This window comes from Oncorhynchus keta, chromosome 35 (genome assembly GCF_023373465.1).
Source record: "Oncorhynchus keta strain PuntledgeMale-10-30-2019 chromosome 35, Oket_V2, whole genome shotgun sequence".
Taxonomy (NCBI): Eukaryota; Metazoa; Chordata; class Actinopteri; order Salmoniformes; family Salmonidae; genus Oncorhynchus; species Oncorhynchus keta.
The window spans coordinates 51,646,567-51,718,655 of record NC_068455.1 but is presented as its reverse complement, the minus strand read 5'-3'; the positions used below and the strand labels follow the sequence as shown (position 1 = coordinate 51,718,655).

Sequence of the window (72,089 nt, the reverse complement as noted above, 5' to 3'; positions counted from 1 at the left end):
GGCTGATAATACTGATATTGTCGAGGCAGTGGTCATGTACAGTGCCTTCAGAAAGTATGACCTTTTCCACATTTTGTTGTGTTACAGCCTGAAGTTTAAATGAATGGAGAAAAAATGCACTCACCTACTCATAATACCCCATAATGTCAAAGATAAATTATATTGTTCCAAATGTTTACAAATTAATAAAAAATGGAAATCTGAAATGAGTCAATAACCTTGAGTCAAGTATTCAACCCCATTGTTATGGCAAGCCTAAATAAGTTCAGGAGTAAAATGTTGCTTAACAAGTAACATAATAAGTTGGGTGGTTATTTTTATGACAACCTCATCTACAGTGCATTTGGAAAGTATTCAGACCCCTTGGCTTTTTCCATATTTTGTTATGTTACAGCCTTGTCCTAAAATGAATTAAAGAATTTTCCCTCTCATCAATCTACACACCATACCCCCATAATGACAAACCAAAAAGAAAAAAAGTGTGTACAAATTTAAAAAATATATATAAACAGAAATACCTTATTTACATAAATATTTAGACCCTTCGCTATGAGAAGCAAAATTGAGCTCTGGTGCATCTTGTTTCCTTATTGTTTCTACAACTTGTTTTGGAGTCCACCTGTGGTGGTTTGGAAAACCTGAAAACCTGTGAAAACCTGTGTCCATCTGTGACATGATTTGGAAAAGCACACACCTGTCTATATAAGGTGTGCATGTCAGAGCAAAAACCAAGCCATGAGGTCGAAGGAATTGTATGCAGAGCTCCGAGATATGATTGTCTCGTGGCACAGATGTGGGGAAGGGTACAAAAACATTACTGCATTATTGAAGGTCCCCAAGAATACAGTTGCCTCCATCATTCTTAAATGGAAGAAGTATTGAACCACAAAGACTCTTCGTAGTGCTGCCTGCCCAGCCAAACTGAGCAATCGGGGGAGATGGGCCTTGGTCAGGGAGGTGACCAAGAACCCGATGGACACTGACAGAGCTCCAGAGTTCTTCTGTGGAGAAACTTCCAGAAGGACAACCATCTCTGCAGCACTCCACCAATCAGGCCTTTATGGTAGAGTGGCCGGAGGCAACTCCTCAGCAAAAGGCACATGACAGCCAGCTTGGAGTTTGCCAAAAGACACTTAAATGACTCACAGACGATGAGAAACAAGATTATTTGGTCTGACGAAACCAAGATTGAACTCTTTGGCCTGAATTCCAAGCGTCACATCTGTAGGAAACCTGGCACCAGGGACTGTGAGACTAGTCAGGATCGTGGGAAAGATGAACAGAGCAAAGTACAAAGAGATCCTTGATGAAAACCTGCTCCAGAGCGCTCAGGACCTCAGACTGGGGCGAAGGTTCACCTTCCAACAGGACAATGACCCTAAGCACACAGACAAGACAACACAGAAGTGGCTTCGGGACAAGTCTCTGAATGTCCTTGAGTGGCCCAGCCAGAGCCCGGACAAACATCTCTGGAGAAACTTGAAAATAGCTGTGCAGCGACACTCCCCATCCAACCTGACATTGCTTGAGAGGATCTGCAGAGAAGAATGGGAGAAACGCCCCAAATACAGATGTGCCAAGCTTATAGTCTCATACCCAAGAAGGCTCGAGGTTGTAGTTTCTCCCAAAGTTGCTTGGGTAAAGGGTCTGAAAACTTATCTAAATGTGATATTTCATTTTTTTTTTTCATTTTTTTTTTTCTGTTAGGGCCTCCTAATTGCTGGCATGGGTCACCTGGTCACCATGGTGATGCCTGATACTTGGAGGTGTGCTGCTTGGAGAGTATGGAGACTCACTTCTGAACACACAGACACTAACACATCAAAGGTGTGTGTAATGAAGCTGAGTGTGCATGCGTGTGTGTGTGTGCCTGTTTGCACATTAAATAAGATGTCTAATCAGAAATTGTCACTGTGACACTCTCCTGTGTGCTCTTCAGACTAAGCCATAACGGAGCATCTCCCCAATCCTTCCTCTCATCCCTCCTGGGGGGCTCATTTGGAACTTCCTCTCTGGCATTCCCTCAACATCAGGCCAACATTAGGATAACCCCTGTGTCCCGGGTGCTGAGCACTTGCCTCATTAGGCTGAGCATTGCCTGTAGGTGTCTGTTTGTCTCTGCCTCAGTGGATTTCATTCACAAATCCTGTGTATGTGTGTGTGTGTGTGAGGGGATAGTGTGTGTGTGTGAGTGCTTGCATGTGCGTGACACAGTCACTTAATTATTTTCCCAAGGCACAATGGGAATTTGCATATCCCCAGCCCCTGAGTCGGTCAATAGCAGGGGAGAATGACTGCCGCCTCTCATTGAAGCCATGGAAGTTCAAGGCCTCACTGTGGTACTGCAGACATTGTTAGCAGAATACAGGATCCCCTATCAGTGAACGGAAAAATGACAATCGTCGACGTCAATCTTTGTGTAAATCCAACATTAATTTATAAGACCTGGTACCAATAGTAGCTTATAATACACAAAATGTATATCCTTGAACAAATTATTTTAAAATCGCACACAGAAGTTATAAAGAAAATGTTGCTGCTGATGACAGCCTGCAGTATCTCGGTCAGCTATCAACTTGAGTTACTCAATGAGAGGGGGCAGCACTTTGCTAGCCTGCAACGTCACTTCCTGAAGTAGCTCAAACTGCTCGTGTTATGTCTCCATGAGAAGCAATCTTAAATGACTTTATTTGGCTTCAATGTGCTATTGAGTCTTTACATAGTGAATTGTGAATTGTGTCACATGATCAAAGGCTTTGTCCATTCATACATACAGTGACTATCCAAAGCGATGTCTCTTCCTGGTGGGGGGGTATAGTCATAGAGGCATCGAAAATTCTTTTTTGGCTCAAATCACCAGTGATTGTTGTCTCAAAACTAAGATTTTATTTTTGAGTTTCCTACTGTGGAGGCAAACAGGGAGTTGGGCATGAGGTGAGTTTACTTAACAAGTCTCAAGCCACGCCCACATGAGAATACACCTCTCTTGAGAAATGGAACATTTGTCAATGAATTGCCACTTGTGCAAAAGGACGGGGCTAGACACAAAGTCTCAAAAGGATAGGGGTATCATCGGAAATCGTGGACATGGGACACAACAGTTTTGACCCACGTATTTATCGTTGTTGATATATCAAATGGGAATGACAGTGGCTTGCGAATGTATTCACCTCCCTTGGTATTTTTCCTCCAACCTGGAATTAAAACAGATTTTTTGCGGGGTTTGTATCATTTGATTTACACATACCTACCACTTTTAACCTCTCTGGGATAGGCAGGATGCTTGCGTCCCACCTGGCCAAAAGCTAGGGAAAATGCAGAGCGCCAATTCAAATAAATTACAATAAAAATCAAACTTTCATTAAATCACACATGCAAGATAGCACATTAAAGCTACCATTGTTGTGAACATGTCAGATTTCAAAAAGGCTTTTCAGCGAAAGCATAAGCTGCTATTATCTGATGATAGCACAACAGTAAACAATGAGAGAGTAGCATATTTCAACCCTGCAGGCGCGGTACAAAATGCAGAAATAAAAATAATTTATACCTTACCCTTGACAAACTTCTTTTGTTGGCACTCCAATATGTCCCATAAACATCACAAATGGTCCTTTTGTTCGATTAATTCCGTCCATATATATCCAAAAATTCCATTTATTTGGCGTGTTTGATCCAGATAAACATCGCTTCACAAAGAAAATATCTCAAAAGTTACTTGTAAACTTTGACAAAACATTTGAAACTACTTTTGTAATACAACTGTAGGTATTTTTTAAATGTTAATAATCGATCAAATTGAAGACGGGATGATCTGTGTTCAATACAGGAGGAATACAAACTGACGCTACTTTTCTGGTCACACGCCTCTATCAAAAAGTATACATGAACTGACTCTCGTTTTGAGCTGTGCTACTTCTTCATTACACAAAGGAAAAACCTCAACCATTCTCTACAGACTGGTGACATCCAGTGGAAGCGGTAGGAACTGCAGGAACGTCAATTAGAAATCAGGATTCCCCATGAAACCTCATTGAAAAGACAGTGACCTCAACAACAACAAAAACATCGGAATAGTTTGTCCTCTGGGTTTCGCCTGCTAAATAAGTTATGTTATACTCACAGACATGATTCAAACAGTTTTAGAAACCTCAGTGTTTTCTATCCAAATATGCATATCTTATATTCTGGGGTTGAGTAGCAGGAAGATGAATTTGGGCACGCTATTCATCCAAACAGTGAAAATGCTGATCCCTAACCCGAAGAAGTTTTAAGATGCAAAATATTTTGTATTGTGTGACAAACACATAAGCCAATACTTTGTAGAGACACCTTTTTCAGCAATTGCAGCTGCAGGTCTCTTGAGGTATGTCTTGATAAGCTTGGCACATCTAACCACTGCGATTTTTGCCCATTCTTCAAGGCATAACTGCTCCAGCTCCTTTAAGTAGGATGGGGTCCACTGGTGTACAGCATTCTTTAAGTCATACCACAGATTCTCAATAGCATTGAGGTCTGGGCTTTGACTAGGCCATTCCAAGACATTTCAATGTTTCCCATTAAACCACTCGGGTGTTGCTTTAGCAGTATGCTTAGGGTCATTGTCGTGCTGGAAGGTGAACCTCCGTCCCAGTCTCAAATCTCTGGAAGACTGAAATAATTTATGTTTTCCTCAATAATTTCCCTGCATTTTGCGACGTCTATCGTTCCTTCAATTCTGACCAGTTTCCCAGTCCCTGCCGATGAAAACATTCCCACAGCATGATGTTAACACCACCATAGGGATGGTGTTCTCAGGGTGATGAGAGGTGTTGGGTTTCGCTAGACATAGCGTTTTCCTTGATGGCCAAAAAGCTTAATTCTTGTCTCATCTGACTAGAGTACCTTTCTCCATTTGTTTTGGTGAGTCTCCCGCATGACTTTTAGCAAACACCAAGCGTGTTTGCTTATTTTTTTCTTGAAGCAATGGCTTTTTTCTGGCCACTCCTAACCTCTCTAGGGTACGTGGGCGTCCCATCTGGCCAACATCCAGTGAGGTTGCAGAGCGCCAAATTCAATTACAGAAATGCTTATTATAAAAATTCTGAAAACAAAACATATTTTACATAGGTTTAAAGATTAACTTCTTGTTAAACAAACCACAGTGTCATATTTATAAAATGCTTTTCGGCGAAAGCATACCTAGCCCAGAACATACCTTGCCCAGAACATAGCCCAGTTGACAAATTATTAACCTCTTGCTCCTACCTGACATGCAGGCGTCCCATCTAGACATCTGGAAATGCAAATGCGCTACGCTAAATGCTAATAGTACTAGTTAAAACTCAAACGTTCATTAAAATAAACATGCAGGGTATTGAATTAAAGCTACACTCGTTGTGAATCCAGGCAACAAGTCAGATTTTTAAAATGCTTTTCGGCGAAAGCATGAGAAGCTATTATCTGATAGCATGTAACACCCCAAAAGACCCGCAGGGGACGTAAACAAAATAATTAGCATAGTCGTCGCTACACAAACCGCACAAATAAAATATAAAACATTCATTACCTTTGACCATCTTCTTTGTTGGCACTCCTAGATGTCCCATAATCATAACCAAGCAGAAGCGTTACAAAACTCAGAAATAGAGATAAAATTAATCCCTTACATTTGATGATCTTCATATGGTGGCAATCAGAATACATTTATTGAGTAAATAAGTCTCTTTATATCCAAAAACCTGCGTTTTGTTAGCACGTTTTCTTCAGTAATCCACAGGCTCAAACTCATTCAAAACAATCAGACAAAAAATCCTAATTGTATCCGTAAAGTTCATAGAAACATGTCAAACAATGTTTATATTCAATTCTCAGGTTGTTTTTTAGCCTAAATTATCTATAATATTTCAACCGGACAATAACGTCAATATAAAAGGAAAACAAGAAATGCACATGTGCCTGAAAAAGCTCTGCCTAGAAGGCCAACATCCCGGGGGTCACATCTTCACTGTTGACATTGAGACTGGTGTTATGTGGGTACTATTTAATGAACCTGCCAGTTGAGGACTCTGTTTCTCAAACTAGACACTCTAGTGTACTTGTCCTCTTGCTCAATTGTGCACAAGGGCCTCCCACTCCTCTTTCTATTCTGGTTAGTGCCAGTTTGCCTATGAAGATGTTTCATTAAAAATCCAGCTGCAATAGTCATTTACGTCATTAACCCTTTCACACGTACCATCACACAGGTGTGATAGTTCTACAGTGGTCCCTGAAGCGTACAATCACACTAGTGTGAATAGAACGCTTATTTAGAACGGACAGTTTGGTATGAAGCAACAATCAGCATTTGAGCTGGCCACACATTTTTCATAAAATATTTACACAAACACAGTCCTTACAAATATATGTACAAAATGTGAGCAGTTTCTGTTTGGATGCAATGTTCAGATATTTACAGATGCACCTATAGCATAACACAATCATCCTAACCTGAAAAATGTAGGCTACATTTGTCTTAGCGCTAACTGAAGAAAGCTTGACGCAACACAAGAGGTCATATTTTCTAACTCTCGGCTGACATATACAACAATATGATTTAGTTAATAACAATTACTATTTAGAATTAGTCACATCACTGGTGAGCTCACCATTGATCAAAATAATTGAGTAAAACACCAGAAATCCAAAGTAATCCGACGATAATTCGTTTCAGGGCGTAGCCATGCTTTTTTCCTCACAGAAACCAAAGATAAATAAAGAAGACAAGATGAGTCTGTTTATAGTATGGATGTTGAAGGGGTGGGTCATTTACCATCATTCACATCCCACCATTCACTTCCAAGTTCTCAAAAAATGTGTGAACCCTTACTCACCTCATTTTGTTATAGCATCTTTGGTCAAGACAGACGATTACCTGAAACCCAGAATGCATTGTATGTCAACAAACATGGCTCCACACATAGCTGGAATTAGCTTAGCTCATCATAATCAGTACAACCTTCAAAAAAGTATTTTACACACATACTATGTGCCCATTACAAGCTATGCAAGAATCGGAATGCATGATTTATCACCGGGACCTGAAAAACGTTTAAAAAAAGGAAATATGTCTATAATTACCACACAAAAGATTTTCTGATAGTGATTTATTGATACAAATGGTGTGTGCAGGCAGTCAATCACATAATCTGTCACTTCCACTCTGAGCCATTCAGTGTCATTGTTTTTGTACCTAACTGGTGAGCTAAGTTGTAGCATTAGCAATGTCTTTCAAAAGGAGACAACTCACATATGTGGAAAATGTGGAGATTTTTTTAAAATTCTGACAATGAGTCTGAAAGTCATGAATCAGATTCTGACAGTGACAGTGAAGAGCTGCCCCCCAATCTTGTAGCCATTGAGAACCCTGAACCTGAGTACCCATTGTCCACTGACGAAGTCCCAGTTCACTTTGAAAATGCTGGTGGTGATGGAGGCAGACCGACAGTGGATGAAGTACAGGAGTTCTGTGGTAGCTAGAAGGCTGCCAGCCATTTCACCCCTCCTGGCCCTGCTGTTTTCTTTGAGTCCCCGTCTGGAGTGCAACGCCCCTTGCCATTTCCAGCTGAGGCAGAGTGCTACAAGTTGTTTCTGACAGAGGGACTGGTGGGAGACATAGCAGAGACCAATTGCTATGCCTTGGAGCTACAGGAAAAGAAAGAGCAAGGAGTGGGGGGCCAACCACATTTAGTGAAATGTATACCTTACTGGTGACAGTCCTTCTCATGGGGATAGTAAAGAAAAACTCCATAAGAGAATAATGGAGTGCAGATCCTACGTTTGCAACTCCCTTCTTTGCCACCCTCTTTTCCAAAGACTGTTTCCTAGGTCTGCTGCGATGACTGCATTTCATCAACAATGCTATGCCATCCTAAATTAACCGTTATACAAATAAGAAATGTCAACAACTGACAGTAAGGAAAGTTGTATAACAAATGAGACATCCATGTCCTCTCCACTGTCCATACAGCAACCATGTTAGCCACAGGGAAGGTGGACCACCTGATGGGAGAGAGACAAATCAAACTAGAGTGCGTGCTTGACTATAACCTCAAACCGGGGACAGTAGATAAGGTGGACATGATGCTTTATGGAATGCACTCAGAAAACGACCAAGAGGTATGAGAATATATTTTTCAATTTTTCCAGGGTAGCTTCAAAATACCACAAGCCAATACTTCTCTTACACATTTAGCATTGTTTAAAAGAGCTAAAAGAAGAATGTAGCTAGCTACATAAGCACGATTGAATATAACACCATAAAGGTTATGAAATAAGTAACGTTACCTCGCGTGTCCGTGGTTATAAGGAATATACACAAATATATTATGCTCCATACACAGTGAGCTACAGTAGAAATGGTATAACACAACATACAGAAACTATTATAATGCAATTAGGTACTTACTTTGATAGAAACACAGTCTGGATTTGAACCTGGGTGTCTGAATTGACGCCTCTAGCACTGAGACGATGTGCATTAGACAGCTGCGCCACTTTGGAGTCATAAGGCCAGGGTAGCTTCAAAGTACAACACATGCTAATACTTCTCTGACGCAATTTGCATTGTTTTCCAGAGCTAATAGAATAATTTAGCTAGCTATCTAAGCATAGAGTATATCACCATAAAGGATATGAAATGAGTAACTTTACCTCGCATGTCCACGGTTATAAGGAATATACACAAAAAGATTATGCTACTGTAGAAACGGTATAACACAACATGCAGAAACTATTATAACGTAATAAGGCACTTACTTTGATAGAAACACACACATTTCCAAAGTTATTATTAGTAACGAAAACAACTATGACTGCGACGCAGGCAACAGATGGAAAATGTGAACACGTGTGTGCAGGACGGGAGATGAGTAAATGTCTTGCACTGCACAAACAATTGGGAAGCGTTTGGGGAATTTTGTCCGGGTCAGAAATGTCAAAAAAATTAATTGGTCCGCCAAAGTAAAAATTACTACTTTTATGTGAATGAATGAGGTGGAACACACCTCAGTTCAAACTGTTCTTAGAAAATAAGAAACTTGTTAGAACATATTTTGAAATTGACAAGTTGAAAACAGCCTATAAATAAGGCAGCACTTATATGTACTGTTGAGTAACAATCACATTTTGTAACGGAGAGAACTCTCTAACATCACGTGCATAAATATATATTTGGAACCCACTCATGAAAGTGTTAACAATGTATCCACTGTATTTCTGATTTGGTTTCCTTTGAATATGCCTTACAAATGAAGGCAATTTAATTAATTATATGAAGAGTGCCTTGGTCCTCTTTTCTTTTTGATGACCAAAGTGCACATTCCGTCTACCAAAATCTACTATTGTGTGCCTTAGCAGCGGTTCCCTTCTTTTTTTGTTCACATTTTTGGAAGATTCCATAATTTAGTTGTAGTTCTTTTTCAGTCAATATCTATTATAGTTAGTTACAAGCCTAATGGTGATACCTTAGCACCACTGGAGACAGACATGTTAAAAGCAAAGTACATTATTAGGCCTACAGAAAACAACTGATTTAAACTCTTTGATTCTGACTCTTTCCCCTGACAACCATCCCCTTGCCTTTAAGAGAAACACCACTGGAGAAAACAAAATCTTTATTATTATCATACCACCACCATCCCTGATGCCTCATATCTCCAGCCACATAGAAAATGCATTTTGCATTCTCTGGGTAATAAAAAATAAACACATGCACCAAACAAACAGGTGTGTCTTTTAATCTCCCTACTCCCTTCCCCACAGTGTTATTAATGACAGTGTAGAGGTGCTGGTTTGTTTGTTGTTGTTTAACACACACACACCTTTGTCTGTCCCCTAGCTAACCCCCTCAGCTCGTTAGGGGGTCATGATCGGGTCACTGGGAGCTGTTCCCAGGAAGAGCTAACACAGCAACACCTATGTAAGCGTGAGTGTGTTTGTGTGTGTGTGTATTGGCAAGGGACAAGGGGGACATGATGGGGTGTTCAATGTCTGTGTACCTAGGTGTGTGTCTGTGTACCTTGGTGTGTTTAGACTCCTTGATTCCCCTTGCGTTTTTAAGCCCTCCTGGAAGTTGCCGAGCCATACTTTTTACAAGGCCAGAGCAGTGTCTGTGTGTGTGTGTATGTGTGTGCGTATGTCATCACAGTGTCCTGTTCCAAAGGCCAGTGTCACAGATAGACTTTTGTGGTTTGGGATTGGTACACAACCGTTACCACGCCGACCCTCCCTACAGCTAATTGAGCACTCTGTCATGTCACCGCCCTCACTGGGGAGTTAGCCAATCAGCACAGCTGAGAGATGGGCTGTGACTGCCACAAACAACAGGACCAAGCCGCTGAGCCAGTGCTATATAGTGTCATCTAAGGGGCCCAAAGGGACTGTTTAAAGGTCCAAACACACAGTCAAACACAGGGTATCTCACTAAGCAGCTCTATTGGCACTGGTGCTATCAGATCTAGTAAACACTGAGTATGTTACAGTAGCTAAAGCCTTGTTTGTTGTTATGTTGTTGTTTACCTGACAAACTTTGATGGGTATTGATCCCCTTTGGGTTTACTTTGAGCATAATTGGAAGCTTCATTTGGACAATGCCTGTGTGAGATACACATCAGTGAGTAGTCAATGGAGACTCGGAATCTACAGTGAAAACTAAATTTAACCCAAGCATTGGAGCTAATTGAATTTGGGAAAGATACAGAGAAACACGGGGAGCTCTTAAAAGTAACGAGAGACAGTGAGAGAGAATGAGAAAATAAAAGGAGTGAGAGTGAAAGAGAGAGAGAGAAAGAGGTGGAATTGAGGAACACTTCTCATTTTTCCAGAGGCTCGATAGTTTTCACTCTGCCTCCAAACTTTAATGAAACACCTTGTGCGAAAAACCTTGGGACTACATGACGGAGCGACAGGAATAAATATATGAATAAATGAGTGCGCCAAAAAATACATTTAGAAATAAAAAAGGTAGATATTTAAATAGAGAGGCACAGCTGGGGTTATTGTTATCAATAGGCTCCTGAGGAGGGACTCAAAAGCATCCCAAGGTGCTTTGCAGGAACAGTACGCCCATAAAGAAAATACCAATAAGCAGAAGTATTGAAATAAAGTTGGATGCAATCCAATAAAACAAAGATGGGTGAGTTATTTTTGGTTTGTTCATCTTTATCAATAGTCTTCCTTCCCTTCCCACCTACTAATTCCAGGGTTTTTCAAAAACAAAAAGTACTATTTTCTACATTGTACAATAATAGTGAAGACATCAAAACTATGAAATAACACATATGGAATCATGTAGTAACCCAAAACATTTTTACACTCTTGCGGTCCAACTCATCCTAAACCATCTCAATTGGGTTGAGGTTGGGTGATTGTGGAGGCCAGGTCATCTGATGCAGCACTCTACCATTCTCCTTATTGGTCAAATAGCTCTTACACACTTGAATTCTAAATAAAATCACAGACAGTGTCACCAGCAAACAACCCCCACACATCATATGACCTCCTCCATGCTTCACAGTGGGAACCACACATGCATTCATTCGTTTACCTACTCTGCATCTCACAAAGACACGGCGGTTGGAACCAAAAATCTCAAATTTAGACTCATCAGACCAAAGGTCAGATTTCAACTGGTCTAATGTCCATTGCTCGTGTTTCTTGGACCAAGCAAGTCTCTTCTTATTATTGTTGTCCTTTAGTAGTGGTTTCTTTGCAGCAATTCAACTATGAAGGCCTGTTCACACAGTCTACTCTGAACAGTTGATGTTGAGATGTAACTGTCACAACTTGTGGACATGTTTATGTGCTGATGTGCAGTTTGTTGCTACTTTGTTGCTAACATTACTTTGCTACCTGCCAACTTTTTACTTTCCATTTTTTTATAACCATTTTCTACTTTTATTTTTCCCTCGCTTAACTTTTTTCTTTAAACTTTGTCACTCCGGATGCTTAATCTGGACATGGTTCTACAGGCTTCCACCAGCCGAAGTAGTTTCATTAACATTATTCTAATTATCTAATTGCAGTCGCTGTACTTCTAATACACAGGAGAACTATCGCCTTAGGATAGCCGTGCTGCAAGCCCAGCTTCATACGCAATCGTTAGGCAAGGTTCATTTAAGTGTAAGAAAGGATGAAACAGTGTCTGTGCCACCAATGCATACAGATAGTATAAATTCCCTGCAGCTTTTTCTCATGGCTTCTGGAAGGAAATGCTGTCCGAATGCGCAACTGGTGTCGCTCATTCAACCGACAAAACTTTCAACCGGTTAGAGTCAGAGGCAGAACCTTCTCTGGTCTCCTCCCATTACGGCTTCTGAGCTGCCAAAGCCTCCCACCATTTGCTCTGACAAATTGAAAACCCTAGTCATTTGTGACTCCATTACCCACAGTATTAGACTTAAAAATAATCATCCAGCGATCATACACTGTTTACCAGGGGGCAGGGTTACTGACGTAAAGGCTAATCTGAAGATGATGCTGGCATAGGCTAAAACTGGTGAGTGTAGAGAGTATAGGGATATTGTTATCCACGTCGGAACTGACGATGTTGGGATGAAACAGTCAGAGGTCACCAAACACAAAATAGCTTCAGTGTGTAAATCAGCTAGAAAGATGTGTCGGCATCGAGTAATTTCTCTGGCCCCTTCCCAGTTAGGGGGAGTGGTGAGCTCTACAGCACAGCACAACTCAATTCCTGGTTGAAAACTGTTTTCTGCCCCTCCCAAAATATATTATGTGTAGATAATTGGCCCTCTTTCTGGGACTCACCCATAAACAGGACCAAGCCTGGCCTGCTGAGGAGTGACGGACTCCATCCTAGCTGGAGGGGTGCTCTCATCTTATCTATGAACATATACAGGGCTCTAACTCCTCTAGCTCCACAATGAGATAGCCAGCCTGCCTGCTTAGTGGAGTCTGCCACTAGCACAATCGGTGTAGTCAGCTCAGCTATCCCCATTGAGACCGTGTCTGTGCCTCGATCTAGGTTGGGAAAAACTACACGGCGGAGTTCGCCTTAGCAATCTCACAGGAATGAAGACCTCCTCCATTCCTGTCATCATTGAAATATATTGTGATATCTCACATGTTAAAATAGGGCTACTTAATGTTAGATCCCTCACTTCCAAGGCAGTTAGTCAATTAACTAATCACTTATCATAATCTTGATAAGAAACTGAAATATGTCTTAAATCTTGTGTAGTCTTAACTCCCCTTGTCCTAAAGGTAAAACATTACCTGCCTTCACTAAACCCCTAAAATAAAGCAGTTTAATTGAATTTTAAAACACAAATCTATTTTGCATGAAGAAACAACCTGTTATTCATCCCAAACTTTGTGAATATCTGGGTTTTCCCTCTTCACAATGCAGAAAGACGGCATTTGATCAGTGGACACCACTCATTTTTATTTCAACACAGCTGTCATAATTGTTTTCTTTACTAAAGTTGAGGTTTATTACTATTATTATTATTATTATTATTATTGCTAAAGGTACTGCATAGGTGTATACATAAATGTTTTAAAATGCACTAGTATAGCATAAGAAAGTGGCAAAAATGTGCAGAAAGTAGTTTTGAATGCATTTTATTGAAGGGAAACAATAACAGTCTTTGGCAACAGTGATATATTCTTATATACTGTACAATGAGGAGATCAACTACAAAATACTAGTCTTCTCCCATGTTTTAACCCTTTCATGCGTGAGTTCCAAATATCTCTAACGGTCGCCCCAGCGTGAGTTTTTTTATGCACGTGATGTTAGAATGTTCTCTCCATTCCAGAATGTGATTGATACGTAACAGTACATTTGATCCGCGCTGCCCTCAAACTAAAGCACGCAACCTGTTTACATTTCTAGGTTGTTTTAACTTCCATTTCAAATGATTTTCAAACAAGTTTTTATTTTCTAAAAACAGTTTGAATTTAGGTGTGTTCCGCCTCCTCATTCATTCACATAAAAATAGTCATTTTTACTTTTGCGGATAATTACATTTTTGGGACATTTCTGAAACGGACAAAATTCCCCACGCACTTCCCAATTGTTTGTGCAGTTCACGTCTGCAGACATTTGCTCATCTCCCGTCAGAACAGGATCTGCACACGTGTTCACATTTTCTATTCCACATTTCTATTGTAGCGTACTGTATGTATGGAGCATAATATATTTGTGTATATTCTTTATCACCGCGGACACGTTAGGTAACGTTACTCATTTTATAACCTTTATGGTGTTATAGTCAATTGTGCTTATGAAGCCACATTCTTCTATTAGCTCTGTAAAACAATGCTAAATGCGTCAGAGAAGTATTATCTTGTATTGGATTTTGAAGCTTCCATGGCCTTATGACTCTCAAGTGGTGCAGCGGTCAAAGGCACAGCACATCAGTACTAGAGGTGTCACTACAGACTCCCTGGTTCAAATCCAGGCTGCGTTTCCATCAAAGTAAGTGCCTTATTACGTTATAATAGTTATAATAATAGTTTCCGTTTGCCGTTTCTGCTGTAGATCATAATATATTCCTTATAACTGCGGACACGTGAGGTAACGTTACACCTTTATGATGTTATTGTCAATCATGCTTACCTAGCTACATTATTCTATTAGCTCTGTAAAACGATGCTAGTTGCGTCAGAAAACTATTAGCATGTGTTGTATTTTGAAGCTACCCTGGCCTTATGACTTCCAAGTGGCGCAGCGGTCTATGGCACTACAGACAGACACCCTGGTTCAAATCCAGGCTGTATCACAACTGGCTGTGATTGGGAGTCCCATAGTGCAGCGCACAATTGGCCCAGCGTTGTCCGAGTTTGGCCGGTGTAGGCCATCATTGTAAATAATATTTTGTTCTTAAATTACTTGCCTAGTTAAATAAATAAAAAATATGACCATGGTTTGTTTATTTGGTCTATTCAGCATAGCTCTGTTCTGCCCTGCCTTGCCCCCTTGTGGAGCTCAAAAGTTAGTTTCTTACTGTTATAACTCAAATCTGTGATTTTGTGAATGCAATAAACTATTTTTTTATAGCAGTGTTTATTATGTTACTTCTTTGTAGTATTGTTTTATTGCTATATCCTTATATTGTATTCTAATGAATAATTCCTCTTTATTCTGTACTTTCAGAAACCAGAAACATTATTTGCCAATATCATAACTGGAGCTGGACATCTTTGGAGCTGAAGAATGAGGACAGCTTTTGTATGCTAACGTACACTCCTTAACAGTTGTACTGGATGAAAACACAGCAAGAAAACACATATGCAAATATGTAATATTAATCGATTTTATTGCAGTACTGGTAGTTGGTTCAACAACTTGTTTTACTAGAGGACAAAAAACTGAATATGCATAACCCATATTTTAATATCCATGCAGTGACTGAACAACAACTGCATTTCCACCCCCATCTCTAAGGCATAGTATCATGGCTGCAACAACACTGGTTGACTGCAGACACGCGCTACTTGTATCAATAAATCACTATCAGAAAATGTTTTGTGTGGTAATTATTTGTGTATTTACGATTTTATTCACGTTTTCAATTCTAGGTGACAAATCATGCATTCCGATTCTTGCACAGATTGTAATGGGCACATATTATGTGTGTAAAATACCCTTTTGAAGGTTGTACTGATTATGATGAGCTAAGCTAATTGTCACGAGTCCGACCGAGGGTGTTTCCCCTTCCCGGGCGGGTGGCGCTCGGCGGTCTTCGTCACCTGCCTATTAGCTGCCACTGATTGTTTTTCCTCCCCCTCGTTGTATGTTTAGTGGTAGCACCTGTTCATGTTTAATTAGTTTGTCTTTATTAGACAGCCGGCCCGCCTGGTTGTTGTGCGGGATTATTTCTATGTAACCTTCGGCTCTGTTGTAGAGGTACGTGTTAGTGCCTAGTCGTGATTTTTTCCATTGTACTTTTTGAGTCCCTGTGGTTGGGAACATAACTTTTGTGAGCACCCTGTGGTGCGTTGGTGCTATTAAAAGACGCACAGCATTGAACTCTGTCTCCTGCATTTGACTCCACACCCACGACAACCGGAGCATTACACTAATCCCAGCTGTGAAGCAATGTCTGTTGACATACAATGCATTCTGGGATTCACGTCTGTTTGACCAAAGATGTTATAACAAAATGAGGTGAGTAAGAGTTCACTAATTTTTTGAGGACTTCCGGAAATTAATGGTGGGATGTGAACGACGGTAGATGACACACCCCTTCAACATGCATACTACAAACAGACCAAACTCATCTCCTCTTCTCTTATTATCTTCGGTTTCTGTGAGGAAAAAAATGCATGGCTGCCCGCTGAAACTAATCGTCGGATTACTTTCGATTTCTATAAAGTGTTTTACCTAGTTATTTCGATCAATGGTGAGCTCACTCACCCGTGATGTGATTAATTATATACAGTAATTGCTATTAGCTAATTCATATTGTAGTTTACATCAGCCGAGAGTTAGAAAATATGACTGCTTGTGTTGGGTCAATCTTTCCTCAGCGCTAGGACAAATGTAGCCTACATTTTTCCGGTTAGGATGATTGTGTTATGCTATATCTTCTGTGAATATCTGAACATTGCATCCAAATATAAACTGCTGACATTCTGGACATAACTTTGTAAGGCTGTGTTTGTGTAAATAGTTTCTGAAAAAAGTGTGGCCAGCTCAAACGCTGATTGTTGCGTCATTCGAAACTGCCATTCTAAACGAGCATTCTAAATGAGTGTTCTAAACACACGGGTGTGGTACGTGTGAAAGGGTTAACCATTGGCCTCCCCCAGAAGGTGTATAAACAACAACAATAAATACAAATAAGATAATACATTTACATTTAAGTCATTTAGCAGACGCTCTTATCCAGAGCGACTTACAAATTGGTGCATTCACCTTATGACATCCAGTGGAACAGCCACTTTACAATAGTGCATCTAAATCTTTTAAGGGGGGTGAGAAGGATTACTTTATCCTATCCTAGGTATTCCTTAAAGAGGTGGGGTTTCAGGTGTCTCCGGAAGGTGGTGATTGACTCCGCTGTCCTGGCGTCGTGAGGGTGTTTGTTCCACCATTGGGGGGCTTCCTCAGTGGTAGGGAGGTGAGCAGGCCAGAGGTGGATGAACGCAGTGCCCTTGTTTGGGTTTAGGGCCTGATCAGAGCCTGGAGGTACTGAGGTGCCGTTCCCCTCACAGCTCCGTAGGCAAGCACCATGGTCTTGTAGCGGATGCGAGCTTCAACTGGAAGCCAGTGGAGAGAGCGGAGGAGCGGGGTGACGTGAGAGAACTTGGGAAGGTTGAACACCAGACGGGCTGCGGCGTTCTGGATGAGTTGTAGGGGTTTAATGGCACAGGCAGGGAGCCCAGCCAACAGCGAGTTGCAGTAATCCAGACGGGAGATGACAAGTGCCTGGATTAGGACCTGCGCCGCTTCCTGTGTGAGGCAGGGTCGTACTCTGCGGATGTTGTAGAGCATGAACCTACAGGAACGGGCCACCGCCTTGATGTTAGTTGAGAACGACAGGGTGTTGTCCAGGATCACGCCAAGGTTCTTAGCGCTCTGGGAGGAGGACACAATGGAGTTGTCAACCGTGATGGCGAGATCATGGAACGGGCAGTCCTTCCCCGGGAGGAAGAGCAGCTCCGTCTTGCCGAGGTTCAGCTTGAGGTGGTGATCCGTCATCCACACTGATATGTCTGCCAGACATGCAGAGATGCGATTCGCCACCTGGTAATCAGAAGGGGGAAAGGAGAAGATTAATTGTGTGTCGTCTGCATAGCAATGATAGGAGAGACCATGTGAGGTTATGACAGAGCCAAGTGACTTGGTGTATAGCGAGAATAGGAGAGGGGCTAGAACAGAGCCCTGGGGGACACCAGTGGTGAGAGCGCGTGGTGAGGAGACAGATTCTCGCCACGCCACCTGGTAGGAGCGACCTGTCAGGTAGGACGCAATCCAAGCGTGGGCCGCGCCGGAGATGCCCAACTCGGAGAGGGTGGAGAGGAGGATCTGATGGTTCACAGTATCGAAGGCAGCCGATAGGTCTAGAAGGATGAGAGCAGAGGAGAGAGAGTTAGCTTTAGCAGTGCGGAGCGCCTCCGTGATACAGAGAAGAGCAGTCTCAGTTGAATGACTAGTCTTGAAACCTGACTGATTTGGATCAAGAAGGTCATTCTGAGAGAGATAGCGGAAGAGCTGGCCAAGGACGGCACGTTCAAGAGTTTTGGAGAGAAAAGAAAGAAGGGATACTGGTCTGTAGTTGTTGACATCGGAGGGATCGAGTGTAGGTTTTTCAGAAGGGGTGCAACTCTCGCTCTCTTGAAGACGGAAGGGACGTAGCCAGCGGTCAGGGATGAGTTGATGAGCGAGGTGAGGTATGGGAGAAGGTCTCCGGAAATGGTCTGGAGAAGAGAGGAGGGGATAGGGTCGAGCGGGCAGGTTGTTGGGCGGCCGGCCGTCACAAGACGCGAGATTTCATCTGGAGAGAGAGGGGAGAAAGAGGTCAGAGCACAGGGTAGGGCAGTGTGAGCAGAACCAGCGGTGTCGTTTGACTTAGCAAACGAGGATCGGATGTTGTCGACCTTCTTTTCAAAATGGTTGACGAAGTCATCTGCAGAGAGGGAGGAGGGGGGGAGGGGGAGGAGGATTCAAGAGGGAGGAGAAGGTGGCAAAGAGCTTCCTAGGGTTAGAGGCAGATGCTTGGAATTTAGAGTGGTAGAAAGTGGCTTTAGCAGCAGAGACAGAGGAGGAAAATGTAGAGAGGAGGGAGTGAAAGGATGCCAGGTCCGCAGGGAGGCGAGTTTTCCTCCATTTCCGCTCGGCTGCCCGGAGCCCTGTTCTGTGAGCTCGCAATGAGTCGTCGAGCCACGGAGCGGGAGGGGAGGACCGAGCCGGCCTGGAGGATAGGGGACATATAGAGTCAAAGGATGCAGAAAGGGAGGAGAGGAGGGTTGAGGAGGCAGAATCAGGAGATAGGTTGGAGAAGGTTTGAGCAGAGGGAAGAGATGATAGGATGGAAGAGGAGAGAGTAGCGGGGGAGAGAGAGCGAAGGTTGGGACGGCGCGATACCATCCAAGTAGGGGCATTGTGGGAAGTGTTGGATGAGAGCGAGAGGGAAAAGGATACAAGGTAGTGGTCGGAGACTTGGAGGGGAGTTGCAATGAGGTTAGTGGAAGAACAGCATCTAGTAAAGATGAGGTCGAGCGTATTGCCTGCCTTGTGAGTAGGGGGGGAAGGTGAGAGGGTGAGGTCAAAAGAGGAGAGGAGTGGAAAGAAGGAGGCAGAGAGGAATGAGTCAAAGGTAGACGTGGGGAGGTTAAAGTCGCCCAGAACTGTGAGAGGTGAGCCGTCCTCAGGAAAGGAGCTTATCAAGGCATCAAGCTCATTGATGAACTCTCCGAGGGGACCTGGAGGGCGATAAATTATAAGGATGTTAAGCTTGAAAGGCCTGGTAACTGTGACAGCATGGAATTCAAAGGAGGCGATAGACAGATGGGTAAGGGGAGAAAGAGAGAATGACCACTTGGGAGAGATGAGGATCCCGGTGCCACCACCCCGCTGACCAGAAGCTCTCGGGGTGTGCGAGAACACGTGGGCGGACGAAGAGAGAGCAGTAGGAGTAGCAGTGTTATCTGTGGTGATCCATGTTTCCGTCAGTGCCAAGAAGTCGAGGGACTGGAGGGAGGCATAGGCTGATATGAACTCTGCCTTGTTGGCCGCAGATCGGCAGTTCCAGAGGCTACCGGAGACCTGGAACTCCACGTGGGTCGTGCGCGCTGGGACCACCAGATTAGGGTGGTCGCGGCCACGCGGTGTGGAGCGTTTGTATGGTCTGTGCAGAGAGGAAAGAACAGGGATAGACAGACACATAGTTGACAGGCTACAGAAGAGGCTACGCTAATGCAAGGAGATTGGAATGACAAGTGGACTACACGTCTCGAATGTTCAGAAAGTTAAGCTTACGTAGAAAGAATCTTATTGACTAAAATGATAAAAATGATACAGTACTGCTGAAGTAGGCTAGCTGGCAGTGGCTGCGTTGTTGACTTTGTAGGCTAGCTGGCAGTGGCTGCGTTGTTGACACTACACTAATCAAGTCGTTCCGTTGAGTGTAATAGTTTCTACAGTGCTGCTATTCGGGGGCTAGCTGGCTAGCTAGCAGTGTTGATTACGTTACGTTGCGTTAAAAGAACGACAATAGCTGGCTAGCTAACCTAGAAAATCGCTCTAGACTACACAATTATCTTTGATACACAGACGGCTATGTAGCTAGCTACGATCAAACAAATCAAACCGTTGTGCTGTAATGAAATGAAATGAAAATGTGATACTACCTGTGGAGCGAAGCGGAATGCGACCGGGTTGTTGAGTGCGGAAGTTCTATTCAGTAGACGTTGGCTAGCTGTTGGCTAGCTAGCAGTGTCTCCTACGTTAAGGACGACAAATAGCTGGCCAGCTAACCTCGGTAAATTAAGATAATCACTCTAAGACTACACGCTCTAAACTACACAATTATCTTGGATACGAAGACAGCAAAGACAACTATGTAGCTAGCTAACACTACACTAATCAAGTCGTTCAGTTGAGTGTAATAGTTTCTACAGTGCTGCTATTCGGTAGACGGTGGACGTTTGCTAGCTGGCTAGCTGCTGGGCAGATAGCAGTGTAGACTACGTTAGGACGACGAAATACGAAGTTGCAATAGAAGTGCTGACTGTTTCACTTTGTTGTCCTCTTTCTTTTCCTTTTTCTTCTGTCCTTCTTTTGTCCTTATTTTGTCTTCCTTTCTTCTGTTAACTAGATATTTTTTGTTGTTATTCTTTGTAAGCTAGCTAGCTTCTTCCAGGAGAGTCCCTAGCAACTGCTTAGCAACAAGTAAACAATTCTGCTAGCAATTCAGCTAGCTAAGATAACTGTACAATTTTATGAAAAATTTTGGTTTGTTCCTTGTTTTGTCTTCTATTGAGTCTTGCAGTTTTCTCTTGATTTTTTTTCGATGTACTTCACTCTAAAAAACCATTTAAATCTCAATATATACAGGAGCTCATTTTTCAGCAGCTGCTCAATTTAGAACTCCGGAACTCAATAGATACAAAACAAAAAAGTGAAAAACATAAATCAATAAACTCTAATTAGCAAATGTAGGACAGTATGCTCGTGTGTGTGTGCATGGACTTTGTAGATGTATTTCTCACATATGCAGCACAAAGTATTTGTTTTACAGTCCTTCTTTGGGGGCCAGAATTGGCAACTCCTCCTCTTGCCTGTACCAGCTGCAGCCTCAGGTGGATCAGGACAAGATTCAGCCCCATGAACAGCTTTCACAAGCTCTGCAGAGGCTGCTGTGCGGGGGGAGGGGGCGCTCCCTTCTTTGAATGTGTGGAGTTACAAGTTCCTTTCCCAACTGCTCCAGGAACACCCTCCTCTATTTCCGCTTATCAGGCATCCAGGTAGGGTTGATCTTGTTCCATCGCATGAAGGCATTGTATGAGGACACATCAATGATGTTATGGAAGATGATGCAGTCATCCTCTTGCAGCTGTACATTCCAATCACTTTGTCTAGGTTGTCCATGCCTCCTTTGTTGTGGTTGTAAGTCCAGGATGATGGCTGGTTTCCTGTCCTCATGATCACTGATCTCAGCCATTTTGTGCAGTGTGCTCAGGAAGACCACATTCTTGTTCCTCTTTGGGAGGTAAGAAACTAGAGTGGTGATGGGGGTGAAGGAAAACTTTGATGAGAAGGCTTCTCAGTGTAGGGAGGAGCTCAGGCTTGTTCTTTCTAACTGTGCCAACCATGGTGATCTTCCTCTTCAGGAGGTGCTGGCTCAGTTCATAAGAGGTGAAGAAATTATCACACGTGACATTGCGACCCCTCAGTCCATTTGTCACATCAAGCGCAACCTGCATCCCCTGCTTCTTCTCCGGGCCTCGACTTGTCGGCTTCCCTGTGTAGACTTGCATCTTCCAAGCGTAGCTGGATTGTGCTTCACATGCCACCCATATCTTGATTCCATACTTTGCTGGCTTGCTGGGCATATACTGCCGGAAAGGACAGCAACCTTTTGACAAAGATATTACTATTAGTAATTAGTATCAGTGTCACAGAAAACAATCACATAAATCAAAGATATTACAGCAATACATAATAAAATTAACTGTGAAAATCACCTACATTTTCAGATATGAAAATTAAAACTGTACCTCTGAATGGAACCAGTTGCTCATCCACTGTTACTTCAGGCTCAGGGTTCTAGAGGTAAGGCAGACGCTCCACCCACTTCTCCCAGACCTCTCTTATGGCCGCCAGTTTGTCTCTCACACTTTTTCAGGTTTTGACTCACTGTTATCAAATCTTTGCATTCTTGAGAAAGTGTGAAAGACTTTCAGTCTTTCAGAAAATCGCCCTTCCACTCTCTGCATACCAGATACTACATGTATAGCCTCGCCTTGTGACCCATACACACCCGCTAAGATTAGTAGCCCTATGTAGGCACGCAGGTCAATCTTATCCATCCTTTTCCAGTTGTATCCATATTTACGGAAACCCTCCAGGATTATTTTTTCGATGGCTGGTGTGATGAACATGTAGAATGTTGAGGCGATGTCCTGGGCATGGGAAACTGCATGTCTTGTGGGCACTGTGGTCATCCTTATGTAATTTTGTGCTGCCATCCTGCCCTGGTTGTCATATGGTGACAAGGACCATGTTATTTTGCTGTTCTTTGACAAAAATGTCCCTCTTTCAGCTTTGGGGATTGCTTCTTCATCTGAAGATGATGCATCATGCTCTGGGTTGCATTCTTCCCCATATTCTCCTTCAGATACCTTCTCCTCTTCTAAATCATTGTTCCCTTGTTCCTCCTGGTCATCTGAAAAAAATCAGATTTTCGACCTGTTTGGGCACTGAAATGTGCACTCATGGCTTCAGCAAAGAGAGAACTGGGGGGGACTGTCATCTGTGGTACCTTTATATGTTGGGCGGCAGATAGCCTAGTGGTTAGAGTGTTGTACTAGTAACCGAAAGGTTGCAAATCTCTGAGCTGACAAGGTAAAAATCTGTTGTTCTGCCCCTGAACATGGCAGTTAAAATATTGATGGACTGTAATTTCTCTTTGCTTATTTGAGTTGTTCTTGCCATAATATAGACTTGGACTTTTACAATATAGGGCTATCTTATGTTTATCACCTCTACCTTTTCACAACACAACTGATTGGCTCAAACACAGGATAAGAGGGAAAGAAATTGCAGAAATGAACTTTTAACAAGGCACACTTGTTATTTGAAATGTATTCCAAGTGACTACCTCGTGAAGCTGTTTGAGACTATGCGAAGTGCATGCAAGCTGTCATCAAGGCAAAGGGTGGCTACTGATTGAAAAATCTCAAATATAAATATATTTTGATATGTTTAACACGTTTTTGGTTACTATATGATTCCATATGTGTTATTTCATAGTTTTGATGTCTTCACTATTATGCTACAATGTAGAAAATAGTAAAAATAAAGAGAACCTGGAATTAGTAGGTGTGTCCAAACCTTTGGCTGGTAGTGTACATATACTCACGGTCTTAATGTTCATCTATGTTGAGTCTGTGTGATGTTGCACTTACAGTATAGACTCACTGTCTTTCTCCGTGTCTCTGTGTTGATTTCCCCAAGCTGGAGTTGACCTCAGAGACCAGTTCTCTGTCTGATGCTCAGTCTTTCATGGACGGCTTCTTATACTGCTCCGCCGGCCTAGCCAAGGCCACCCTGGACAGGAGAGGCAAAGATGGTGAGTCGACCGATGCAACATTGATCCTCAGTCAGCTAATCAATCAGTCAGTTAGTTACTAATGCCAACATCCAGTTCGTCAAATGTGTTGCCGGTGAAACCACAGCAATCGATCAGTTGATGTCAAGTCAATCAGTCAATCAATCTGTCAAATTGACAATCAATCCATCTATAATTAAACAGCCTCTCGAAACAAATAAATGATCCAGTCAAACGTACTCTTTGTTGGGTCCTTAAATAATCAGTTGACACAAAGAGAGAGAGAATTCTTTGTAGGCTGCATCTAGCTTTTACCCGAAGCCCTCTAATAGCAAGGTCCTTGTTGAGACTGGACAGTGTGATTGAGAAACCTTCATGTATCAAAGACAATCATCAAAACTCCAGTAGATGGCGCTATCTAAAATGGACTACATAATCCACCAACAGATTCCCCTGATTCTCTTCTGAGGTCGTTTAAAACTTTTAATCAGGCTTTTTTTCCAAACTCAGTTGCACCTCCTGCGCCTGTGAGCCGTCCTTCCCATCCTTCCTTATCCCTCCCCATCCCTTCTATCCAACATTTGGAGCTGTGGCTCGGGCCCATGGGTAATCAGGAAAATGGAGCTAGGTTTAGATGTCCCTCTTGGGAAGGAGGTGGGGAGGATGGGTGGGGGTTACATGGATCTCTATCTGCTACTGGGGACCAGCTGGCTGGATCTCCATCCTCCGGAGTTTCTCCCCCTCTTCCTTCCCCCACAAGCCTCTCTTGTATCCAGCTACCTCCTCTCTGGCTTTCTGGTGGTTGTTGTATCTGGCTAATGAACAGGGCTGAAGCCTATAGAGAGGGGAGAGTGAGCCGTTGTGTAGATTTGCACCAGTGGAGGGTCTTTGATTTGATGAATCAACGATTTGGTGTTCAAACAGTGAGCTTCATACTGTGTTCTGCTTTATACTGATGGGGTTCAGTTAGTGGAATAGGAAGCTGTAGTAGCTAACAGCTTTGCGTCGTAGCAATCTTACTACAATAGATTAAATAAACTATTTAATAGCCTTATACAGCTACTCTGTCTGTTTCTTTGTGAAGAACACTGATTAAGTGGAGAGTGAGGTTGAGACTGACAAATGCACACAACCATTCAATTGTGGTCTTTACTAGTGGAGACTGATATCTGTTTTCCAGCACTTGAGAGGTCTTTCTTCCAAATTAACTCTGTCGCTTGATTTGTTTAAAAGCTCACACATTCATACATCTTCCCGATAGCAAGGGCTATGCAGTCAAACGAATGGCCGTAACTCTCCGACTGATAAATACTTTGATATTTCATCTATATATTACCCTAACAAATTTGTCTTTGTGCGTTATTGGAGTGTGTTGAGGCTGTTGGCTTGAATGACACATTTAACTTCTCAACTCAAAAAGAGGAAATACTGCCTGCATGGGTCTTGTAAGAGCAGGGAGAGAAGATATTTTTGAGTGTTTCGTACTCCTGGATGCATTTCCGAGGTTCTCTGGTTAATGGGTTGATAATCTAATAGAGATACACATGCACAAACACACTCATATGCACACAGACTTATATACACACACATGCACACGTGTACACACATGCACGTTAATGGCTTGGTGGTCTATAGCTACACAACAGCTCTTAATAATGCATAAGGCACTGATGGTGGTTTAATAAAAGCACAGCGTGTAGCGGTAGGAACGACTTTAAGCAGAGTATCTTCTAGTTGATTCTCCTCTCATCGAGACATCAACTCCAATTGGTAGCCTCCTTGCCTCCCTCTCATTGATGTGAGCTATATTGAGCAGACAGAGGGTGGGGATTTATTTATTTGGAGATACAATTTGTGGACATATGGTTAGGTTTTGCCAGAGACATACTTTGGAGCTTCTCTTTATTAATGGAAATGCTATGGTGTTTTACAGTCAAATTTTTCAGTGACAGTAGAAGACACTTTTGGAAAGTGAATATGAGACATAATATGCCTTGAATCCCTTTCCTTCATTTTTGGTGATTGGTGGGTTGATTGTGTTCAATGCAATATGTTTACAGGTAGCTCCTTAATGTTAAGTGTAAGTGTGAACACAACACATAACAACCTTTATCGTTGTGATTAATTCAGTATAGGGATAGACAAGAAACCCAGTCCCCTGGAGCGCTACAGAGTCTTGAGCAGATGGGTGAATGACTCCGTCTCCTCTACTCCCATCCAGGTCATCAGGGTAGAAGAAGGGAGGAAGGACCATGCAAGGGGGGAAGTAAACCGCCTGAAAGCATGAGTGAAACAACACACCTAATTTCTGATTAATTTGTCTTTTCCTCGGGTGTTTCTCTTTACTCCCGGTCGCTGCCTGCCGCAGTGTCTCAGAGAGCACTCCAACCAAGGGCACAGGTATGCTGGGCCCACCTGACACACTGTTAGCAAAGGTCAAAGTCCAGATTAACCAAACAAACACATCATAGCATGTTTCATGGTGAGAGGTGACCGATTTTCTACTGCAACATAACAAAGGTTAAAACTTTTTTAGCTACATAAAGGTTAAATAAAAAAATATGAATGTGCTTATCCCACAGGATGGTTTGATAGTATCACAACATTTTACCATTCAAAGTATTTTTTTAAAACATGGACAAATGGGAGCACAGATGTACTTAGGATTTCTTGATTTGGATGAGACAAACTGCTCTGAGTTGTAGAAATTGGACCAGATAAAAAAAACTATATATATTTTTTAAAAACTTTTCCCCCCCAAAATATGTTAAAACTAAATAGAGGCAATTATTTGTGACATCTGTGAAAAAAGGAAGATGAGCAGGCTACTACAGTTGTAATTGAGAACTTGTTCTCAACTGGCCTACCTGGTTAAATAAAGGTCAATTCTATACATTTTTTATTACAAAATAAATTCACACAATCATATTGCATATAACTTATAATTCTTAAACCATAAATTCCCTCCAAAGCATTTATAAAATATATTAATTTCAAGGTATATCCAATATTACTATCCATACAAACATTCTACTACTATTTCCAACAGTGCATCTTTAGATGAAGATTGACTGACACAAAACAAAGGAAAAACTTTAACAATATGTTGGGTTATGCACGTTGGATATTGGACACAGAGATAAAGGAAATAAAAGGGATAAATGCTGGAGAGTTCTTCCAAGGCATGGATTATTTTCCACTGAACTGAAAGACAAAGGAACACAGGTATTTAACGAGTGAAATTGATTGCAGGTGCACTCAAAGCATAGAGGACTCTATTTCTCAAAAGCTTCTAACATGGGCCGCACCATTGAGGATTGGTACATTGAGATCACTATGCATCAGAGGTTGCCTGCAGTAAAAGGGACAGTTTACTAAAATGTATAAGAAAAATGAGCATTTGCTACAGCCGCCTCCATAAGTTGTCTCTTCTGGTTTTCCTCTTAGTCCTAAGTGGCCTGGTTTAATTTGGGTCATCCTTGACCTCTGGGAAGGGAATCAGACAGGCCACTGGTCTGAGGTGGGGTTGAAGTTTTCCCAGATATGGTCAGCCATGATTTGGCTATGGCGCCTTGACCAACGAGAACACTGTCAGCATAGAAAGCTTGGGGCAGAAAGCTGTCGATAAAGAGGAAGTTGGGAGTGACTGGGTCCGGGTCAGGTAGGAGGATGATGAAGGCAAGTGGCTCTGCTGCCCAATAAAGCACCATGGATGGCAGTTCTAGAGGAGGGCGGCGTGCCTAAATGGCAATTGGAGGAAGGTGTATGGTTTGCCATCCACCAGAACAACACTGTGAGGCTCTGACCCCCCTGTCACTATAGGATGAGGTAATGACCATAAAGACGAGTGGTATCACCCCATGTAGCAATATGAGGTGTAACTCCTTGCAGGTGTTGCATGGTTTGTTGAGGGTGCAGTCCTTTGGGGATTTTCCTCACACACTTCCAGCAGCGACCTTGAACTGAGATCCACTCCCTAACCTTTTCCCTTGACAGCTGCTTGAACTCAGGACATGAACACTGGTGAAAAAAGTACCTAATTGCCATTCAGTAAAAGTAGAAGGCCAGCATCCCGGAGTCGCCTGCTCCATGTTGACATTAAGACTGGCGTTTTGCGGATACTATTTAATGAAGCTGCCAGTTGAGGACTTGCGAGGTGTCTGTTTCTCAAACTAGACACTCAAATGTACTTGTCCTCTTGCTCAGTTGTGCACAGGAGCCTCCCACTCTTCTTTCTACTCTGGTTAAAGACAGTTTGTGTTGTTCTGCGAAGGGAGAAGTACACAGCATTGTACGAGATCTTCAGTTTCTTGGACATTTCTCGCATGAAATAGCCTTAATTTCTCAGAACAAGTAAAAACTCTTTAAAAAAAATGAGTTTCAAAAGAAAGGTCTTTGATTCTTGCCATCTTGAGCCTGTAATCGAACTCACAAATGCTGATGCTCCAGATACTCAACTAGTCAAAAGAAGGCCAGTTGTATTGCTTCTATAATCAGCACGACAGTTTTCAGCTGTGCTAACATAATTGCAAAATGGTTTTCTAATGATCAATTCGCCTTTTAAAATGATAAACTTGGATTAGCTAACACAATGTGCCATTAGACCAGAGGAGTGATGGTTGCTGAAAATGGGCCTCTGTATGCCTATGTAGATATTCCATTAAAAATCTGCCGTTTCCAGCTACAGTAGTCATTTACAACATTAACAATGACTACACTGTATTCACAAATTCTGATCAATTTGATGTTTTTTAAATGTACAAAAAAAACCTGAAAAAAACCCAGCAACCTGTCCATGTGAACCACACTTGAACTCAACACCCTGGTCACCTTCCAATGTCCACAGCATGCCTAACAGGATTGGATTTTAATCTTCAATGCCCTTGCTGATGGAAGGAGGTTTTCACTCAAAATCTCACGATGCATGGCCATTCATTCTTTCCTTTACACGGTTCAGTCATCCTGGTCCCTTTGCAGAAAAACAGCCCCAAAGCATGATGTTTCCAACTCCATGCTTCACAGTAGGTATGGTGTTCTTTGGATGCAACTCAGCATTCTTTGTCCTCCTAACACGACGAGTTGAGTTTTTACCAAAAAGTTATATTTTGGTTTCATCTGACCATATGACATTCTCACAATCTTCTTCTGGATCATCCAAATGCTCTCTAGCAAACTTCAGACTGGCCTGGACATGTACTGGCTTAAGCAGGGGGACACGTCTGGCACTGCAGGATTTGAGTCCCTGGCGGCGTAGTGTGTTACTGATGGTAGGCTTTGTTACTTTGGTCCCAGCTCTCTGCACGTCATTCACTAGGTCCCCCCGTGTGGCTCTGGGATTTTTGCTCACCGTTCTTGTGATCATTTTGACCCCATGGGGTGAGATCTTGCGTGGAGCCCCAGATTTAAGGAGATTATCAGTGGTCTTGTATGTCTTCCATTTCCTAATAATTGCTCCCACAGTTGATTTCTTCAAACCAAGCTGCTTACCTATTGCAGATTCAGTCTTCCCAGCCTGGTGCAGGTATGCAATTTTGTTTCTGGTGTCCTTTGACAGCTCTTTGGTCTTGGCCATAGTGGAGTTTGGAGTGTGACTGTTTGAGGTTGTGGACAGGTGTCTTTTATACTGATAACAAGTTCAAACAGGTGCCATTAATACAGGTAACGAGTGGAGGACAGAGGTGACTCTTAAAGAAGAAGTTACAGGTCTGTGAGAGACAGAAATCTTGCTTGTTTGTAGGTGACCAAACACTAATTTTCCACCATAATTCGCAAATAAATTCATAAAAAATCCTACAATGTGATTTTCTGGATTTTTTTTCTCATTTTGTTGAAGTGTACTTATGATGAAAATTACAGACCTCTCTAATATTTTTAAGTGGGGGACTTGCACAATTGGTGGCTGACTAAATACTTTTTTGCCCCACTGTAACTGTGGTCATTATGGCCAAACAGTTATATTTTTGTTTACATTTACATTTAAGTCATTTAGCAGACGCTCTTATCCAGAGCGACTTACAAATTGGTGCATTCACCTTATGACATCCAGTGGAACAGCCACTTTACAATAGTGCAACTAAATCTTTTAAGGGGGGTGAGAAGGATTACTTTATCCTATCCTAGGTATTCCTTAAAGAGGTGGGGTTTCAGGTGTCTCCGGAAGGTGGTGATTGACTCCGCTGTCCTGGCGTCGTGAGGAAGTGTGTTCCACCATTGGGGAGCCAGAGCAGCGAACAGTTTTGACTGGGCTGAGCGGGAACTGTACTTCCTCAGTGGTAGGGAGGCGAGCAGGCCAGAGGTGGATGAACGCAGTGCCCTTGTTTGGGTGTAGGGCCTGATCAGAGCCTGGAGGTACTGAGGTGCCGTTCCCCTCACAGCTCCGTAGGCAAGCACCATGGTCTTGTAGCGGATGCGAGCTTCAACTGGAAGCCAGTGGAGAGAGCGGAGGAGCGGGGTGACGTGAGAGAACTTGGGAAGGTTGAACACCAGACGGGCTGCGGCGTTCTGGATGAGTTGTAGGGGTTTAATGGCACAGGCAGGGAGCCCAGCCAACAGCGAGTTGCAGTAATCCAGACGGGAGATGACAAGTGCCTGGATTAGGACCTGCGCCGCTTCCTGTGTGAGGCAGGGTCATACTCTGCGGATGTTGTAGAGCATGAACCTACAGGAACGGGCCACCGCCTTGATGTTAGTTGAGAACGACAGGGGTTGTCCAGGATCACGCCAAGGTTCTTAGCGCTCTGGGAGGAGGACACAATGGAGTTGTCAACCGTGATGGCGAGATCATGGAACGGGCAGTCCTTCCCGGGAGGAAGAGCAGCTCCGTCTTGCCGAGGTTCAGCTTGAGGTGGTGATCCGTCATCCACACTGATATGTCTGCCAGACATGCAGAGATGCGATTCGCCACCTGGTCATCAGAAGGGGAAAGGAGAAGATTAATTGTGTGTCGTCTGCATAGCAATGATAGGAGAGACCATGTGAGGTTATGACAGAGCCAAGTGACTTGGTGTATAGCGAGAATAGGAGAGGGCCTAGAACAGAGCCCTGGGGGACACCAGTGGTGAGAGCGCGTGGTGAGGAGACAGATTCTCGCCACGCCACCTGGTAGGAGCGACCTGTCAGGTAGGACGCAATCCAAGCGTGGGCCGCGCCGGAGATGCCCAACTCGGAGAGGGTGGAGAGGAGGATCTGATGGTTCACAGTATCGAAGGCAGCCGATAGGTCTAGAAGGATGAGAGCAGAGGAGAGAGAGTTAGCTTTAGCAGTGCGGAGCGCCTCCGTGATACAGAGAAGAGCAGTCTCAGTTGAATGACTAGTCTTGAAACCTGACTGATTTGGATCAAGAAGGTCATTCTGAGAGAGATAGCGGGAGAGCTGGCCAAGGACGGCACGTTCAAGAGTTTTGGAGAGAAAAGAAAGAAGGGATACTGGTCTGTAGTTGTTGACATCGGAGGGATCGAGTGTAGGTTTTTTTCAGAAGGGGTGCAACTCTCGCTCTCTTGAAGACGGAAGGGACGTAGCCAGCGGTCAGGGATGAGTTGATGAGCGAGGTGAGGTAAGGGAGAAGGTCTCCGGAAATGGTCTGGAGAAGAGAGGAGGGGATAGGGTCGAGCGGGCAGGTTGTTGGGCGGCCGGCCATCACAAGACGCGAGATTTCATCTGGAGAGAGAGGGGAGAAAGAGGTCAGGGCACAGGGTAGGGCAGTGTGAGCAGAACCAGCGGTGTCGTTTGACTTAGCAAACGAGGATCGGATGTCGTCGACCTTATTTTCAAAATGATTGACGAAGTCATCTGCAGAGAGGGAGGAGGGGGGGAGGATTCAGGAGGGAGGAGAAGGAGGCAAAGAGCTTCCTAGGGTTAGAGGCAGATGCTTGGAATTTAGAGTGGAAGAAAGTGGCTTTAGCAGCAGAGACAGAGAAGGAAAATGTAGAGAGGAGGGAGCGAAAGGATGCCAGGTCCGCAGGGAGGCGAGTTTTCCTCCATTTCCGCTCGGCTGCCCGGAGCCCTGTTCTGTGAGCTCGCAATGAGTCGTCGAGCCACGGAGCGGGAGGGGAGGACCGAGCCGGCCTGGAAGATAGGGGACATAGAGAGTCAAAGGATGCAGAAAGGGAGGAGAGGAGGGTTGAGGAGGCAGAATCAGGAGATAGGTTGGAGAAGGTTTGAGCAGAGGGAAGAGATGATAGGATGGAAGAGGAGAGAGTAGCGGGGGAGAGAGAGCGAAGGTTGGGACGGCGCGATACCATCCGAGTAGGGGCAGTGTGGGAAGTGTTGGATGAGAGCGAGAGGGAAAATGATACAAGGTAGTGGTCGGAGACTTGGAGGGAGTTGCAATGAGGTTAGTGGAAGAACAGCATCTAGTAAAGATGAGGTCGAGCGTATTGCCTGCCTTGTGAGTAGGGGGAAGGTGAGAGGGTGAGGTCAAAAGAGGAAAGGAGTGGAAAGAAGGAGGCAGAGAGGAATGAGTCAAAGGTAGACGTGGGGAGGTTAAAGTCGCCCAGAACTGTGAGAGGTGAGCCGTCCTCAGGAAAGGAGCTTATCAAGACATCAAGCTCATTGATGAACTCTCCGAGGGGACCTGGAGGGCGATAAATGATAAGGATGTTAAGCTTGAAAGGGCTGGTAACTGTGACAGCATGAAATTCAAAGGAGGCGATAGACAGATGGGTAAGGGGAGAAAGAGAGAATGACCACTTGGGAGAGATGAGGATCCCGGTGCCACCACCCCGCTGACCAGAAGCTCTCGGGGTGTGCGAGAACACGTGGGCGGACGAAGAGAGAGCAGTAGGAGTAGCAGTGTTATCTGTGGTGATCCATGTTTCCGTCAGTGCCAAGAAGTCGAGGGACTGGAGGGAGGCATAGGCTGAGATTAACTCTGCCTTGTTGGCCGCAGATCGGCAGTTCCAGAGGCTACCGGAGACCTGGAACTCCACGTGGGTCGTGCGCGCTGGGACCACCAGATTAGGGTGGCCGCGGCCACGCGGTGTGGAGTGTTTGTATGGTCTGTGCAGAGAGGAGATAACAGGGATAGACAGACACATAGTTGACAGGCTACAGAAGAGGCTACGCTAATGCAAGGAGATTGGAATGACAAGTGGACTACACGTCTCGAATGTTCAGAAAGTTAAGCTTACGTAGCAAGAATCTTATTGACTAAAATTATTAAAATGATACAGTACTGCTGAAGTAGGCTAGCTGGCAGTGGCTGCGTTGTTGACTTTGTAGGCTAGCTGGCAGTGGCTGCGTTGTTGACACTACACTAATCAAGTCGTTCCGTTGAGTGTAATAGTTTCTACAGTGCTGCTATTCGGGGGCTAGCTGGCTAGCTAGCAGTGTTGATTACGTTGCGTTAAAAGAACGACAATAGCTGGCTAGCTAACCTAGAAAATCGCTCTAGACTACACAATTATCTTTGATACACAGACGGCTATGTAGCTAGCTATGTAGCTAGCTACGATCAAACAAATCAAACCGTTGTGCTGTAATGAAATTAAATGAAAATGTGATACTACCTGTGGAGCGAAGCGGAATGCGACCGGGTTGTTGAGTGCGGAAGTTCTATTCAGTAGACGTTGGCTAGCTGTTGGCTAGCTAGCAGTGTCTCCTACGTTAAGGACGACAAATAGCTGGCCAGCTAACCTCGGTAAATTAAGATAATCACTCTAAGACTACACGCTCTAAACTACACAATTATCTTGGATACGAAGACAGCAAAGACAACTATGTAGCTAGCTAACACTACACTAATCAAGTCATTCAGTTGAGTGTAATAGTTTCTACAGTGCTGCTATTCGGTAGACGGTGGACGTTTGCTAGCTGGCTAGCTGCTGGGCAGATAGCAGTGTAGACTACGTTAGGACGACGAAATACGAAGTTGCAATAGAAGTGCTGACTGTTTCACTTTGTTGTCCTCTTTCTTTTCCTTTTTCTTCTGTCCTTCTTTTGTCCTTATTTTGTCTTCCTTTCTTCTGTTAACTAGATATTTTTTGTTATTCTTTGTAAGCTAGCTAGCTTCTTCCAGGAGAGTCCCTAGCAACTGCTTAGCAACAAGTAAACAATTCTGCTAGCAATTCAGCTAGCTAAGATAACTGTACAATTTTATGAAAAATAGTTAATTTTTCAAAAGCCTGTCTTTTTTTTATGTTTCATCAGACCAGAGACCATTTCTCCGAAAAGTGCAATCTTTGTCCCCATTTGCAGCTGCAAACCGTAGTCTGACTATTTCATGGCAGATTTGGAGCAGTGGCTTCTTCATTGCTGAGCATCCTTTCAGGTTATGTCGATATAGGACTCATTTTACTGTGGATATAGATACTTTTGTACCGGTTTCCTCCAGCATCTTCACAAGGTCATTTGCTGTTGTTCTGGGATTGATTTGCACTTTTCGCACCAAAGTACGTTCATCTCTAGACAGGAGCTGTCTCCTTCCTGGGCGGAATGGCGGCTGCGTGGTCCCATGGTGTTTATACTTGCGTACTATTGTTCGTACAGATGAACATGGTAACTTCAGACGTTTGGAAATTGCTCCCAAGGATGAACCAGACTTGTGGAGGTCTACAATTTTTGGGCTGATTTCTTTTGATTTTCCCATGATGTCAAGCAAAGAGGCACTGAGTTTGAAGGTAGGCCTTGAAATATATCCACAGGTACACCTCCAAATGACTCAAATGATACCATTTAGCCCATCAGAAGCTTCTAAAGTCATGACATCATTTTCTCTAATTTTCTAAACTGTTTAAAGGCACAGTCAACTTAGTGTATGTAAACTTTGTTGGAAAAATTACTTGTTTCATGCACAAAGTAGATGTCCTAATCGACTTGCCGAAACAATAGTTTGTTAACAAGAAATGTGTGGAGTGGTTGAAAAACTAGTTTTAATGACTAAATAAAATAAAACTTTATTTAAAATGCATTTAAAGTTTGTTTAGATTAAATCCTATTCTTAACTTTGAATAGGATTTAGCCAGTGGCCAAAATGAAAATATCCAAGCATTCGAGCATTCGACACATCCAAGCATTCGACACATCTCCTTTTATTGTTGAGATTTGATTGTGTTGTCAGCTTAACACAATTCAGTATGACTTTTGTAAAACAGTAAATAGCCTAAAGTTATTAAGGCTATCCTACTAACTAATTTTACAGTTGTTATTCTACTTTAAAATGAGTAACTCATCCATAGCCACATTTTGAAGATGTTGTAACTAATAAAGTCATATTATGTAATCATAGAAAGTGTGCATGTTCAAGATATATCGACAGAATCGCAAACAGCTTTGATCCCTTGCACTATGTAGTTTTAATGTAATCTCAACTACAATTCAGGTTATTTAGATGTGCTGTTAGATGAAGCACAGTGATAACATTAAATGGTTGTATAAATACAAAATATCTGATTGTAACGGTTGACGAGGAGGAGTAGTAAGGATCGGAGGACCAATGCGCAGCGTGGTACGAGTTCATGCTCTTTATTTTAAACAAGCGAACACTGAAACAAAACAATAAACGAAACGTGAAATAACAATCCGAAACAGTTCCGTGTGGAACACACAGAAAATAAACACCCATGAAACACAAAAGGCTACCTAAGTATGATTCTCAATCAGAGACAACTAACGACACCTGCCTCTGATTGAGAACCATACAAGGCCAAACGCAAACACAAACATAGAAAACAGAACATAGACAACCCACCCAACTCACACCCTAACCATACTAAAACAAAGTCATAATAAAATAACTAATGTCAGAACGTGACACTGACGTTTTCCCATTTGAACTTTCTTGTGCTTTTAAATGATTGAAAGTGCAGTGATAACACATTTAGATGACAAATGAAGCATAAATCTGACAGTTTTTCCATTTGACTTTTAGATGGTTAAAAGCATAGTCTAAACACATTATAGAATTCAACAAACCTCTGCCTGTCTTTTTGAGTACGTGAATAAAGGTTGAAATCTCATTGATCAATGTCTCAACCCCGAAATTACTCACATGTCCACGTTGAAATGACATTGTGTGCCCAGTGGGAAGTCCTCTGTTGTTGTCTTCCTTCTGTTCAACATGCTTAGGACATTGTGTCATGTCCAGTTCACATTGATGAGTCCCAGATGAGCTACGCCATCAAGGTGGAATCATCTTACCCACTGGCTCCTGAAGCCCCCATGATCTCCCGAGTCGAGAAGCAGGCTTGCTAAGCCTCAGACACTGTCGCTGGCTAGTAAGCCTGAAATAACTTTTTGTAGTGGATTTTCTAAGGATTTAAATTGACACGTAAAATCGGAGTTCCTGATGTATCAACAACTCAGTCATCTCGTAACCAATCCCTTGACTTTTCTCAAACTAAGTAAGAGCTCTACCATGGGCCTACAGTACATCCCGAATTTGGTGATAATATGGTTCATGGGAAGAATTGATTGAAGGTTTTTCAAAAATGTCCAAGGTGGAGGAAAATCTATCCTGACGAACCTTATGGGTCCTTCACGCAAATGTGTTCAGTATTAGGAAAGACGCCTACCACAGGAGGTTGGTGGCACCTTAATTGGGGAGGACGAGCTCGTGGTAGGCTGGAGGTTTCCATTCCATTGACTCCATTCTGACCATTACTATGAGCCGCCCACCCCTCGTCAGCCTCCTGTAACTCCTACATACACAGTTTCAAGTCGCTAGGTCAAATGGGGTGGCAGATATGAGGGTTTACGTGAGACTGCTTATAACAGCGTCACCTATAGGCCAATCAGGGTCATTCTTTATGACTAAGTTACTCATGGCCTCTATTTTCCATGCCAAAATAGAGAGAAAAAAAGTTACCAATGTATGCTTGAGTTGACAATGTCAACAAAAACAAAAAATTATAAGAACAGCAATGAGAGAGAGATTGAAAAATAGAAGTTTAGGTCTAACTAACCCAATCCAATGCCCTTAGTCAACACTACAGATTCAAACTCCAACTTCACCATCCGAAACTACTCCAAACCACCCACTTCATCTAGCAGACGCACAATTTTCGCTCCATCAAAATCTATGTGCATATTTTGCATATAATAATTCAAAAAGGTGAGCCGACGAGCTGGTAATATGTTCAGTGGACATTGTGATTTGCAGGTCCCATACCAGATTAAATTATCCAAGCAGTGTATTTAATGTAAAGTGACACCCACATGCTTCTGTAGTGCAGAGCCATGCAGGGAGATGCAGAGTAAGGCCAGTTGTGGAGCATCTATTCTGCATACGTTAATATGTATGAGCCATAGACAGACAGAGGTGAGGCATTCTGCATAATACAGACACATGCTTGGACTGGTTTAAACTATGGTACTGTGATGTACAGTTAATGTAGCTACTAGCTACTCTCCCACTGGACAACAGGGACTGTTGTAATTACACCATTTATGAATAGTCCTGTAGCCTTCAAACCAACACACAGGCACACACAAATATACCAACGAGCACACACATACACATGCAAACATCAGGGCCAGATTAATGCAGGGACTTACTGGGGCTGAATCCCCTGGGTGGCACATGAGCAAGCAAAAAATATATAAATAAATGTTACTCACAGACATCATTCAAACAGTTTTAGAAACTTCAGAGTGTTTTCTATCCAATACCAATAATACTATGTAAATATTAGCAACTATGACTGAGGAGCAGGCCGTTTGATATGGGCACCTTTCATCCAAGCTACTCAATACAGCCCCTGCAGCCATAAGAAGTTAAGTATGAATAGGAATCAGAATTTAAACAGGATTTGGAGTGTGCTTTCATCAAGCTGCAACAAGAGTGGCTAGAACTGATTAGGGAAGGAAAGCTCTCAGGGGAGAGTTTGCTTTCGAAAAGTGACCCTGATTGTACTCGGGGTTGCTCCTCTCTCGGTCATGCCCTGGAGACATTTTGATATTGTTGGAAATTTACGGCTACTGCCGTAAGGAACCTGAGACGTTATTTTCGTTGTTTGAGCGTGGTGTTGGTACTAATATTTGGCCTGATTCTGATCACACTTTAAAACTTCTTTGGGATAGGGGGCGGTATTTTCACCTCCGGATGAAAAGCGTGCCCAAAGTAAACTGCCTGCTAGGATATGCATATAATCCGTAGATTTTGATAGAAAACACTCAAGTTTTTTACACGGTTAAAATAATGTCGGTGAGTATAACAGAACTGAAATGGCAGGTGTAACCCTGAGAACAAACCATCCTAAAAAATATTTTCATCCTACCACTGATTTCAATGGCTGGCACTTTTATAACAGATCGAAATCGTGCCCAATTGCAGTTCCTAGGGCTTCCACTAGATGTCAAACATCTTTAGAAAGAGTTTCAGGCTGGTTTTTGGAAAAATTAGCCAGAAGTTGTAGTTTTTCTAGGTAGTTCCCATTTTGGCTGTAGTGTTTCCAAGTGCGTGAATGAGAGCGCGTTCTTTGGTATTTTTCACCGGTAAAGACAATAACGATTCTCTGTCTTAAAACCTCTTTGGTCTTGGGGGCAGTATTTTCACGTCCGGATGAAAAGCGTACCCAAAGTAAACTGCCTGCAACTCAGGTCCAGAAGCTAGGAGACTTTTATCTTATCTTTTATCTTTTATCTCCCTCACCAACTTCAAACATCAGCTATCCGAGCAGCTAACCGATCGCTGCAGCTGTACATAGTCTATAGGTAAATAGCCCACCCATTTTCACCTACCTCATTCCCATACTGTTTTATACTGTTTTTATTTATTTACTTTTCTGCTCTTTTGCACACCAATATCTCTACCTGTACATGACCATCTGATCATTTATCACTCCAGTGTTAATCTGCAAAATTGTATTATTCGCCTACCTCCTCATGCCTTTTGCACACATTGTATATAGACTGCCCATTTTTTCTACTGTGTTATTGACTTGTTAATTGTTTACTCCATGTGTAACTCTGTTGTCTGTTCACACTGCTATGCTTTATCTTGGCCAGGTCGCAGTTGCAAATGAGAACTTGTTCTCAACTAGCCTACCTGGTTAAATAAAGGTGAAATAAAAAAAATATATATATATTATTAGTGGATTTGGATAGAAACCACTCTGACGTTTCTAAAACGATTTTTGAATAATGTCTGTGAGTATAAGTATCCAGGGAAAACGTTTTTTTTAGCTCAATGTGTTTTCCATTAGTTTTCTATGGTAATCCCTTTTTAATAGAAATATGCTTGCAGACGTCAACAATCTTTAGAAATTGGTTGATGTTTTTCCTTTGAGAAATGAATAAGTATTCCTTTCCTTTCCATTTGTCACACAAAGGGACTCAAGTTTTTTGGACCCGGAACGCGTTTCACATTGTTTTCGTCCGGTATTGAACACAGTTTATCCCGTCTTTAATTTTATCGATTATTTACATTTTAGGATACATAACATTGGATTAGGAACGTTGTGTGAAATGTTTGGACCAAGTTTTACAAGTAAGTTATTCGATACTTTCTAGTCATGTTGGGCGAGTTGGAACCAATGTATTTCTGAATCAAACGAGCCAAATAAATTGACATTTTGGGGATATAAAGAATACATTTATCGAACAAAAGGATAATTTGTGATGTTTCGAGGACATTTTGGAGTGCCAACAGAAGATCTTCAACGGTAAGGCGTATATTATGTAGCTATTTCTGATTTTCGTGTCGCAACTCCCTGGTTGAAAATGATTTGTTATGCATTTGTGTGCTGGGCGCTGTCCTCAAATAATCGCATGGTTTGCTTTCGCCATAAAGCCTTTTTGAAATCTGACATGGTGGCTGGATTAACAACAAGTTAAGCTTTATTTTGATGTATTGCACTTGTGATTTCATGAAAGTTGAATATTTATATTAATTTAATTTGAATTTGGCGCTCTGCAATTTCACCGGATGTTGGCCAGGTGGGACGGTAGCGTCCCACTGATCCGCAAGAAGTTTCTAATGTTGCAGTGTGTGTTGACTGGTAAAGCGCAGGAAGCATATTCAACTCTTGGTGTAGACGACAGTGTCAGCTATTATAAGGTTAAAATGGTTGTTACAGATTGACGAATTGATTCCTAAGGCTTAGGACCAACAATTTAAAACTTTTAACCAGCTCGGGAGTTTAATTCCTCTGCTGGTAGCGTGACTACAGCTCAAGCTCATTACCATAACGCACAATGCGCAAAAATATTCCTAAAAATATTTAACCTCCACACATTAACAAGTAAAATAGCTAAAATGAAAGATAAACAAGTTGTTTATCTAGCCAGCAAGTCAGATTTCTAAAATGTTTTACGGCGAAAACATAGCACATATTTATGTCAAACCACCACCGCAGACATAGCTCATTAGCATAGCCAAGTAGGAAAAAATATGCAATCAACAAACGCAGGATTAAAAGAAAAATCATTTCACTAACCTTTTGAAATCTTCATCAGATGACAGTAATATAACATGTTACACAGTACATTCATTTTTTTCAATAATATGCTATATATATCCATAAATCTCTGTTTACAATGATGCATCGTTCAAAAATGCTACCCAAATGTCCTGAGAAATGACGATAGCCCCGGCAGATAACGTCAGCTAACAAGGAATACACATCATAAACTTTGACTAAATATGCATGTTTTACATATGTATAGCAAGATACACTTCTTCTAAATGCAATTGCATTGTTACATTTAATTTTAACGTTACATTTTGCGTTCACTAGACTATAATATGGAGTCGGCGCTCCCACAGTAGCATAATGACTCCTCTATCTTGGAGTCGACAGAAACCCAAAATGAATACATTAAATATTCCCTTACCTTTGTTATTCTTCCATCAAACGACCTGTAAGGGATTATACTCACCAAATTAGCGTTCAGTTTAAGTCAAAAATAAAAGTAAAAAGTGAAGTGGTTGCGCACCAAAACTTCGAAAGTATATATAATATGTCCAGTAAACTTGTCAAACTAACTTCATAATCAAGCTTTAACATGTTATAAAGGTGTACAGCAATTTTGAGAACAAACAGAAACACATGCACTGTTCAATCGATCTTGGAAAAGAGAGAGGACTTGACCATTGCGCACAGGTTTTTTTGAGTGACTGAGAGCTTACCGCATGCTCAAACTCTCGATTCTCACAATGTGAAGTCCCATTGAAAGCTGAGATCACGCTGAACACGTGGAGACTCTTCCGGGTGCTGTGACTGGTTGGGAAGGGTGTTTGCGATGAGGTCAAAGGTGACCCAACTTTTCAGATGAGAATAGATATTTTGGGAAAATGCAGATTGAGAGTTCTGCTATACATAGAGACATAATTTAAACGGTTTTAAAAGCTTTAGAGTGTTTTCTATTCGATAATATTTTTTATTTGCATATATTAGCAACTTTTGACAAAAATGTATCATGTTTTATATGGGTACCCAAATCCTCCAGAAGGGGCAGTAAACCGTGGTATCCTGAACAGGTTAAAAAAGGCTGATAAACTGAATCATGTTGAGTTTACGCGAGAGTTGAGTTTACGCGAGAGTTATCTTCACAGTTTAATCGCTGGTGTTCCGCCTCTGTGGTTAGGACTTTCCACGGTCTGTGTGATCTGATTATGGTAGAGCAATTGAAGGACACAATCCCTGATTGTATATAGCCACGTACATTAACAAACAAAAAGTGAAGACTCTGTTGTACAGCACACTGTATTACTTATACAACTAATATAAGGACAGGGCATGAGATGGGAGTAGAAACTAACGTGGGCATTGTTTAATGCGTTTCACAGGACAAAACATTCCAAGCATTAAAATGTACATTGGTAGGTGGGTGTTACAGGTGCCCTAAAGGGACAAACTAGAATATCAATACCCAACAATGCCTCAGTTCCCAGACTTAATCCTGGGGTGTATTCTGCTGCAATATTGGAGGTTAGTCTGAACTAAATATTCAACCTTTCAAGTGGTTGTCTTTTTCTTGCAGGGTAATGATGATGTACAGGTCATTCTACAGGTCTCTGAGTGGTGATGGTGTATGCCCAGACTGGGGTGCAACGCTTCCCTGAGTAGGCACTCTGGCTGGTTCAGTCTGGAGCACTTACCACATTTGTAGGTTGCTGCAGTGGATGTTCAGGTGATGGCTCGTAGTCATGGTATGTCTCCAGTAGCTGATCTTGGTTTGTCACTTGAGTCATCTCTGAGGTTGGTTCCTGGCAACAGTTATTTCATGTGTCTCCTCCAGATGATGTTCTCTGGTGTGTGAACTGTGTACGACACAGGCCCTGTTTGTGCGACCAATGTTGCTGGTATCCACCTTGGACCTTTGCAGTAGTTCAGACCAAGAACTTCCAGCTTTACTCCGTCTCTCTACTTGTACTCTCTGTTGTGTCTGTACAACCTGTGTATTCTTTGGAGGCCCCAGGAGGTCAAGTCACGTGCGAAACTGTCTTTTCATCATGGCTGATGCGGGTGCCACTTTGGTTGTAAGCATGGAGGGTGTTTGTAGGTCAACAGGAAGGTGTTTAGGCTCCTACTGAGTGTTGTTTTTAAAGCTGGCTTCATCGTCTGGACAAATCTTTCAGCGAGGCCGGTAGTTGCAGGGAGATATGCCGCTGAATTGATATGCTGAAATCCATTTGCTTCCATGAATGACCGGAACTCTTCAGATGCCAGATGGGGGACATTATCGCAAGAAAATTGCATTGGCAATCCAAAGCGACTGAAGATTGACCGTAGCACTTCAATCGTTCTCTCCGCTGAGGTGCTCTTCATCACCTTGACGTCAGGACTTTTGCTGTGTGCATCAACTACGTCTCAGAACAAACAATCCTCGAGTGGGCCTGCATAGTCTGTGGACTTGCTGCCAAGGCTCATCTGGGAAGTGTCATGGGTGTAGTGTCATGAGGTATGTTTCTCATCTTTTGACATGCAGAACATGATTTGGCCTTATCTTTGATAGCTGCATCCAAACCTGGCCACCAAAAGTAGCTGCGTGCAATTGCCTTCATTTGCACCACGCCACAGTACCCTGCATGGAGTTCTTTAAGGACCTGTCTTCTCAGTGTGGCGGTATGATGACTCGAAAGCCACATAGCAAGCATCCAGACTGTACTGTGAGCTTGTTTCACCTTAATAGGTAATAGCTCTCCTCCTTTCCCACGAGTGACAATATCCACGACCTCAGACATGACTGGATCAGTGTGGGTGAATCTTTTCACTTGGACAGACGTAACTGGGGTGTTTTTCACTTCCTTGAAGTAGAAGATTTCAGCCTAGGAGTACTCAGTGTGTGTGACAAGTAAGAGAAGCCTTGAGAGGCCGTCTGCATTGCAATGCTGCTCTGACCTTCTGTACTTGATATCGTGCTGATGAGCAGATAACAGTAATGCCTGTCGCTGCATGCGGCTGGCTGCGAGTGACGGAATGCCGGTGTTGGTACCAAAGATTGAGGTGAGGGATCTATGGTCAATCAGCAGTGTGAATCGTCGGCCAAACAGAAACTGATTAAATTGACTTTAAACACAATGGTGAGCGCTTCATGCTCTGTGCATAATTGCTCTCGGTTTTACTTAAAGTCCGTGATGCAAAAGCAATTGGCCTTTCTTCACCTGATGGCATTTTGTGTGAGACAGCAGCACCAACGCCATAAGGCGACGCATCGCATGCCAACTGTAATGGCTGTAAAGGCTGTTTTCACTTTCTTGAAGGCCTCCTCACATCTGTCTGTCCACTTCCACTGTTTGGCATTGTTCAAAAGTTCATGGACTGGCCTCTTAAGGACCGGACTATTTTTTTTCAATTTTCGCCTAAAATGACATACCCAAATCTAACTGCCTGTAGTTCAGAACCTGAAGCAAGGATTTGCATATTCGTGATACCTTTTGAAGGGAAACACTTGGACATTTGTGGAAATGTGAAATTAATGTAGCAGAATAATACATTAGATCTGGTAAAAGATAATACAAACAAAAAAACATGCGTTTTCTATTTTGTTTTTTGCTCCATCTTTGAAATGCAAGAGAAAGGCCATAAATGACATAGGAGTTTAGGTGCAATTTAGATTTTGGCCACTAGATGAGAGCAGTGTGTATGCAAAGTTTAAAACTGATCGAATGAAGCATTATATTACTGCACAACATTTTGAATCAAGTCTGGACAGATGTGCCGAACTGGTCAATTGATACATTTTCAAGTACATAGCTATAGAGAACATACAAACATGATATGGTAATACAAAATGTACATTTACACACCCAGGAAGGTCATACATGATGGATCATTAGCTTCCCTATGTAACGGATTCCTTCCTGGGAAGGAGAGGAGGACCAAAATGCAGCGTGTTTAGAGTTCATGGTTTTTTAATAAGAGAAACTAAACATGAACACAATTACAAAACAACAAACGTGGCAAAACCCAAAACAGTCCTGGTGCAGAGAACACAAAGAAAGGAAACAACCACCCACAAACCCAGACACAAAACAAGCTACCGAAATATGGTTCCCAATCAGAGACAATGACTAACATCTGCTTCTGATTGAGAACCATATCAGGCCATACATAGAAACGGACAAACTAGACACACAACATAGAATGCCCACCCAGCTCATTTCATCAAACCAAACTATCCTACAATTTTATCTCTAGAACCCTCAGGATGATAAATCAGAGCAAGATTACTGAATGGCAAGTACATTATTTACCTTCAGAGGTGAATGTATCAAACCAGTTGCCGTGACAAAAGATTTTTGATGTTGTGCACGCTCCTCCAAACAATAGCTTGCTATTTTTTCACTGTAATATCTACTGTAAATTGGACAGTGCAGTTAGATTACCAAGAATGTAAGCTTTCTGCACATAAGACATACATATGTTATTCTAGTCATATTATCGCACGTTAGCAACAACTGCCCCAGTATAGGGACACCGACTCTGTAGAAGTTTAACATGTTAGCAAGGTTTGACCCGAACTTTGCGTAGTACGGCAGTAGTCCTAAGAATGATCTCAGCTGACTGACGTTCTGTGGGGATGGAGCTTCCCCGATGGCCTTTACCTTTGATGATGCCTTGTGGAGCCCCGAACTGTCGATGATGTGCCCAGGTACTCAACAGAAGGCTGGAAAAATGTGCATTTGTCCTTTCGGACCGCCAGAGCGTGCTCCTCCAGTTTCTGTAGTGTAGTGTTCAAGTTTCTCAGATGCTCTTGCTCGTCTTTGCCGGTGATGAGTAGAACATTGAGGTAACATTGGACATAGCTCTCTGAAACAAGGCCGGAGCGGAGGTGATTCAAAAAGGAAGCCTCTGGTACCTGTACAGTCCTTTGAGTCACTATGGTCAACAGTTTATGTGCCTCTTGGTCCACATTGCATCTGTAGACAGACTAATGTCAGGCCTATCTTTCTGAATTTCTGTCCTCCAGTTAAACCAGAAAAGTGGTCGTCAATGAGGGGGAGTGGATATTTTTCAGCAATCAATGGTAACTTTGAACTCACCACAGAATCTGAGTGATCCGATCTTTTATGACTGGAATGACAGGTGTGGCCCATTCACTAACATTCACTGGATCCAATACTCCCATCTCGACGAGTCTGTATAGCTCAGTTTTAACTTTTGGTTTTATGGCGTATGGGACAGATCTAGCTTTGAAGCATTTTGGCTTGCTGTCTGGTTTCACGGTCAGCTTAACTTTTATGTCCTTCAAACTGCCGAGTTCTCCTTTGAACACATCCGTGTGTTTCCTCAATATCCCTTGTAGGTTTGTCCTCTTTTGCAACCATGTGAGTCCAAGCAATGGTGGATAGTTTCCTTTCACGATGTAGACTGAGTGGTAGCTTTACTTTCTATTTGTTGAGCTCCACTGTTTTTTTTAAACCTTTATTTAACTCGGCAAGTCAGATAAGTACAAATTCTTATTTATGACGGCCTACACTGGCCCAACCCGGACGATGCTGGGACAATTGTGCTATGGGAATCATTTGATCATACGATTTATCACCAGGTTTCTTCCTCGTTACCAGATTTGTTGTATAGCACACTACATTACTTGTACAACTTATAAACTAATAAGCAAAAAAATAAACTTCCTCTCACTGTCAACTGTGTTTTTTTCCAGCATACTTAATAACATGTGAAAATATTTGTATGAACATAACAAGATTCAACAACTGAGACATAAACTGAACAAGTTCCACAGACAGAAATGGAATAATGTGTCCCTGAACAAAGAGGGGGTCAAAATCAACTGCTGCAATAAGTTCTGCAGTGCATCTCCCCGTCATGGACTGCATCAGATTTGCCAGTTCTTGCTGTGAGATGTTACCCCACTCCAGCATTGTCATGGAGGGTCATGTCAGGATGAGCCCGCAGGAAGGGTACCACACGAAGGAGGAGGATGTCTTCACTATAACGCTCAGTCCGATGATGCTGTGACACACCCAGACCATGACAGACCCACCACCTCCAAATCAATTACTGTACAGGCCTCAGTGTAATGCTTATTCCTTCAACAACAAACGTGAATCCGACCATCAAAAATCATGACTCGTCAGTGAAGAGCACTTTTTGCCAGTCCTGTCTGGGCCAGCCACGGTGGGTTTGTGCCCATATGCGATGTTGTTTTCCGGTGATGTATGGTGAGGACCTGCCTTACAACAGGCCTAAAAGCCCAGCCTCTCTCAGCCCAGCCTCTCTCAGCCTACTGAGAACAGTCTGAGCACTGATGGAGGGATTGTGCGTTCCTGGTGTAACTCAGGCAGTTGTTGTTGCCATCCCGTACCTGTCCTGCAGGTGTTCGGATGTACCGATCCTGTGCAAGTGTTACACATGGTCTGCCACTGCGAGGATGATCAGCTGTCTGTCCTGTCTCCCTGTAGCACTATCGTAGGTGTCTCACAGTAAGGACATTGCAATTTATTGCCCTGTCCACATCTGCAGTCCTCATACCTCCTTGCAGTATCCCTAAGGCACGTTCACACAGATGAGCAGGGACCCTGTGCATCTTTCTTTTGGTGGTTTTCAGAGTCGGTAGAAAGGTCTCTTTAGTGTACTAAGTTTTCATAACTGTGACCTTAATTGCCTACCGTTTGTAAGCTGTTTTAACAACCGTTCCACGGGTGCATGTTCATTAATTGTTAATGGTTTATTGAACAAGCATGGGAAACAGTGTTTAACCTCTTAGAGCTACTACCCCCCTACTTTTTTCAATTTCCGCCTGAAGACATACCCAAATCTAACAGCCTGTAGTTCAGGCACAGAAAGAAAACACTCTGAAGATTGTGTAAATGTGTATTGAATGTAGGAGAATATAACACAATAGATCTGGTTTAGATAATAGAATAACAAAAAACATGTTTTTCCTTTTTATTGTTGTATTATCATCTTTAAAATGAACAAGATAAAACAAACATTCAGATAGGACAATGGGTAACTATTTACACACTTTCAATATTTGGAAACCCTCAGTCATCTATCAAATCAAATGTGTTTATATAGCCCTTCGTATATCAGCTAATATATCAAAGTTCTGTACAGAACCCCAGCCAGATTATTTTGATTTCATTACGGAGGGTTTTGTGTGTCTGTTAGGAAGTAACGACCTCGTGTCAGTGAAGATCCTGAGAGACATGTGCCTTTGAGTCGTTTGTCTTAGAGTCGGTGTTACCCTTCTCTGCTAAAACTGATTCGGGGAATATTGTTTTAATTTAAGGGAATTGTGTTGAACACTGTCAGTTCCATTGCATAAACTGATGTTGGTGACAACCCTCCCAATCTGTCTGACAAATTCTCGCTCTTTGCCCTGGTTATTCTTAATAGGATGTTGGTGGGCGGAGCCGGGAGGGTTGTCAGCGAAATGGAACACACCTAGACTCGGGTGTGTCCCGGGGGGTAAATACACCTTCTCCCCATTCATTGAGGAGACTCTCTCCATGTAGACGCATTGTTATTTTTGGTTGTGGCATTATGTGGCATGTTTGTTTTGGCTTTCATCTGTGAAGAGCACAGGGCGCCAGTGGGGAATTTGCCAATCTTGGTGTTCTCTGGCAAATGCCAAACGTCCTGCACGGTGTTGCGCTGTAAGCACAACCCCCACCTATGGACGTCGGGCCCTCATACCACCCTCATGGAGTCTGTTTCTGACCGTTTGAGCAGACACATGCACATTTGTGGCCTGCTGGAGGTAATTTTTCAGGGCTCTGGTAGTGCTCCTCCTGCTCCTCCTTGCACAAAGGCGGAGGTAGCGGTCCTGCTGCTGGGTTGTTGCCCTCCTACGGCCTCCTCCACGTCTCCTGATGTACTGGCCTGTCTCCTGGTAGCGCCTCCATGCTCTTGACACTACGCTGACAGACACAGCAAACCTTCTTGCCACAGCTCGCATTGATGTGCCATCCTGGATGAGCTGCACTACCTGAGCCACTTGTGTGGGTTGTAGACTCCGTCTCATGCTACCACTAGAGTGAAAGCACCGCCAGCATTCAAAAGTGACCAAAACATCAGCCAGGAAGCATAGGAACTGAGAAGTGGTCTGTGGTCACCAACTGCAGAACCACTCCTTTATTGGGGGTGTCTTGCTAATTGCCTATAATTTCCACCTGTTGTCTATTCCATTTGCACAGCAGCATGTGAAATTTATTGTCAATCAGTGTTGCTTCCTAAGTAGACAGTTTGATTTCACAGAAGTGTGATTGACTTGGAGTTACATTGTGTTGTTTAAGTGTTCCCTTTATTTTTTGGAGCAGTCTATATTGATATACAGTGGGGAGAACAAGTATTTGATACACTGCCAATTTTGCAGGTTTTCCTACTTACAAAGCATGTAGAGGTCTGAACTTTTTATCATAGGTACACTTAAACTGTGAGAGACAGAATCTAAAACAAAAATCCAGAAAATCACATTGTATGATTTTTAAGTAATTGATTTGCATTTTATTGTCTCTGATTGGGGATCATATATAAGTTGTCGTTTTCCTTTTGGGTTTTGTGGGATCTTGTTTTCTGTTTAGTGTCTGACAGAACTGTGCGCTTTCATTTACACTTTTGTTATTTTGTTTGAGTGTTTTTCGAAAAGAAAAATCATGAACTTTCGACGCTACGCTTTGGTTTTGACGAGAGCCGTTACAATATTTTTTTCCCTACTAGGACGGAAATGCTTTCTAAATATAGTAACAATCAATCAAATGATACTACATACTGTAAGATTTCACAATTCTGGGGCCTCCCGAGGTGCGCAGCGGTAGCTTCTAGATTCTGTGTTTGAGTCCAGGCTCTGTTGCAACCGGCTGTGGCTGGGAGACCCACGGGGCGGTGCACAATTGGCCCAGTGTCGTCAAGGTTAGGGAAGTGTTTGGCCGGCAGGGATGTCCTCATCCCATCGCGCACTAGCAACTCCTGTGGCAGGCCAGGTGCAGTGCACGCTGACACGGTCGCTAGGTGTACGGTGTTTCCTCAGACACATTGGTGCGGCTGGCTTCTGGGTTAAGTGGCCATTATGTCAAGAAGCAGTGCGGCTTGGTTGGGTTGTGTTTCAGAGGACCCACGGCTCTTGACCATCGCCTCTACCGAGTCCGTACGGGAGTTGCAGCGATGAGACAAGACTGTAACTACCAATTGGACACCACAAAATTGGGGAGAAAAACGGGTATAACTATGATCATACTTAGTGACAGTACACTATTGGCATTATTTCATAAAACTGATGACACTGAGCTGCATAGAGACACCATTCAAATCTGTGCAGAGTTGTTACAACTTCAGCTTTAAGCACAAAGTGATTTTGTCAGTCTGTGACCAAGAGAAAGTGGTCTTATTTCAATTCTACAAAATGCCAAAACTGTGATCAGAGAATATATATTCAGCTACTGTTGTACTGTTTACAGTCTGTCTTACAGCTCGTTTTCACTAGCACACGGTAAATTGCCATGTGCCGCTAAGGCCGCCCAGAGTGGCTCTAAATGGGTAAATAGTTAAATAGTAATATGCTCTAAAACGCTCTGGTGAATAACAAACTTTGCTGCCCTATTTCCAATCGTCCCCATGGCTGGGCGAACCTATTCAAGTAATTGGCTACAGGGTAGCCTAGTGGTTAGAGCGTTGGACTAGTAACCGGAAGGTTGCAAGTTCAAATCCCCGAGCTGACAGACAGTTAACTCACTGTTCCTAGGCTGTCATTGAAAATAAGAATTTGTTCATAACTTACTTGCATAGTTAAATAAAGGTAAAGTAAATAGATTTTGAAAATGTAAAAAACATCTAGCTACAGTGCAGGCTAACTCAAATTAGCTGCTGTATGAAAATGACTCTCATGAATACCACCACAGGAATGGAAGACCCAGAGATAATTCTGCAGCAGAGGATAATTAGTCCCCCCTCTCTGCTCTCTCTTTCCTTCCATTGAAAATTAATGGGAAGTGGTGTTGTAAGTGATTTAGTCAGCTTAACTTTTTTCTCACCTTTTAATTGACAGAATGAGGAGGCAATTACAAAGATGGATTGGTAACCAGGCGCTTGGTAGTTTGACTTTCATCCAGCTTTGCTGATGTAAATACAAAACATAATGCTCATGAATTGATGATAATGTGCAGTGAAGTTTATTATGTACCTTCAGAAGCTAATTTAACTAGATTGTAATAACACAGGTGTCAAAGAGTGTATGTGAGAGTGCGTGCTTGCTTGACTGCATGTGTGTGTTTGTATGTGCGTGTGTGTGTCTATATCCAGCTTCTATTTTTTGAAACAAGTCATTTTTTTTATATTTCACTTCACCAATTTGGACTATTTTGTGTGTGTCCATTACATGAAATACAAATAAAAATCTATTTAAATTACAGGTTGTAATGCAACAAAATAGGTAAAACGCCATGGGGGATGAATACTTTTGGAAGGCACTGTATTCACAAATGCAGCTGCCAATGTGTATAAACACACACGTATATGAACGTAAAAACAGCAGGTTTCTATCAACTGAGACTGAGTTGATCTGTGGAAGGTTGGAAAGAACACAACTGTCTTTCATGATTGTCTGACTTAGAGGATTTACATACTTAACAAGCATGAAGTTCATGAAAACACATCTAATTTTGGATTTCAAAGTCACCGTTACCATCTGCCTTTTTGTTCCGCCACCAACACACGCTCGACACGCTCACAAGCAAGCGCAAACACACACACACAAACACCCACCGCTGTTTTGACACCAAAGTTTTTGACTCACTTCATCTCAGGAATATGCAAATTATTGATTCATTTGTCAATCAGTGTGTGATGCATTTGAAGATACAGAAAATATAGTGCTAATAGATGAACGACGAGGTTACGAGCACTGCCTTTCAAATACAAAGAGGTGTGAGTGGCATAAAAAAAGGAGAAAAGGTTCTCTTCCTGTTTCTCGCTCTCTCCATCCCCCTCTCCGAGTGAGAGATGGCGTGGACAACATTCCACTAATAACTTACCAAAGTCAAATCAAATCCAACTTTATTTGTCACATGCGTCGAATACAACAAGTGTCGACCTTACCGTGAAATGCTTACTTACAAGCAAATATTTACCAAATAAACGAAACGAAACAATAACAAAATGTAACACAATAAAAATAACAATAACGTGGCAATATACAGGAGGTACCGGTACTGAGTCAATGTGCGGGGGTACAGGTTAGTCGAGGTAATTTGTACATGTAGGTAAGGGTGAAGTGACTATGCATAGATAATAAACAGCGAGAAGCAGCAGTGTACAAAACAAATAGAGGGGGGTGTGTCAATGTAAATAGTCCTGTGGCCATTTGATTAATTGTTCAGCAGTCTTATTGCTTGGAGGTAGAAGCTGTTAAGGAGCCTTTTGGTCCTAGACTTGACGCTACGGTACCACTTGCCGTGCAGTAGCAGAGAAAGCAGTCTATGACCTGGGTGACTGGAGTCTCAAACAATTATTTGGGCTTTCCTCTGACACCACCTACTATATAGGTCCTGGACGGCAGGAAGCTTTTCCCCAGTGATGTACTGGGCCGTACACACTACACTCTGTAGCGTCTTACGGTCAGATGCCGAGCAGTTGCCATACCAGGCGGTGATGCAACCAGTGCTCCATTGCTCTCGATGATGCAGCTGTCTAACCTTTTTGAGGATCTGGGGACCCCCGATGGGGAATTTTCAGCCCAGCTTTTCCTGTAGTTGACGATCAGCTCCTTTGTCTTGCTCACATTGAGGGAAAGGTTGTTGTCCTGGCACAACACTGCCAGGTCTCTGAACTACTCCCTATAGACCGTTTTATCATTGTCGGTGAACAGGCCTACCACTGTTGTTTGTCAGCAAACTTAATGATGGTGTTGGAACCGTGTTTGGCCACACAGTTCTGGGTGAACAGGGAGTACAGTAGGGGACCAAGTACACACCCCTGACGGGCCCAAATGTGTTGAGGATCAGCATGCAGACATGTTGTTGCCTACCCTTACCATCTGGGGGCGGCCCGTCAGGAAGTCCAGGATCCAGTTGCAGAGGGAGATGTTTAGTCCCAGGATCCTTAGCTTAGTGATGCGCTTGGACACTACGGTGTTGAACGCTGAGCTGTAGTCAATGAACAACCTTTTTACATAGGTTCTCCTTTTGTCCAGGTCGGAAAGGGCAGTGTGGAGTGTGATTGCCTCATCTGTTGGGGCAGTATGCAATTTGGACTGGGTCTAGGGTATCCAGAAGGATGCTGTTGATGTGAGCCATGACCAGCCTTTCAAAGAACTGCATGACTTCCAACGCGAGTGCTACAGGGCGGTAATCATTTAGGCAGGTTACCTTCACTTCCTTGGGCACAGGGACTATGGTGGTCTGCTTGAGGCATGTAGGTATTACAGACTCGAGGAGAAGTTTGTCCTCGCATGCTTTAATTACACGTCCTGGTAATCCGTCTAGCCCCGCGGCTTTGTGAATGTTTATCTGTTTAAAGGTCTTGCTCACATCGGCTACAGAGAGCGTTATCACACAGTCATCCAGAATAGCTGGTGCTCTTGTGCATGCTTCAGCGTTGCTTGCATAAAAGGCATTTAGCTCATCTGGTAGGCTCACATCACTGGGCAGCTCGCATCTGGGTTTCCCTTCGTCTTTAATAGTTTTCAAGCCATACCACATCTGACGAGCCTCAGAGCCTGTGTAGTACAATTCAATCTTAACTATTCATGAAAATCGCAAATGAAATGAAATAAATATTGGCTCAAAAGCTTAGCCTTTTGTTAACAACACTGTCATCTCAGATTTTCATAATATGCTTTTCAACCATAGCTACACAAGCATTTGTGTAAAAGTATTGATAGCTAGCATAGCATTAAGCCTAGCATTCAGCAGGCAACATTTTCACAAAAACAGAAAAGCATTCAAATAAAATAATTTACCTTAGAAGAACTTTGGATGTTTTCAATGAGGAGACTCTCAGATAGCAAATGTTCAGTTTTTCCAAAAAGATTATTTGTGTAGGAGAAATCGCTCCATTTTGTTCATCACGTTTGGCTAAGAAAAAAGCCTGAAAATTCAGTCATTACAACGCCAAACTTTTTTCCAAATTAACTCCATAATATCGACGGAAACATGGCAAACGTTGTATATAATTGTCACGACTTCTGCCGAAGTCGTTGCCTCTCCTTGTTCGGGCGGTGCTCGGCGTTCGACGTCACCGGTCTTCTAGCCATCATTGATCCTTTTTTCATTTTCCATTGGTTTTGTCTTGTCTTCCCACACCTGTTTTCTATCCCATTCATTACCTGTTGTGTATTTAAGCCTCTGCTTCCCCTCATGTCTTTGTCAGAGATTGTTTTATTGTCAGTGTAGTGTGTTTGTTGTATAGGTGAGCGTCGGGTCCTCGTACCCATGTTTGTTTGTTTATGTACGTTTAGTGTTTTGGAGCACACTCCGTGGACTTTATTAAAAGACTCCATTTTACACTCCATTTGTGTCTCCTGCGCCTGACTTTCCTGCCACCTATGCATGACAAGAATCAATCCTCAAGGTGTTTTTCACATATCTATTCGATGATAAGTCATTCGTGGCAGTTTGGTTTCTCCTCTGAACCAAATGCACGCAGCTGGAGATTGCGCAATAATTGCAACGGAGGACACCGTTGCACCTGGTAAATGTAGTCTCTTATGGTCAATCTTCCAATGATATGCCTACAAATAAGTCACAATGCTGCAGACACCTTGGGGAAACGACAGAAAGTGTAGGCTCATTCCTTGCGCATTCACAGCCATATAAGGAGACATTGGAACAAAGCGCATTCCAAATCTGGGGCATTTCCTGTTTGAAATTTCATCTTGGTTTGCCTGTAGCATCAGTTCTGTGGCACTCACAGATAATATCTTTGCAGATTTGGAAACGTCAGAGTGTTTTTCTTTCCAAAGCTGTCAATTATATGCATAGTCGAGCATCTTTTCGTGACAAAATATCTTGTTTAAAACGGGAACGTTTTTTTATCCAAAAATTAAAAGAGCGCCCCCTATATCAAGAAGTTAATCCTGTACTGCCGCTTTGATTGTTTGATGATTTTCTGAGGGTATAGCGGGATTTCTTATAAGCATCCGGATTAGTGTCCCGCTCCTTGAAAGCGGCAGCTCTGATCTTTCGCCTGATGCAGATGCTGCATGTAATCCATGGCTTCTGGTTGGGATATGTACGTACGGTCACTGTGGGGATGACATCATTGATGCACTTATTGATGGAGCCTATGCCAGTCTGTGCTAGCAAAACAGTTCTGTAGCGTAGCATCTATGTCATCTGACCACTTCCGTGTTGAGCAAGTCACTGGCACTGGTTAGTTTTTGCTTTTAAGCAGGAATCAGGAGGATATAATTATGGTCAGATTTGAAAAATAGAGGGTGGGGGAGAGCTTGTATGCATCTCTGTGTGTGCAGTAAAAGTGGTCTAGAGTGCAGATTCTGGAGCATTTTCTTGTTTCCTTAAGGTCTTATAGAGTTGGTTGGGTGCGGTCTTAGTGCCAGTATCGGTCTGTGATGCTAAATAGATGGCTATGAATAATATAGATGAGAAAGCTCTCGTCAGATAGTGTGGTCTACAGCTTATCATAAGGTACTCTACCTCAGGCGAGCAATACCTCGAGACTTCTTTAATTAGACATCGCACACCAGCAGTTATTGACAAATAGACACACACCCCCACCCCTCATCTTACCAGACGTAGCTTCTCTGTTCTGCCGGTGAATGGAAAATACCGCCAGTTCTATATTATCTGTGTTTTCGTTCAGCCACTTGGTGAAACATAAGATATTACAGTTTTTAATGTCCCGTTGGTAGGATACGAGACGGAAAAACACCATATGCAATGAGAAAGCCTGATTGAATTAAAATGCAGTCAAGTTGCTTTTGGGCACAAACTGTATACCTTGTTTTGCTGAGCTTATATATGCAGGAATCCCAAAAGGCATGTCACGACTTCTGCCGAAGTCGTTGCCTCTCCTTGTTCGGGCGGTGCTCGGCGTTCGACGTCACCAGTCTTCTAGCCATCATTGATCCTTTTTTCATTTTCCATTGGTTTTGTCTTGTCTTCCCACACACCTGTTTTCAATCCCATTCATTACCTGTTCTGTATTTAACCCTCTGTTTCCCCTCATGTCTTTGTCAGAGATTGATTTGTTGTCAGTGTCGTGTTATTGTTTGTATAGGTGCGCGTCGGGTCTTCGTACCCATGTTTTGTTTGTTTGTACATTTATTGTTATGGAGCATACTTGTGGAACTTTATTAAAAGACTCCATATTTACACTCCATTTGACTCTCCTGCGCCTGACTTCCCTGCCACCTATTACACCTATGCTTGACAAGGCAGTTTTGCAGAGTGAGAAGAGTGGGGTTTCTGAACATGGAAACACGGATGAAGCGATTACTCTATTTATATTTTTGTATATGTTGTATTTTATTTAACCTTTATTTAACTAGGCAAGTCAGTTAATTAAGAACAAATTGTTTTTAAATTGACGGCCTACTCCGGCTAAACCCGTGATCTTTCTCGCTCATTTTTTAAAATAAAAGCCTGAAACTATGTCTAAAGACTGTTCACACCACGTGGAAGCCATAGGAAAGGGAATCTGGTTGATATCCCTTTAAATGGAGGATAGGCATGCAATGGAACAGGGAGATTAGTTTCTCTTAGGCACTTCCTGGTTGGATTTTCCTCAGGTTTTCACCTGCAATATCAGTTCTGTTATACTCACAGACAATATTTTGACAGTTTGGGAAACTTTTGAGTGTTTTCTATCCTAATCTGACAATTATATGCATATTCTAGATTCTGGGCCTGAGAAATAGTCAGTTTCATTTGGGTACGTTTTTATCCAAACATCAAAATAGTGCCCCATACACTCAAGAGGTTAATTTGAGCCAATACCGCAGCAACAGAAAATGTTAATTAATGTGTAAATTACAAACTTCAGAAGCCTTTTTAAAAGTGAAATACACTACAAGATTAAAATGTCCTGCATTGCAGTAGTGTTCTCCTGCACCAGGGTGATCAAATTTGGATCCTCCACCTAGATTAAAGTGGGCATGTGAACAGTCATAGCGCATTGAATTGTATATTATCGGTTATAGCACTAATGAAACCTCCTGGTGCATGTAAGGTGAGAGACACCTATTATTAGTTTAAACAGAAAATTAGAATAAGTATTGCAAACTGGGAGACAGAGCATCCCATTACTGGCCCAGCAAGTCCACAGATAAAACTACTAGTGTAGGGCCTTCATGCTGAGGAGAGGAGGGGAGAGGGGGAAAGAAAAATAGGTTGAGAGGGTGTAGAAGATGGGAGAGGATAGAGAAAGAGAACAGAGAGAGAGAGAGAACTTCCAGGGGCATAAACTGCAGTTGAAAGAGGAATGGTGAGAAAGATAGGTAGAAAAACAGGTAGGGGGGGGGGCAGTAATGCATGGATTGGCCCTTTTCATATATAGACAGCCTGAGAGAGGGCTTCTGACAGGAACTGATGTCACCCCAAACCCGCTGCCACCCACACTACACTCGCCATCATCACCATTCACCCAAGTAAGTATATCTCTGTGCTTTTCTCTTTTTGTTTCCAGCCAGCAGGCTCCACATTGACTGTTAGCAGGTGGCTCTGCGCTACTCTAGCTCCTGCACAGTGCTAGTACGCTAGGGGGAACAATGCCAAGCTGATTTTATAATCAGGCAGCTGTTCTACCCCATGCACATACACGCCAAGGTGCATGTACATACACAGGCACACGATGAGCCACACGGCCATGTCGGGCCTCACAGGGGTCACTGCCAACCTCCAGAGAAAGCATAATGTAGCCTACTGAAGCTAGTGCAGCAGCCCAAAATAAAAACAGATTCCACCTGATGCCTTCATCTGACCAATTAGCTCACGTGTCACATTAGCGGTTTACAGAAGAATGTGGATGGGATAGAGATGGGACTAAATATGTGTAATTTAGAGTCTTTTTTTGTTGTCAAATATTCTGAATGGTGTATGTATTCACAATGGCTAGATTAATTGGGATAAACAAGTCTTCAATGGACCAAATAAGTCATCAATTACACAATAACTGAACAGAAAGGGACTAGGAAGCAATCTGATGAATGAGGAAAACACACTACATAAATGAATGAACTCAAAGTTGTTAAAAGTTGAATTCTCATATGTTGATCTGTATGTTTGCATTTTGTCATGTCCAATCAAGATTTAGTCTGCCATCGGATGCTCAACCAACATGCAATAGTTTGCATGACAACTTCTGTCATTTGTTATTACATGCTTCATAAAAGTCTACATATGAGACGACATTACAGTGTGTTTTGTAATTTACCAACCTCTATTACATTTAATGGAATGGTGGGCATCATAACCATGTCTACACAGACACCTTAACTAAAGTGACATTAATTTGAGGTGTTCAAAAACAGTTATTAATGTGCATTGAGTGAGTTGAGAATCACAACTTTACCGTTCAAAGGATCTCCTAGAAAAATATGTTTTTCTTTTTTATTGAGACAACCAGACACACTAAGTTGTACACAATGGACCACATCAAGATATAGAACATATATATTATAATACCAACAACTTGCCAAAACACAAACATCTTAAAACAAAACGGAATCAAAAATAATTTTACAACAAAGTTGCTAGAGCCTGGGGCACACCAGGATTTGTGACAGCTGAGAAAAAGGCAGATGTGCAGGTTCCAGTGACAATGGCTAGCCATTCAGGTAATTAGCTAGCTAATGAATTGATGTTGCAACTGCAACATTTTGTTGACCCACAAATGGCTAGCTATGTAGCAATCTGCTATTCGCTGAAACCAATGGACTGTTTGCAGATCCAATGAAAGTCAGTGAATCATATTGCTGAAATCAGAAGAAGAAGGGTGGGACTTACGAGCACAACAAGCCGTGATAAATGACTAGGTGATCAGCTCATGGCCAACAGCAAAGAACATGGATGAGATAATGTTAGTTAGATTGAGTTTAACAATGTGTTTTAACATGAAAAAGTAATTGTGTTTTAAGTTTACCAAAATACAATGTATTGTATAATGTGCTGCAAAGTCAGCTTTATAATTAGAAATGTGTCTTGTTGCTAGCAAGCTAGTTAACTAGCACTAGCTTTCACAATTGGTGGATGACTAACTACTTTTTTGCCCCACTGTATGTCTTTACTGATATTTTCAAATTCTCCCTGACCGAGTCTGTAATACCTAAACGTTTCAAGCAGACCATCAAAATCCCTGTGCCCAAGAAAGCGAAGTTAACTATTTACATTGACACCCCTCCCCCTTATCTTGACTAACCTGTACCACCGCACACTGACTCTGTTCCGGTACCCATTGAATACAGCCTTGTTATTGTAATTTTCTTGTGTTACTTTTTGATTTGATAGATTTTCTTTTCACTTCAGTTTATTTAGTAAATATTTATTTAAATATTGAATATCTATTTCTTGGACTGCATTGTTGGTTACGGGCTTTAAGTAAGCATTTCACGCCCTGACCTTAGAGAGCCATTTCATTTCCCTATTTGATTAGGTCAGGGTGTGATTTGGCGTGGGCATTCTATGTTGTCTATTTATTTTTTTTGGCTGAGTGTGGTTCCCAATCAGAGGCAGCCATCTATCGTTGTCTCTAATTAGGAATCATACTTAGGCAGCCTTTTCCCACCTGTGTTTGTGGGTAGTTATTTTCGGTTTAGTCTCTGTTACCTGACAGAACTGTTCGCTTTCGTTTTGTTACTTTGCTCGAGTGTTTGTTTATAGTAAAGGAAATCATGAACACTTTTCACACACTTTGGTCCACTCCTTCCGACGACCGCTGTTACACTTGTTGTATTCGGCGCATGTGACAAATAACATTTGATTTGATACGTTGTAGAAAACCTAAGAACATTACGATCAAAGCCAATCAAAGCTGTTCCTAGGATAATATCACTGGCCAATGAAAAAGACTACAGTAATGGAAATTGTAGTGTGCCAGGCTTTTTGTAAAAAAGACCAACCCCTTGTCTTTCAAACATAAATTCAATCTTATCAATTAGCAAAACATGAACTATATCTCTCTTGCTTTGGCACTCTCTCTCTACAGCACAGCACATTAAGGAAAATAATAGAATAATTCAAATCGTTTCAGGCAGAGTTACAGTTGATTTCAGGGGGTTTAATTCAGAGAATGGCTCTGTGACAATGTGCCCTGTTATATATTTTCACCTTTATTTAACCAGGTAGGCTAGTTGAGAACAAGTTCTCATTTACAACTGCGACCTGGCCAAGATAAAGCATAGCAGTGTGAACAGACAACACAGAGTTACACATGGAGTAAACAATTAACAAGTCAATAACAGTAGAAAAAAAGAGTCTATATACATTGTGTGCAAACGGCATGAGGAGGGAGGCGAATAATTACAATTTTGCAGATTAACACTGGAAATGATCAGATGGTCATGTACAGGTAGAGATACTAGTGTGCAAAAGAGAAGAAAAGTAAATTAATATAAACAGTATGGGGATGAGGTAGGTAAAGGTAGGTAAAATTGGGTGGGCTATTTACCGATAGACTATGTACAGCTGCAGCGATCGGTTAGCTGCTCAGATAGCAGATGTTTGAAGTTGGTGAGGGAGATAAGTCCAACTTTTGTGATTTTTGCAATTCGTTCCAGTCACAGGCAGCAGAGAACTGGAACGAAAGGTGGCCAAATGAGGTGTTGGCTTTAGGGATGATCAGTGAGATACACCTGCTGGAGCGCATGCTACGGGTGGGTGTTGCCATCGTGACCAGTGAACTGAGATAAGGCAGAGCTTTACCTAGCATGGACTTGTAGATGACCTGGAGCCAGTGGGTCTGGCGGCAAATATGTAGCGAGGGCCAGCCGACAAGAGCATACAGGTCGCAGTGGTGGGTGGTATAAGGTGCTTTAGTAACAAAACGGATGGCACTGTGATAAACTGCATTCAGTTTGCTGAGTAGAGTATTGGAAGCTATTTTGTAGATGACATCGCCGAAGTCGAGGATCGGTAGGATAGTCAGTTTTACTAGGGTAAGTTTGGCGGTGTGAGTGAAGGAGGCTTTGTTGTGGAAATGAAAGCCGACTCTAGATTTGATTTTAGATTGGAGATGTTTGATATGAGTCTGGAAGGAGAGTTTACAGTATAGCCAGACACCTAGGTACTTATAGATGTCCACATATTCTAGGTCGTAACCATCCAGGGTGGTGATGCTAGTCGGGCTTGCGGGTTCAGACAGCGAATGGTTGAAAAGCATGCATTTGGTTTTACTAGCGTTTAAGAACAGTTGGAGGCCACAGAAGGAGAGTTGTATGTTATTGAAGCTCGTTTGGAGGTATACAGAATGGTGTAGTCTGTGTAGAGGTAGATCAGGGAATCGCCCGCAGCAAGGGCAACATCATTGATATATACAGACAAAAGAGTCGGCCCGAGAATTGAACCCTGTGCCACCCCCATAGAGACTGCCAGAGGACCGGACAACATGCCCTCCGATTTGACACACTGAACTCTGTCTGCAAAGTAGTTGGTGAACCAGGCAAGGCAGTCATTGGAGAAACCGAGGCTACTGAGTCTGCCGATAAGAATATGGTGATTGACAGAGTCGAAAGCCTTGGCCAGGTCGATGAAGACGGCTGCACAGTACTGTCTTTAGTCGATGGCGGTTATGATATCGTTTAGTACCTTGAGCGTGGCTGAGGTGCACCCGTGACCGGCTCGGAAACCAGATTGCACAGCGGAGAAGATACGGTGGAATTCGAGATGGTCAGTGACCTGTTTGTTGACTTGGCTTTCGAAGACCTTAGATAGGCAGGCAGGGCAGGATGGATATAGGTCTGTAAAAGTTTGGGTCCAGGGTGTCTCCCCCTTTGAAGAGGAGGATGACTGCGGCAGCTTTCCAATCCTTGGGGATCTCAGACGATATGAAAGAGGTTGAACAGGCTGGTAATAGGGGTTGCGACAATGGCGGCGGATATTTTCAGAAATAAAGGGTCCAGATTGTCAAGCCCAGCTGATTTGTACGGGTCCAGGTTTTGCAGCTCTTTCAGAACATCTGCTATCTGGATTTGGGTAATAGGGAACCTGAAGAGGCTTGGGCGAGTAGCTGCGGGGGGGGCTGTTGGCCGAGGTTGGAGTAGCCAGGAGGAAGGCATGGCCAGCCGTTGAGAAATGCTTGTTGCTTTACACGTGCTGGTTGCTTTACACATACAATACATTAGATATGGTAAAAGATAATACAAAGAAAAAAACATGCATTTTTTTCTCTCCATCATCCTTGAAATGCAAGAGAAAGGCAACAATGTATTATTCCAGTTTCGGTGCAATTTAGTTTTAGACTGATCCAATGAACCATAAAATATTGTTTAAAATCTGCCCAAATGTGCCTAATTGGTTTATTGATACATTTTCAAGTTCATAACTGTACAATCTCCTCAAACAAAAGCATGTTATTGTTTCACCTTCAGGAACAAAATAAACATTTGTTGCGTAACTGGGAGTCATCATTGAAAACTTCGAAGATCATTAAAAGGTAAACAATTTTTTTGATTGCTTTTCTGATTTTCGTGACCTAGCTACTTCATGCTTAGTGTATATAATGTTATGCTGTGCTATCGATAAACTTACACAAACGCTTGGATTGCTTTCGCTGTAAAGCAATGGCGAAGCTGTGTTTTGCAATATTGTACTTGTGATTTCATGAATATTTTTTTGTAATATTATTTGACTGTGGAACTATGCTTTTCAGCGGTTGCTGATGGCAATTATTCCCGGTACCGGGATGGGTAGCGTCAAGAATTAACCTTAATACTTTGAAATTTGACATTTGGAACAACAACCAAACAATAAAGTAATCAATAACAAGGGGCAGTGTGGTGGAGGTGATGTTGCCTACCCTCACTACCTGGGGAACCAGTTGCAGAGGAAGGTGTTCAGTTTCAGGGTCCTAAGCTTGGTGACGAGCCTGGAGGGGACAATGGTACAATGGTGTCGAACGCTGAGCTGTAGTCAATGAACAGCATTCTCACATCGGTATTCCTCTTCTCTAGGTGGGTGAGGGCAGTGCAATTGAGATTTCGTCATCCATAGATCTGTTGGGGCGGTTTGCAAATTGGAGTGGGTCAAGGGTGTCTTAGATGATGAAGTTGAGGTGTACCATAACCAGCCTCTCAAAGCACTTCACAATTACAGATGTGAGTGCTACAGGGCAGTAGTCATTGGGAACTGGAATGATAGTGGTCATTTTAAAACGTGGGGATTACACCAGTTTTGCGGGTGTTGGCGTGATTAAAGACTTACAGGAGCAATTAGGCTTAAGTGCCTTGCTCAAGGCCACATGGACTGATTTTTCACCTATTTGGATCAGGGTTTCTTAACCGCTAAACTACCTGCTGCCCCCATATCCTATGTAGGCCTACTGTACAGTACATTGTGTACTTGTGTGTGTGAGAAATACAAGTGTATATGGGGGGGGAAGGGGGTAGGATGGTGTAGAATGATGAAAATCAGTCAAATCTGATTTGGCACCAACCTGACCCACACAGTGTAATGGCTGACGGACAGTGGCACCCAGGCTTCACGCATCAGTTCCCCCCACCGAGAAGACCTCACACAGGGAGATCAACAAGACAACAACCAGATGCATACTGTAGTGTTGGATACACAGCAACAAGAAAATGCTATTTGCTCTAGTGTGAAGCATTTGTGTTAGCCACCTGATATGGTAGCCGGCTACGGGCCGATTTCTTTCTTGAGCAGATGCCCGGGGGGCTGAACATAATTACAAATATTTTGTAGACTGCAAATTGACAGCAAGAAGCCCAAACAGATAGAATATTTCACTAAAACGTAATAATTTCAAACCTTGCTTACATTTGTATACAATCTAGTGTCACTCTATTATGCATGGCATTCCAAAATCACGGAGCTGATTTCCTAGTGTTTTTACAGTCTCATGTTCAACAATGAAAATGACAAAAAAATATATACTGTATCTGTAAAAAAACGAGTGGGCCAAATTCGCTCCACAGTCAGTAAGTTGGGGAACCCTGATGTCGATGGTGAGGAAAGGATCCAAGTGCTCATGATGGTGTAAGTGGGAAGTTTAATTGTGTATCGGTGGTATTTACTGTCTCATATAACTTATTTACTTGTTTTTGTTAACTATTTAATGTATTCCCTCTCTGCGCACTGAACCCGCTAGCGGGATGAAATTCGACAACATATGGTGATCGCTACATAAATAGTCATATTAAACATTCATTAAAATACAAGTGTATCACATGTTTTGAAAGCCTAGAATCTTGCTAATCCAACTGCGTTGTCAGATTTCAAAAAGGATTTACTGTGAAAGAATACGATGCGATTATGTGAGGATAGAGCCCCCCGAAAAAAACTATTTCAACCAGCACAGGTGTAACAAAATCACAAACTGCAATAAAATAAATAGTTTAGCTTTGACGATCTTCCTCTGTTTGCAATCCCAATGCTCATTGTTACACAATGAATGGTCTTTTGTTTGAGAAAATCAATTTTTATAGCCAAACACAAAACATTTTGTGAACCGCTTGTCGTGAATTCCGTCTCATTCCATGTAAATACACAAACTAAACGTAACTTTTCCAGTCATGTTTGGTTTCATTGCAATCAACTAGTTTGTTTGTAACACCGATTTGAAGACAACAAGTAATGACATCATTGTGCACCAATGATATGACCAATGTTTCGTTGATTGACTGTATTTTAACCCAATAACCACTGATCGTCTTGAAATCTAGCTGGGGAGAGAGCCAATGAGCTGAGGTAAACGGCAATATGTAATGTTTATGTGTTGGAAGAACAACCCATGTAGTAAACTCCGGTGTAAAGAGAGTCATTCGCCATTGAAGTTTCATACCGGAATGAGCAACGCATGTTACGCACAGCATTGTTTTGGTAAAGCGCATCTTCAGCTGTTTATATATCAATCAGTATGGCGACTAAGTCAGGGAAAGCTAAATCTAAGTCTAGATATACAGTTGTACACACAATTTTAGAAGAACTTGATCGGGAAAGTGAGACAGAGATTGTTGGAGGACGATTCATTTAGCCATTCCCAAATGGAGGAATATTTTTTGAACGGAGAGGACATCGTTTTGGTCTGGTAAATTTTTCTCATGCAAATGCCGTTATTTGTGAAATGAAATAGCCTATTTGAGGCTGTTGAGGGGAGGACAGGCCCATAACAATGGCCAAAGTGAAATGGAGACAGTAGATACAGCTGGTCTGTTGTAATATAATAAAGACAGTAGCTGGTGTGTCATAATGTAATAGAGACAGTAGATCTAGCTGAAATGTCATAATATAAAATAGACAGTAGATCTAGCTTGTCTGTCATAATATAAATGAGACGGTAGATCTAGCAGGTCTATAATAATATATTCAACCTTATGTTCCCTGTACTCTATATATATATATATATATATTTGTTTGATACAGGGCTCATATGTGAAACTATTCTTTAAAAAAATATATATATATTTCACATTTATTTAACCAGGTAGGCGAGTTGAGAACAAGTTCTCATTTACACTTGCGACCTGGCTAAGATAAAGCAAAGCAGTTTGACACATACAACGACAGAGTTACGCATGGAGTAAAACAAACATACAGTCAATAATACAGTATAAACAAGTCTATATACGATGTGAGCAAATGAGGTGAGATAAGGGAGGTAAAGGCAAAAAAAGGCCATGGTGGCAAAGTAAATACAATATAGCAAGTAAAACACTGGAATGGTAGATTTGCAGTGGAAGAATGTGAAAAGTAGAAATAAAAATAATGGGGTGCAAAGGAGCAAAATAAATAAATAACTAAAATAAATACAGTATGGAAAGAGTTAGTTATTTGGGCTAAATTATAGGTGGGCTATGTACAAGTGCAGTAATCTGTGAGCTGCTCTGACAGTTGGTCCTTAAAGCTAGTGAGGGAGATAAGTGTTTCCAGTTTCAGAGATTTTTGTAGTTCGTTCCAGTCATTGGCAGCAGAGAACTGGAAGGAGAGGCGGCCAAATAAATAATTGGTTTTGGGGGTGACTAGAGAGATATACCTGCTGGAGCGTGTGCTACAGGTGGGAGATGCTATGGTGACCAGCGAGCTGAGATAAGGGGGGACTTCACCTAGCATGGTCTTGTAGATGACATGGAGCCAGTGGGTTTGGCGACGAGTATGAAGCGAGGGCCAGCCAATGAGAGCGTACAGGCCGCAATGGTGGGTAGTATATGGGGCTTTGGTGACAAGACGGACTGCACTGTGATAGACTGCATCCAATTTGTTGAGTAGGGTATTGGAGGCTATTTTGTAAATGACATCGCCGAAGTCGGGGATTGGTAGGATGGTCAGTTTTACAAGGGTATGTTTGGCAGCATGAGTGAAGGATGCTTTGTTGCGAAATAGGAAGCCATTTCTAGATTTAACTTTGGATTGGAGATGTTTGATATGGGTCTGGAAGGAGAGTTTACAGTCTAACCAGACACCTAAGTATTTGTAGATGTCCACGTATTCTAAGTCAGAGCCATCCAGAGAAGAGCATGCATTTAGTTTTACTTGGATTTAAAGAGCAATTGGAGGCCATGGAAGGATAGTTATATGGCATTGAAGCTTGCCTCGAGGGTTGTTAACACAGTGTCCAAAGAAGGGCCAGAAGTATACAGAATGGTGTCGTCTGCGTAGAGGTGGATCAGAGACTCACCAGCAGCAAGAGCGACATCATTGATGTATACAGAGAAGAGAGTCGGTCCAAGAATTGAACCCTGTGGCACCCCCATAGAAACTGCCAGAGGTCCGGACGGCAGACCCTCCGATTTGACACACTGAACTCTATCAGAGAAGTAGTTGGTGAACCAGGAGAGGCAATCATTTGAGAAACCAAGGCTGTCAAGTCTGCCGATGAGGATGTGGTGATTGACAAGAGTCGAAAGCCTTTGCCAGATCAATGAATACGGCTGCACAGTATTGTTTCTTATCGATGGCGGTTAAGATATCGTTTAGGACCTTGAGCGTGCCTGAGGTGCACCCAGGACCAGCTCTGAAACCAGATTGCATAGCAGAGAAGGTATGGTGAGATTCGAAATGGTCGGTAATCTGTTTGTTGACTTGGATTTCGAAGACCAACTGAACATCTAACTGAACATTTTCTTTCACATTGATACCGACTCCGAATGGGAGCCCCCAGTGCCAAGGTGTCCATCCACCACTGAAGCTGGTTCATCCAGCTCCTGCCACAAGTGGTGTTCATCTGCCCAAATGTATTTCTGCAGGCATGGATGTGCCTAAGGGCCAAAAGCGCACCGCATGGATGCGTCGCTGTGTTCTTTGCAAAATGAAGTCCCCCATCACCTGCGCCACATGCTTGGTTGACCCTCTGCTTTACAGCAGAAAGAGACTGCTATGGCACCTGGCATCAGCAGCACAATATTGTGTTGAGGACTGAGGGTCTTCCAAATATTGAAAGTGTTATTTTGTAAATGTACATCTTTTTTTCATGTTTTTTCTCATTTTTTGGGGGGTGTGTGTTAGAATACCATTTTGGTATTTTGCATATAGTTATTCGATTCAAAATGTATAACTTCACCAATTTGGCCACTTGGGTACATTTGGGCGGGACACCTGGGTGACTTCATGATAAATGTCATGTAAGCACACTCATTTTGGAAGTTATCATTCTGAAACTTTGCACAAGTACTGTTGCCCTCTTATGTTTTTCACTTATTTGTCCCCATCATCCTATCTAAATGTTTGTTTTGTCTTGTTCATTTTGATGATGATACAACAATAAAAATGTTGGACGGAAATTCCAAATTCCATATAGTCTTCATAATGTCCACAGAAACATGTCAAACGTTTTTTATAATCATTTCTCAGGTAGTTTTTAAAATATATATTTCATAATATATCAACCAAGTGTGTCGTTTTTCAGCGGGAGGAACAATGGCCGGTTTACTCAATAGCGCACCATCTCACTCTGAGAGCCCCCACTTCTCCACTTACGCATTGTGATCGTTCACGCTCATTTTTCCAAATAAAAGCAAGAAACTATGTCTAAAGGCTAGACACCTTAGGGAAGCCACAGTAAAAGGAATCTGGTTGATATCCCTTTGAATGGAGGACAGGCCTGCATAGGAACACAGAGGTTTCAAAATAAGAGGCACTTCCTGATTGGATTATCCTCAGGCTTTCGCCTGCAATATCAGTTCTGTTATACTCACAGAAAATATTTTTACAGTTTTGGAACTTTACAAATGAAGGTTCAGGGCAGACTGTAAGACTGCAGCGTGGCACTTGCAAAGACCCTCTAGTTAATGCTACCGTATCACACCTGGGTTCAAATACATGTGTATTTGATTATGTTATTTAAATATTTGTGTATTTGAGTATTTTCTAGTAATGTGGCAGCCAAACAGACCTGCGTTCAAATGTATGGGAGTGTTTATTTGTATTTTCTTATACATGTCAATACTTTCCTAATGTTTTTCCAAATACATTCCAATAGTCTATTTGTGTTTTCATGTAAAAAGTATCCATATACTTACTTGGAAATGTCTTGGAATGTAATTGAAATGCCTTAAATAGACACATTTTTCACAGCCTGAATAGCAACTTTAGATGAAAGGCATAATATCAGATAAAAGAGAAGCACGTGTCAGACACACACAGACACACACACATTGAACTGTGTGTGGGCGGTGAGTGAGACAACAGAGACAAAGGCATGTTGGCATAGCAATGCCACCTGTTCTTATTGACACATCTAACACACAATCCCTTGCTCTGCAAAAGTCACTCCGTCTACCCATAACACCACTCTGCACAGTACACACCCTCCCCTGGGTGTGAATAATACCAAGCTGTGTCGGCACAAGGTGCCACTTCTTTCAGCACCACTACAGTGGGAAACAATTAATAATTTGGATGTGTTTTGCACCAGACTGATGTCCAGTGGTTTACCAGACAGGGGGAAATTCAGCTGTTCCCACTTTACTAGAAGACATGGGTGGGATAAAGTAGATCTGGACATAGATACAACATATTTCTACATCTTGTTCTATTATATAAAAACAAAATAGCTGTATTTCACTACTGTAATGTGATTCTTCCGTCGAACGAAAGGCAGACCAAAATGCAGCGTGGTAAGTGTCCATGGTTTTAATAGGAAAACTCAACATGAACACAACTACAAAACGTGGCAAAACCGAAACAGTCCGATCTGGTGCAGAACACGCAAAGAGAGGAAACAACCACCCACAAAACCCAACACAAAACAGGCTACCTAAATATGGTTCCCAATCAGAGACAATGACTAACACCTGCCTCTGATTGAGAACCATATCAGGCCAAACATAGAAATAGACACACTAGACACACAACATAGAATGCCCACCCGGCTCACGTCCTGACCAACACTAAAACAAGGAAAACACACAAGAACTAAGGTCAGAACGTGACAACTACTACGAGTGGTATTAAAAGATCTGGCCTGATAATGTCTTGCTCACTGACACTTATAGGACTGATCTTCCCTTCCAAAGCCGCAGTGTATACATTTGATTATTACTATGGTAATTATGGTAATGAGGCAGATTATTTTGGGACTTAATTGGGCATTTTTCTGGTATTTGAATTGTGTTCTAGCTCAGTCATAGTCGGTGCCATTTAAAATGAGGGAGGAAGATACATTTTTTTCATGAGCATGGCCTTATTTCTATTACAGCACATTGGATGACTGTCATTCATATTCCAGTCACCCAGTTCCATATAACATCAATAGGTTTAGGCTACTACATGATCCTCAAATTATCCCTATACCCGTTATGAGGATGCTATAACCTAGCCTATGAATTAAAGTTCATAATGTATGTGCACACAGGTCGAGAGATACATTTGAGGTGACAGACGGTGACACATTCAATTTCGCCTTGCACACTTTTGCCTGCATCAAAGCTATTTTATGGTGTTATCATTAGTCCAACCAATGAGAGTTTCCTTTTGGACAAATTCAGGTGTGTTTATACCCGTTTCGTTATGTTTGCTTTCATTTTAAGGATTTGTTTTCAACAGAATGAATATACCCCTGATCGAACGTAAACACAGTTCACTTTCATACCAGCCACGTTGTATTCCTTCTTGCATTTACGTCTCTACTCCTCTCACCTTTTCCCTTCGCTTGTGGACTTCAATGCACAACACATCAGCTGTATGTGACCAGGTGAAAAAACCTTTCCAAGCCAAACTGTATCATAACTGCTACACACAGCCTACACCGTTGTCACCATATTACAATAGCTAAAGTAACATCATAGTCAACACTCCACAGAACAGCACAAACTGGCCCTAACCAGAATAGAAAGAGGAGTGGGAGGCCCCGGTGCACAACTGAGCAAGAGGACAAGTACATTAGAATGTCTAATTTGAGAAACAGACGCCTCACAAGTCCTCAACTGGCAGCTGTATTAAATAGTATCCACAAACCACCATTCTCAACGTCAACAGTGAAGAGGTGACTCCGGGATGCTGGCCTTCTAGGCAGAGTTGCAAAGAAAAAACATATCTCAGCCTGGCCAATAAAAAGAAAAGATTAAGATGGGCAAAATAACTCACCACATGTTATGCACGGCAGGACTAGCAAGCTGTAGTGTATTCATTCAGTATTACATTCATTCTCTGATCCTTTGATTGGGTGGACAACATGTCAGTTCAGAGCAAGAGCTCTGATAGGTTGGAGGACGTCCTTCAGAAGAGGGTGTGAACCAGGAGCCTCCAAGATGTCCCTCGACTACACCATGGTGCTATCCTACATAGTGCTGTTGAGGCTACTGTAGACATTCATTGCAAAAGAGTATGTTTTAATCAATTACTTGGTGACGTGTGAACACATTTAGTATAGTTTTATATCTCACTATTTTAATTTTTATGAAATTCACTGAGGATGGTCCTTCCTTTCCTCCTCTGAGGAGCCTCCACTGGTTAGCTACATATCTCCTCCAATCATTCGCACTAGTTCCTCTTACACATGCTCATGCTGCTGGGGAGGGATTTTGTGTGTGTGTGTGTGTGTGTACGTGCATACAGTACATGCATTTGTATACGTATGAAGCTGTGTAAACTACATGTGTTTTAAAAAGTGTGTATCTCTATATTGTGTAGGGTCCAGAGGTGCTCGTATATAAACTAGATGCAGACCTGAGACCTGCCCTGTGAGTTCTCCTCCTGCCTGATCCAAAATAAGGTACAGAGCACACCAGAGATCAGCGTGATCCAAAACCTCATCAACAACTATGTACAACTGTTTGAGGTAAGTTACATCTACTTGTCATAAACTTGATACAGTGAGTTTCTTGAACTTAAAACATTGAGTGTACTCATACTACCAGTGGAGCGTTAATAGTGTCCGACCTGAAACACCCAAAAGCTGCACCTCTGAATCTACTACGCAACTTGGGGTTGGGGGAATGATATCAATGTAGAACTTGAAGCGCTGCCCGGTTAATGGGATTTGGAACAGTTGGGAATGTTAATTCTCCCAGGAAAGTCTAGCAGGAGGATCATTCCTTCCATTCCCTCCAAATCAGTTTGAAACGCCACTGTTGTTCACATGACAAATAGCCATGAAGACGAACCAATGAGGGCCCAGTGAATAGACACGCAACCACTGTGACATAAAATGAATGAGATGTTCGGGCTATTTAGGAATGCCATTCTGTGCCTCTAGGGCCTTTTATCAGACCCGAACACACTATGTGTGTGTGTGTGCGCAAGCACGTTTGCGTGTGTCTTTTCTCTCTCTCCTCCAATCTTCTTTGCAATGCATAGCCCTCACAAAGCAAATTGTTCTCTGAAAATTATAGCGGAAAAAGTGGGTGGGGGGTTATGTTCCCCACAATGCTTTGACGCTTTGAAAAGGAAGTATGTTCGAGCCATTTATTCAGTTGGTAGTGAGCCATCCGCTGAACAATCCAACTGAACTTACCTCTCCACTTCTAAATGAGTTTAGGAAACTTGAGAAAGCCTCAGAAATAAGACCCACTTCTAGACTATGGAGAGACACCATTGCCATAGTTTCACGTTCATCCATTTAGCATCATTTAGAGTTGAAGTTCCTGGACAGAACTGTAATTGCACATTGTGTGGCTCTATCAAATGAAATGGCATTGAGTTTATATTTTCAAAATAACATCATCTATTATGTACTGTTGGAATCTAGCTTGAAATATATTTATTAATGTTACCAGACTAGAATGTATTGATTACTGTACATGCACATTACCAGTCAAAAGTTTGGACACACCTAATCATTCAAGTGTTTTTCTTTATTTTTTACTATTTTCTACATTGTAGAATAATAGTGAACACATCAAAACCATGAAATATCACATATGGAATCATGTAATAACCAAAAAAACTGTTAAACAACTAAAAATATATTTTATATTTGAGATTCTTCAAAGTAGCCACCCTTTGCCTTGATGAAAACTGTGCATACTCTTGGTATTCTTCTAAAACAGCTTCACCTGAAATGCTTTTCGAACAGTCTTGAAGGACTTCCCACATATCATGAGCACTTGTTGGCTGCTTTTCCTTCACTCTGCGGTCTGAGTCATCCTAAACCATCTCAATTTGGTTGAGGTCTTGTGACTGTGGAGGCCAGGTCATCTGATGCAGCACTCTCCTTCCAGGTCGAATAGCCCTTACACAGTCTGGAGGTGTGTTGGGCCATTTTCCTGTTGAAAAACAAAACCGCAAACCCACTAAGTGTAAACCAGCTGGGATGGTGTATTGCTGCAGAATGCAGTGGTAGCCATGCTTGTTAAGTGTGCCTTGAATTCAAAATAAATCACTGACAGTGTCACCAGCTAAGCATCCCCACACCATCACAC

The 72,089-nt window shown here is 42.3% G+C and overlaps 1 protein-coding gene across 1 annotated transcript; it reads right to left on the bottom strand.

The window, feature by feature from the left end:
• Positions 1–18,613: 18,613 nt before the first annotated feature.
• LOC127915556 (uncharacterized) lies at positions 18,614–32,803 on the bottom strand. The gene is made up of 2 exons (XM_052495796.1): positions 32,678–32,803; positions 18,614–19,756 (listed from the first exon to the last, which is right to left on the bottom strand). The coding sequence occupies exons 1-2, from the start codon at positions 32,795–32,797 to the stop codon at positions 18,614–18,616; spliced, it is 1,263 nt and encodes a 420-aa protein (XP_052351756.1). The 5' UTR covers positions 32,798–32,803.
• Between the last annotated feature and the right edge of the window lie 39,286 nt (positions 32,804–72,089).

Excerpts from the sequence above, each read along its gene's own strand:
- LOC127915556 (XM_052495796.1), bottom strand. The coding sequence starts at position 32,797 with ATGTGTCTGTCTATCCCTGTTATCTCCTCTCTGCACAGACCATACAAA. Across the intron at positions 19,757-32,677 it reads CGACCCACGTGGAGTTCCAG|GTCTCCGGTAGCCTCTGGAA; the intron begins GTCTCCGGTAGC and ends GTGGAGTTCCAG.